The 61,195-nt window shown below is 45.9% G+C and overlaps 1 protein-coding gene across 2 annotated transcripts; it reads right to left on the bottom strand.

Moving 5' to 3' along the window:
* Positions 1 to 5,508: 5,508 nt before the first annotated feature.
* Positions 5,509 to 41,509, bottom strand: COMMD9 (COMM domain containing 9). 2 transcript variants are annotated; one of them, XM_058527139.1, is made up of 6 exons: positions 41,444 to 41,509; positions 16,835 to 16,960; positions 14,889 to 15,049; positions 13,466 to 13,500; positions 12,516 to 12,619; positions 5,509 to 11,442 (listed from the first exon to the last, which is right to left on the bottom strand). In XM_058527139.1, the coding sequence occupies exons 1-6, from the start codon at positions 41,492 to 41,494 to the stop codon at positions 11,302 to 11,304; spliced, it is 618 nt and encodes a 205-aa protein (XP_058383122.1). In that variant the 5' UTR covers positions 41,495 to 41,509; the 3' UTR covers positions 5,509 to 11,301. The 2 variants fall into 2 exon arrangements, with proteins under 2 accessions (XP_058383122.1, XP_058383123.1); XM_058527140.1 differs by having other exon boundaries at positions 14,889 to 15,028.
* Between the last annotated feature and the right edge of the window lie 19,686 nt (positions 41,510 to 61,195).

The raw sequence follows: 61,195 nt of genomic DNA, 5'->3' as shown, positions 1-61,195 counted from the left end.
GTCTTCCCAACTGCCCCTAATGTCACAAGGGCCTCTGAGCAGCCTGGTCCCTCTGAGGCAGCCTCCTTCTTGGCAGGGAGGAGCCTGGAGCTCACAGCTTCAGACGGCCGGCGCTCCTGGGCGACGTCTTCTTGTTGATTTTGACCTCTGTTCTCCCAGGGATGGTCCTTCTTCATCTTGTAACTTCCTGTGCCTTAATTTTTCCAGAAACGGAAAATCACTCGGCTTGGGGCCAGAAGACACGCAGCTGTGTGACCTCCTGGACCCAGCAAGTCATTTCACATCTCCGAGCCTCTGTTCCCTGCTCTGAGGAAGACTCAGTGCACACGCCCTCCAGAGGCTTCTGGGACAGTTTCTGGTGCCCGGCACCACGGTGGAGACGCTCCACCCTCTCAGGTCCATCTCTATGGGCTGATCACTGAGTTTGCTAGGGAGAAGCTCAGGGTGCTTGGAAGGACCGAGGTCAGTGGAAACGCACCTGGACACCCTCAGCTCCTTCTCGACACTCCACTCCCTCCCCCGACCCCAGTCCCCACAGAGGCTGGAGTCATGCCTGTGTTCAGCGCCAAGCCTGCAGGCCCATACCCAGAGCCACACCCCTGGGCACCTGGGACATGCTTCTGAGGAGGCTGACCTGGACTCAGGAATGCCTTCCTCAGTCCTGGGGGCTGCCCGGTGCTGGACTTGGAGGAGTGGAGCAAGAATCCTCGGCACAGAGCCACTTTGCAAGGAGCCAGCAGAGATGTTTAGTCTGCCAGATGCACGTATCAGTGTGGGGGGCGGAACGGAGGCGGGGCCACCAGGATGCCTTCCCCGGGTGCTGGAGGCTCAGTCATGGTCTCTTCTGGGGAGCGGGGAGAGGGGGCCAGATAGCTCCCTTCCCCGCCACCCAGAGAGGCTTCCCGTCCAGAGGGACTATGACCTCTGGGCCTTCTTGTGGTCTTGCTGCACCTTAGCTGTGACAAGAGTGCGACAGGCTTTCTGGTCCCCAAGGCACATGCTTTCACTCTACTTTTCACTGAGGGCACACGACCTGCCAAGTACTATGCTCAGCATGGGGGATGGAGTGTGAGCCGGTCGGCGTGGTCCCGCCTCTCGGACCTGCTCTCCTGAGAATCCTGACACCGCCTCGTCTGAGTCAGCACCGGGAGTGCGACCCCTGATGTCCCTCCCAGCCACCCAAGACAGCAAGCGCTGTCCTTCTGTGTGCGAGTTGCTTCTTGGTCCAGGGTTTAATCTCTGTTGCGGTTTAAAAAAAAAAATTAGACACCACAGAATCGAAGCACAGCCTAGGATCATGAAGATCCTTTGTCCAATGTCTCTTTCTGTCACCTCCCAGACCAGTGCCATTGTCTGCACCACGGCACCCATCCTGGATTGATTCCCCAAGGCCTGGCGAGGAAGCAGGAAAAGGCGGCTCAGGGGAGGTGATGAAGAGACTCACGGGGCCTTTGGAGTTCGCAGTGTACACGAGGACATTGGGGACGCCTGACAGACGAGAGCAGGGCTGTGACACGATGGCTCTTCCGTCTGTTTATTACGCTCATCTAACAAATACTTACTGAACACAGAGTCTGTGCAGGCCTGTGCTGGGCTCTGGGGATACAGTGTTGGACACGACAGACAACTTCTTACCCTCATGGAGGGTTCCAGTGGGGAGACAGACAAGGACAAGTTAAATAAGCAAGTATACACATAAATTTGTTAAATCAGTAAGACTTTATATTGGGGAGTGGGGAGGACATAACAGGATTCTGTGACTGAGAATAAAAGGAGGAATCCTCTTTAGAGAGAGCAGCCTGAGAAAGTCTCTCTAAGGAAGTGAATTTCTAGCTGAGCCCTGAAAGATGAGGAGTGGGTTTTGTGAAAACCAGGGGAAAGAGTGTTGGGTGGGGGAGAAGTAAGTGCAAAGAGCCTGCGGCAGGAAGAGCTTAGAGGACCCCTGAACTGATGGAAGGTTGGTGTGGTGAGGAAAATGACATGAGATCAGGACGCAGAGGTTGGTGGAAGTCATCACCCTTACAGGCTACTGAGAAATGGTGCCATGAACCAAACTGGGGCAGAGATGAAGAGAAATGGACCAATGTGAATGTATTTCAGAGACAGAACCAGCGGGACTTGCTAATGGGTTGAACGGGGTGAGGACGGGGGCAGCGTCAGGAAGAGAAACAGGCAGTGGTCTCCCCGGCTTCTGGCTGGAGCTATTCTTTGCTGAGATGGAGAAGCCTGGGAAAGGGAGATCAGGTTTGGAGGACAAAACAAGATTGAATTTACTTTCTGGAAGGCATTGTGAAGGGTGGATTAGGGGAAGATGAGCTCAGGACAGGGAGCCCAGTTAGGGGCTGATCCAGTATTCCAGGGAGACAGCACGGTGAGGGCCACCTGGGGCACCGACCGCGGGGCTGGTGGGAAAACCGATGTCCCTGCTAAACAGGCAAAGAGAAGAGCTCTCTGCTTCTCCAAAAGCTATGGATTCCCGTCTGCGAGGTGGCGAGCAGGCCAACCGGAGGGAGGAGTTCTTTTTGGCGAACACTTAAGTGAAACCACCGCATGGAAAGGTGTGGAAGCGAGTGATGCGGAAAACAGGGTCATGCGAGAGACCAGGCAGAGGCTGCAGCAGGACAGCGCCCTCCATAGCCCGCTGTTCAACACTGGAGAGGAGGCACTGGGCGCCCCATCTGCGCCAGGGAGGCCACCCCGGGAACCCGATGGCCAGGCAGCCACGCCCTCGGCCCTGGCCGACCCAGGGGTTCATGGGGTAAAGGCAGGGTGACCCTCTGCAGCCAGGCTGACCTTCCTGCAAGGTTCAGGAGGGAGCATCCAGAAGGCCAAGGGCACAGCAGGCTCTGGGACTGCCACCCCCAGTGCCGCCATCACTTCCCCCAGAGCTGGGCCCCAGGCTGCGCAGCTGAGACAAGCTCCTCCTCCGTCTCACTGTCCTCTGGCAGTGTCCCTTCCGGCCTCAGATGCTGGCCAAGGCGGCAAGGCGGGGAGCTAGCCTGGCAGCGGTGGGGGAGGAGGAGGTATATCCCTTTACAGGCAGGAGGTGACTGGTGGACACAGGAAGCGGCCAGTCACCCCTGGACACTGTGAGGACATTCCCTCACTCATTCATTCATTCACGCCCGCACTCCTTCACAATTCTGAACCTGTACAATGGCAGGCAGTGCCCGGTGCCGCGAACAAAATGGTGAGCAAGAGCCAGCTCTGCCCTTGAGAAACCGCAGAACGAGAACTGAACGGTGCTGGCACCAAACCCTCTGGCTCCCTCCTTCTCTGTCCCCACTTCCGTTCTGGGTGCCCAGAGCCATCCAGGATCATCGCCCAGGGCCCACTCCCTCCAGTTTGTGAACCTCACAGTTTATTCTGATGTAAGCCCCTTTCTTTAATCTTGTTTCATGAGACTAAAATGTAGGGCGAAATCTGGTTGTAAAGAACACTGACTGACATTTTTAGGAGTTTGGCCTTTATGCTGAGAGCACTGAGAAGCCATTTAAGTATTTTAGGCAAGAGAATGGCATTAGACTTCCATTAGCAGACACCTGCAGCAGCGCGGAGGCAGGAGAGGAGGGCAAGACAGGAGGAAGCCCTTGGAATAACTGCGGTGAGAGACGACAAGGACCCTGCCACCCCCACCCCCCGTCGCGTCCCACCTGCTCTCAGGAGACTGCAAGGTCTCTGACCTGTGGAGGGTCTGCCCAGCAGGGGCGTCTGGACGTGCTTGGAGTTGAACCGACAGTGGTTGGACAGCTTCCATTTCTCAGACCCCTTCATGTATAATTAATCCCCTCCAAGCTGCGTTGTCAGGAAAAATTAAACTTAATTTCTCTTTTTTAGAGATGAAGAAATGGCTCCAAGCCAACCTGCCTTTGAATGCTGCCTCCACCACCTGCCCAAGGTGTGTTGCTGGAAAGTTCCTCACAAGGCCGTGTGGTTGCCATTAACGAAACCTCATTCGGAAGAATCGTATGTAACAGGCCCCAATGGTGAGATTTCCAGCATCCCCCAGCCTGGGACAGAAGCAACGAGGGGACAGCGGGCGCTTCTGAAACTGGGCCTTGGGAAGCGGCTTGAATGGCGCCCTGGGTGGGCCTGCCCGGCTCCCATCTCCTTCCTCCTCTCTTCTGTTGCACTGGGCCTGGGGGTTTCCTCTGCAGAAAGCTTCTCCCCCGCCCAGGGTTCTAGGGGAGGCCCGCCCACTACCCCACCTCCCCAACCCTCTTGGTCTTTGTTTCCAATAGTAGGCCAGGGGGACGATAGGGAGGGCATCTGCGCCATCTGCTGGGCATATTGGGCAAGCTCCAGCTGCCCCCAGTTCAGAAATTTCCCTCCCTGTGTGGCTTTTGGGCACAAGAACGATCCTGCGTCACCAAAGAGGCTATGATAAGTGACGTGACCTCTTCTATAGGAGTAGCCCCAGGGACAGAACCCCATTTCATCTGGTGGCAGGAAACTCTCAGTGCCAACAGGGGCTGCCTATCGTCTGAGCGCTCAGGTGATGGGGACAGTGGTGAAGAGGGGTGCGGGAAGGCAAACATAGGGACGATTAAAGGCAGTGTGGTGAGAGGAATGGTGGGAATACAGGCAAGGGGGCAGGCCGGGTAGGATGAGCTCCTAGGCCCCTGGCAGGTGCCGCTCCTGAACCCCCGAGGATGAATGGGAGTTAAGCCAGGGCGAAGGAAGACGTTGCAGAGGGCGCAGCAAGGCCTGGAGGTCCGTGCGGCCGTCCTGCTCAGGCGCAGGGGAGCCGCTCCGTTCCGCCCCTCCGGCCCTGGGGAGAACTCCGCAGCTTCACTCCGCGGGCCTGGGAAATGCTGCTCCCTGAACTCTGCACCCGCGGCAGGAGCCAGGGTGCCCATGTCTGCCCCTCCGCCACCACCCTGCAGACCCCTGCTCTCCTCGCCCACGGCTCCCAGCCCTTCCTTCTCCCACCCAGGTGAAACCAGTGTGGCTGGCAGACTGCACTATGAACACGCAGCCCACGCCCACAGGCCTGAAGCATGGGCACGCTGGTGAAGTAGGGCCCAGATACCATGGATCCCTCGGCAGGTGTTTGAAAGAACTGAGCTGGGGGGAAAGGGGTCCTGGAAGGTCAATTTAGAAGAGCAATTCACGTCCACGTTAATGCCATCGGTCTGCCGTTCTCATCCATTTGGTGTCATTCCACCACCATTGACCAATAGAGGTCAATCCTGTGTGGGACTGTGGAAGACGGTGGGACACGAACGTCTACTGGGGCGTCACCTGTACGCCAGGCACCGTGGCGGCTGCTCCAGGTACCACGTTACGGAGACATGGTCTCCATCCTCAGGAAGCACTCCTCCCACCACACACCCACGCCACCCACACCCTTTCTGTTCTCTTCCTCCACGAAACCTGCTCTCAGGAAAGCTACGGATAAACGCAGGCATACTGAGCTGAAATCAACTGAGCAGGTGTTGACGACTGTGCCTTCAGCTGTCTCTCACTGTGCACTCTGCTTCTTGATTTTAGTAATGAGCCCCACCCACCCCCTGCCCCAACCGCCACCCCATAGTTTGGCTAGAAACCTACTGCCCAGCCAGAGACTGTATTTCCCAAGCTACCGTGCAGCTAAGCACAGGCCATGTGATTGTGGCCAATGGGCTATGAGTGGACAGAAGTGGTAACTTTGGGGGTACACCCTCCTCTTTCCCTCTCCCCTCCCCTGGGGGCTGGGATGCAGACTTGGGGTGTAGTGGTGAGCAGGCTTTGTTCACAGGATGAGGGCAACACCTGGTGGTTGGTGAAGCAACAAGATGGAGGGAACCTGGGTCTACGGACCACCTCCTGGAGCAGAACCATCCTACCTCCTCAAACCTTCTACCAGCCCAGATTCTTTCATGAGAAAGAGGAACGGAATTCTTTAATCCATGGAAACTGGGCCTTTGTTAAAGCAGCTTCAAACCAACATCCTAACACACACAGTGACTCCCACTCCCAGAAGCTGAACAAGCCAAAGGAATGCCTGGAGTAGCAGCTTTATCAGAGTTCCTGACGTGCCAACCGGAGGCCATCCCTGGGCTGCGGATCCAGCACCTTTATAACAATGACCCAGTGCCCTCTGACATCCCAGAGCATCTCTCAATTCGCTATCGCTCAACTTGTTGGGACAGTGCTGTATCTCGCCGTGTGGTACCTAAGGGCATGTGGCCAGTGCACCGTTGACACCAACAGCCAAGAACGTCCCATTCTTCAGCCGAGGGGTCCACTTCGTAGTTCACTGTGAATCTACGAGATGCGTTACCTAAGTGGTTATCGTATCTCCATTTACAGACGAGGCGTGGAAGCCCGTCCGTCTTTCCCCAGAGCCCAGGGCAACGAAACGCAGCTTCTCAGACGCAACTTCAAGAGCTCTCGACATTCCCTCAAATGAAGAATGGTTCTCTCTCCTTGGAGATTAGGGTCCTCTGGCAACAACCAGAAATACTATTAAAAAATCTTTTTTCTTTCTTAGTCATAAAAAGGACAATTAAACCACAGAAATGTGAGCATTAAAGAAACAGGCTGTACAAAAGTCAATATCATGCAGGCAAGAGAACGTTTAGGAATTATAAGTATTTGGAAGTCAGCAGTTACAGCTTCAAAATAGTTCTTGTAAATCTTCAACCACTGGAAATTTCAAAATGCCAGGTAGCCAATGGTTTCTAGGTGAAAATATTTTTTAAAAGTAATAAAACCCCTCTCTCACTTCTGATAACATCTCAGCTTACTAAATAACGGAGAGCCTTCTGCCCCATGCTGGACTCACTTCCTAGAAACTTGTAAATACCAGACCCCAGAGCTTGACTAATGGCTGCTGGACGTGGTGCCCAGAGTGTGTGTTTGCACGACCGGCTCACGTGGGAAAGACTCAAGCGTCTGGTCCTCGCATCAACGTCTTTGGACCTGAAAAGCACCAGGAAAGGAGGCAACGGAGGATCAAGATGAGCCAGATGGAAGTGGGAAGGCAGGACTGGGAGAGAGCTGAAGTCGCCAGAGGAGGGGAAAGTTCAGCTATCTGTGAAGAATCCAAGTTTTCTTTTCTCAAAACTGAGGCAGGAATGGAGAGACCGCTGGCCTTGGAGTTGACGGCCCCAGATTCGAGTTCTGACTCAGCCTTGGACCTCTCCGAGCTGACTTCTCCTCAGTAAAATGCACAAATACTTAACGAAGGGCTGCTCCACTGACTCAGGAGGTTACAGTGAACAGGCAATAAGATATTTGGGAAAATGTTGCGAATGCTTTGAAGCAGCACAGGTGAGGAGGTTTATCATGAGAAAAGATGCTGAGAGGGCGTGCATGTTATTACTCACAATTCTTTCCTTTTTAAGTGCAAACCAGCTTAGGCAAAAAAGGAATCTTTTAGTTCAGATGACAGGGTACGGTAGTTACCAGAGCTAATCAAATATCCCATTTCTCTTCCTTCCTGGTATATGGTGGGACTGAAATTCTCTGCCCTTTTTAAAGTTAGGTGTGACCATGTGACCTGCCTGTCACTTCTGGGCAGAAGCTTTAAGAGCAAGAGTGCGATCTGCCATATTCCCCCCTCCTGCCTTGGGGATGGTAGAGGCACGTGTCGAGATGAAGCTCCCATCGTCCTGGGTCCCTCAGTGACCACAGTGAGCTGAGCACTTGCCTCCTGTCCCTAACCTTCATTGGCTGTGTAGCCAAAATAAATAAACTTTTGTTGCGTTAGAAGCCACTGCAACTTGGGATTGTTTGTTACTACAGCATAACCTTGCACTGACTACATTTTCTTATTTTCTGTAATTTTTTTTTTTTTTTGGTGAGGAAGATTGGCCCTGAGCTAACATTCATTGCCAATCTTCCTCATTTTCTTGAGGAAGATTGTCCCTGAGCTAACATCTGTGGCAATCTTCCTCTATTTTGTATGTGGGACACCGCCACAGCATGGCTTGATGAGCGGTGTGTATGTCTGTGCCGGGGATCCAAACCCGTGAACCCCGGGCCGCCAAAGCAGCGTGCGAACTGAACTACTATGCCACCGGCTGGCCCCTTATTTTCTGTATTCTTGATGTTCAGGCATTTGGGGCCTTGGTCCCGGAGAGACTGCCCCTCCAGGGCTAGCTAATTCCTAGAGACAGCAAACAACTACCCCAAACATGCCTTTGATACACAAATCAACCAATCCACAGCCACACCCCCAACTATGTCTTTTATCAAACTCACACACCAAGCCAATACTCCCCCTGGCGTGATTCACCCCAGCACCAGGTACTGGGCTACTAGGGACTACTCCTGTAGCCCAGAGCCTGCTAAAATATTCCAACTATAGAATCCTAAACGTACTCAGCACATCTACCCTGCCTCGCCCATTCCTTCCTGCGAAAACCCCAATAAAGGCCTTACCCTCTCTGACCCCTGACCAACCCCGGTCGTTCCCTATGTGGCCCTGTGTGATGGGCTGTACCTCCTGTTTCTAGGATCTGTGAATATAAACTTCTTCCTTCCTGACAATAATTTCCGTTTCTGTGTGTCTTACCATCCCTGATAAAAACAAATCCTGGGTACATTTTAATACAAGCCCAGCCCACCTCGACTGATACACCAGGAGGAAGACTGGAATTGGTGTCAGACACACTGGGTTTTCCCACCCTCTCCCCAGTCTCTGGGTTGCTGGCTCTGGGCTAGCCTCCCCCTGTGCAGAGGGGCCTTCTCTGTGTGGCAGGAAGATGGACCCAAGCGTCTCCGCTTCACTATCAGAGCCCAGAGGCAGGAGGTGGTCTTCTCTGCTGGTTCGGGCAGAAAAAGTCACAGGGAAAGACTCAGATTGGCCCAATTTGAGTCATGTACAACCATGGGACAATCTCTATGGGTCACGCAGATCGATCAGGATTGAGCCACACGCTCACCCCTGTGGCCAGGTGGGTGGAAAATGCTGGGCACCAACGAGATCTCTCCTTGCCCTTTTGTGGATGGAGTTTGGACATCCAAACCGTGCCGCAGCCTAAGGAAAAGAGGGTCTGCAGAGAGCTGCTCGTTACACAAAGGACTACTGGGAAACTGGACAAGCACGGAATAAAGGAACTTCCTTTGAGATCAACAGGTAGTAAATAGGACCCTTTCTGAGACAGGGTCAGGCCAACCAGAAATACAGTACCTACAATCAACCCATCCTCCCTAAGAGTGGAAAACAAACCCTCAGATGAGCACTGTGGGGAAGAGCAGCAAATGTTTACTGAATTTTCCAGTATTTACTGAATGCCTCTGTAAGGCATGTACCCAGATGGTTCTGTTCAGGTGGATCTGGCTAAAAGAATGTTGAACTGTCCAGACACCTATGCAGGGCTCCCTGCTTCAAGTCAGTTTCTTCTAGAGGCCCAGAGAAGGGGGATTGGAGATCTCTGTCTGGGGGTCCCAGGGAGTGGGAGGAAAACACAGAGGATGAATCTGTGTCTCACCTGGTCTCAGCCTCACCTCAACTGAGGGTGAGACCAGGGCCTCTCGACCTGGAAATAGTGGGCTGGCTTCCAGGGTCCATGAACTCTTGTTATTGAATGTAAAAAACTGAATGCTCATTTCCTACGGAAAGGATCCACAGCTTTCACCAGATTCTCAATGGATATGGCCCCAAAGCGTTAAGAACTGCCATCCAACAGAAGGTAGCTCAGCTTCTAGGAGACAGCAGAGAGGAGCATGAGAATTCTTTTCTTGACTTTCCCCATGTCTCACGAGTAAGTTTTCTCATCTCCACTTCAGTTCCAGTATTTTCCAAATGGAGCTAAAGTCACAGACTCCACATCCCTTTGCAGAGTCCTGTGTGGTAGAGAGAAATCTAGAAATCTGGGCCAAAGTCCTAATGAGGCCACTTCTCAGCAGGTGACTTGACCTCAATGAGCTGATTTCCTCAGGGACAAAGGGAGGATCATAACAGTCACTGTCTCACCAGCCCTCTGACAGAGGATGAAACAAACGCAGAGAGTGTTCTGCTTCCATGCCCACGAATAATTGGAGCCAACATTATCGAGCCCTTCCTATTTGCCATAACAGTGCTAAGTGCTTTTACGGACGTTAGGTCATTTAATCTTCACAAAAGCCCTACAGAGTAGGTACTATTACTAACCCCATTTAATTAAAAAAAAAATGGGGATGGGGGACAACTGAGGCTGAGAGACCAAGCACCTTACCGCTGAGAGCAGAGCTGCCTGCTCGAGTCCACCCTCCCACCCATCCGCACATACCACCCGAGCAGCCACCAAAGCAAAGCGCTTACAGAGCAGGCTGCAGGCTGTGGTACCAGGGCCATCGGGATAACGAGGGGGAAAGCCTCACACACCGAGTCCGGATGACGCGTCAGGCACGTGACAGAGATGACCTCATCTGGTTCACCTCTAAGGACTGCTTTCGTCACAGCTCTTGTAGCAGCTGCATACTGACTGTCCACTTGCTCTCTTTTGCACTATGTGACAGAGGGACACATGGAAGGTGGAGAGGGTCAAACGCCTGGTGTCAGGTCACACCCTGGTCACGGGCTTAGCCGGGAATTAGGAAGTCGGGGTCACCTTTACCGACAAGAGGCAGCACTGGCCTAGGGCAACAACTCGGGCTAAGGACAGAAGCTACAAGGGGTGTGATGAGAATCACGACATTTTAGGACTCATTTATTTCCAGTCACTCCCACTTCTTTGCCCTAGAGCAGCTGCATTAAATCAAGGGGCCTCTGGCTTCACGAAGAAGGGAATCAGCATCCATTTCAGACTTCCTACGCTGAAAGGTGGTCCAGCAGGGCTGAGGGAGCTTGGGAAGGCCCTGGGTTTAGGGCCGGGGTGGGCCACACTGCAGTGGCCCTGCTCGGTGGGATTTGCCTGGCTCCTCTGACACACAGGCAGGAACCGCTGGCATCGCTCACCTGATTCCCCAACGTGTTCCAGGGTTGGAAACGAACTGATTAGAGCTAATGCTGGAAAGGAACTTATTAGACAAGCTCCACAATCTGGGCCTGAATTTTCCAATCAGCCACGCAGAGGCAGCTGATAAAGCGAATGCTCCCTCACACTGCCACGGTGGTAACTAAGTCCCACACATGAGCCTCTCCGAGACAGAGGCTTCTGCTCACGAGCTTCGGAAAGAGAAACAAGAAGACAAGGGAGAAGAGCACGGGGCCATGGCTGCTCCTTCCCGATCCAACTGTGCCTTCTGGAGGGCAGCCTGCCTCTCTGTCCCCACTATCTGGCCTGCTGTCGGCTGCAGCTGCTGCTCCAAGGGCACCCGCATCCTGGGACGTGCTCCCTCGCGGACGAGCAGCTGGGGCCTGGCGGTGGGGCTGGCAACTGGCTGGGGTCATTTGCTGGCCACAGCAGAGAGCTGGTCTCGGATGCGGCCCAGCCCATCTAACATGGTGTCCAGCGTTTCCTTACTCAGCTCCACGGTGACAGCCGAGACGGAGGGCTTGTCTCCACACAGACTGGGATCTTCCTGGATCTGAAAAGAAAACGTGGCCCAAAAGTTACAGCTGCTCCTTCCTATCGCCCGGAACCCGTGAGCCCCAGCCGTTCTGGTGACCTCTGAAGAGAGGCTCTCTGCCAGAGCTTACAGAGCATCCTGGCCCTGGAGTCATTTAGCAGTGGGGCGAGGGAAGGGGATGTCTCAGAGGCTGGGGGCAGTTTCTGTTTGCAACGAGTGCTCAGGGCGGGTACCAGAGACGCCCAGGCTCACTCAGCCCTTGGACCCCCTGACTCTTGGTGTTGAGTGAGAAGACAGTACAGGGGTCCCTACTGTACTTTATACACTGGGCTCTAGGGGTACATAAGAATCTATTGGGATGCAGGGAAAATATTACCACTTCTAGTGATACTTATTTGTATCTTAAAAAAAAAGTAAGCTTTCCTAATATTTAAAAACTTAGTTGTTAGAGGCACTCTTGCACTTTCATTTTCTTACAGGTGTTGAGTTTCTGGGTGTCTGGTTAAATAAGTACAGCATTATGTTACCTAGTTTTAACTAAACAAACACTAAAAATGGAGATGTGGCTTAAAAAGCTTCCTGAAAACAACTCTAAAAGGCAGATAACACCAATGAGGCCAGAGCGTGTGAACAAGAAAATGAAGAACCAACACTTCAACCGTTAACAGGAGCTCTGGACCAGACCAGTTAGAAATAGTGAGAGCCTAATCACACTGGACGAGACGCTGGCTAAAGCCCCCAAAAGGATCAAGAGGGCAATCTGAAATCTGAACGCACGCCCTGTTGTCAAAGGTGAACTCCTCTCGAAGTGTATAAAGTAGCCTTTAGCTATCAGCCAATTATTTTCAAAATTTATGTTTTGTGTTTGTCTTATTTTAAAATTTCTTATTTTGGTACGTACTTTATTATGTCTATAGTATGTTAATACAGCAGTACACACACACTTTGTAAATAAATACTGCACTGGCGGGGGGTACGTGTTTTTTATGTAGAGATCGCTGAACTGTGGAGACTGGGACTTTCGATGGCCCGCAGGGGGGCCGAGTCCCTGCTGCCCCCTTTCCTTCTCCTGAGCGTGACCGTGGACGTACCTTCATCTGGAGCAGGCAGGTGGGCACGGCCATGCGGCTAATGCTGTCTGAGGCGGTCTTGATATCCACTCTCCAGTCCAGGTCAACCAGGCGCGGCAGAGAGACTGTGGGGGGACAGCTCAGCTCAGAGCTCGCGCCCTCTGCGTTTACTGAGCCTCTGCTCTAGGACAGGCGGCTCCAAGTGCTGTACGTGGGCAATGCATCTGACCCCACAGCAGGTCTCTGAGGGAGACAGAGCGAGGGGCCCAGGACCCCGCAGCAAGTCATGGCCCTTACTCAGCACGGCTCCGCGCCGCCTGCACTAGGACTGAGTGAGGGCGAGCGGCATCTCCAGGCTTCCGCCCGAACACCTGACCCTCAGAATGTCAGGACAGGAGGAGGAACAACACAAGGCAGAGAAGACGAGGTTGTGGCCTGGGTCTTAGGACACGTGCAGCTTTGACAAGAGAGGAAAGAGCTCTTGTTTGAGAGACAGACTTGGCTCGAATTCAGGTCCCACCGCTTGTCTGACCTCTGAGCCTCCGTTTCTCATCTGTAAAATGGGGACAACCTTAGCCTCGCTCACGGGTTAAGGGGAGGGCTAAATCAGTTAATGCAGGCAGAGTGCTTCGGCACTGTGACTGCCTCAGTGACCATTTATTAAATACTACTTTTATTCAATCTTTCCAACTAATTTCAATTACAGTTATTTTTTTTCCTAAAATATACTTATTTTAAGTACTTCACTTTCTACTTTGGACATTTCTGTTTCTAACTACAAGCTTATATTAAGTTTATAATCAGAGAAAAATTAAAAAGTAGAATTAAAAAGAAAAACACAATGCACACTGTTGGGTTTGAGATTAGAATCATTCACTTTGAGTTTTGGTTAAAAACTCGGGCCACCTGGCAGACTTAGAGCTGGACTGGGGAGGGAGTGAGGAGGAAGAGGTGGGTTTCCTGGTACTCACTCTGATTTGCTTGGGCTTCAGTTCTCCACGTGGATCTGCATAAGAGAGAAACATGAGGACAAAAGAATGGAAAAAGGATGAGAACTGAGTCTTCTGTTAAGGAGACAGGCCCCTGGACCTGGGCCTCTGCCCCTTCTGTGATCTTCAAACCTGTAATCACCTCCTGGCAGGAAAGGACCACAGAAACACCTCCTTCCGAGAAGCAGTTTTCTGCTGGTTTGTTTTACAAAGCTCGGTGATGTTAGGGCCATAAGGGCTGTCAGTGTTCACAGCTCAGGGAAGAAAATAAAAGGCTTAATGCATTGTAATCTTATTGTGCTCTCATCCTCAGAGACAAAACAGAGAAAAGGTCAACCCATTCTCTCTTTATTGAGCATCTACTAGATAAAGTATTGCATCTTACACAAAAGACACCCAAATAGATCTGTCTAAGGCTACAGCAAATAGCGTCATAGTGCAGTGTCAAGCAGAGTCAGAATAAACTGTGTCATGTTTGTGAAAGTTTCTACATAAAAAACAAAACCCTTGGTAATAGGCATTATCTGTCATTACTATCAGAGGGGTCTTTCAAGCCTGCTGCTAACCAGTAGTTTATCAGCTCTGCTTAAATTCTATGCGTCTAAAAGGATTTGCCCAGCCAGAAAATATATAGATAATTCACAAAGAATTAAAATTCACAAGAAATAAAAATGACCAATAAACATATGAAAAAGATATTTGACATCGCCAGTATCAAAGATATAAATTGAAATGAGGTATCATTTGCCATTTGTGAAACTGAGAAAAAAATGTCAAAAAAATTCCCTCAGTGCTGGTGAAGGTGTGGGGAGAGCAGCACACTCATATCCTACAGTGGAAAACAGCTGGCGCCATCTTTCTGGCGGCCAATTGATCATATAAAGCCCAAGCCTCCATATGGCCATCCCCTTTAACCAGTAAGCACATAATGAAGCACGTGAACCAAGTTTCCATGATAAACTGTGCACTGAAGTGAAACTGCCAACAGCCTAAATGTCCAACACTAAGGAATTTCTTAATTAGACACGATTTCTTCACATAATGGAATACATTTCACCACTGAAAATGATATTGAAGGTAAATATTTATCGACCTGAACTATCATTGATGTTAATACTATTAACTGAGAACAAGCAAGTTATAAAACAGCAGGATCCCACTGTGTTAAAAACAAAAACAAAACACCAACCTCTCTCTAGATGTGTAAATAGAAAAAAATAAATGAGTCCTCAAAAGTTTTCCAGCAGGAAGTAATACTGTAACTCTCTGGGTTGTAGGATTACGGTTTGCTTCTTTTCCCTTACCTGTGTTTTCCAACTTTTCAACAATGAACATATTATTCTTTCTAGAACAGGAATAAAAAAATATAAGCATCACAGGGAACTCTCGAGAAATGAGCACTTACACGTGTTCTAGGATGATTTTTGTCAGCAGGTTTTTGAGGTTTTGGTGGAAATTTTCAGGAAAGAGAGCCAAAATCGCCTCGGCGGAGGACAGGTCACGGAAGGCCACCAGCCTGGTTAGGCGGTGCAGAGCCTGGAGCAGCTGCAGGACAGACGGGGAGCCCTGGGCAGTGAGGAGAAGGGGGGCGGGGGGCAAGGGGCAGGGGCAGGGCTCTATACTCCACTGCTGGGAAGAGGGCCTGCCCACACTGCCACAGTCATTCAACCGAGTCCCACAAGTCCCGAGGCCTCTGTCGCAGATGCTGATGCCCAGAGGCCTCGGCCCACCTCTAAGTTCACCCGTTGCTTTAGAAGACAGATGCGACCACCTGACACAGGAAGCTGTCAGCCTGCCGAAACTCTCTGCTTATGGGCAAAGGGTTAATAAATTCTCTTCCTTTGTGCATAGAATCTGACCTTCAGTTAACTTTCTAGCCTGTTCCCTTGGTAACCTGAGAGAAGTGGAAAGTCAGCTGTGTTGCTAGGCAACACTGCCTTGGTCCACTGCCTCTGGACTGGGAAGACTGCACAAACACAGGGGAGCCATGGCTTTTCTGGGTTTCCCTGAGCGTGGCTGCATGCTCCTTGCCAGAACCTGAAGCTGTGCTTACTGAATTGTTACCAGAGGTAACAACTGGCTCCTGTGGGGTTTGGGCTATTAATCCAAGGTGGTAGGAGTGTCACGTCCCCGCCCTAGGCCGTCACCTGGGAGGGGAAAGAGAACGAACAGCTCTAGGTCGGCTATGTGGACCCCCCTACGGAAGAGGAGTGCCTGGCGCTGCCCTGCTAGAAGGTTGTGTTCCACCCTATGTCCTTCTAAAGGAATCTGTACCCAATGTGGCCTGTGGGCTCTTGTGACTCTAACAATGCTTAGTGAAGCTGAGAAGACTGGAGTAATCTCCTTTGCTTTAGTGCTTTCTCTGATGCTCAGGAGGTTGCTTGGCTGCAGACAGGTACAATCCAGAGGTGAGGGGATGTGAACTCTCTACCAATGAGGGGTGGGGTTAGTGGACAAATGCCCCAGCCTCCCCACCCTCCAGGGGACAATCCTGGGGTGTGCTCCACATGGTTTCTTACAGGATCCCAAGGCTGAGCCCCCGTTACCCAGAGCAGTAACCAGTCATTAACAGACCCTTCTATTAGCTTGTCTCTCTTCCTTGCTTGATTGTCTACATTCTCTCCTTTGTGCTTTCTAGAATCATTTCCCAAATAACCACCTGCACACAAGTCTTTGCCTCAGGGTCTACTTTTGGGGAACCCAGACTAAGTCCCCAAATCACTTCCATAATCTTGCTTCTGCCTTTACTGTTCTACAGCTGACTTCAATGAACAAAGTTCAGGATTAAAAAAATACCAACACAGGTCCATGTGGATGGACTCCTGTCTTAGAGGGGAGAGCAGGAGAGATGAGGCTGTGCATGCTACACAACCTGAGTTACCCTGCTCCTCCTCTCGGCCACCAGCTGAGGTCAGGTGCAGTCCAGCAGCACGTCCTCCCTAATCGTACTCGGGCCTTAGAGCTTCTGCCTGGGGATCCCTGAAAAGTCTGCCTTAGCTATCCAGCTGACAATCCATTGCATTGGCAAGTGTCAAGCTGGGAAAGAAAATTACAAAAAGGTTGGCTCCTGTCCACACTGTAGGTAACAGTTCTGAAAAGGAAACGGTCAGCAGCTCTGCTTCTTGATATAGTTCTGCCATCCACGCCTCACTGACCAAAAGGAAGTGACAGTTCAAAGACAACAGCTTTTAAGTTCATTAACATTAAAATAAATCTATTTTAAGTTTGCTATAACGTCAACTGACATTTCAGGGGAAAAAATTTCTTGGATGTGGCAATGTCTGGGAAGTCAAGAGGGAGACTGATGAGTTGAGAGTCCAGGGGCCAAAGGCCATTGTTGACCACACTTACCTGCTCTGCCTCCTCCTGCGTCACAGACAAGCTGGAACATGTAATATCCAAGAGTTTTTTCGAGCCAAGGGCTGAAGTGGAAAAGCTCTCTTGGCACAGCTGTCTGACCACATCTTTCGAGGAGGCCTATGGAAACAAAGAACAAACTCAGACTCTGAAAATACATGTTTTAGAACATAACATTGCCTCAGTAACAGTGCGACACTTTTTTTTTGGTGAGGAAGATAGGCCCTGAGCTAACATCTGTTGCCAGTCTTCCTCTATGTTGTATGGGGGATGCCACCACAGCACAGTTTGATGAGCGGTGTGTAGGTCCACGCCCAGGGTCCGAACCCGCAAACTCCGGGCCGCCGAAGCGGAGCGCATGAACTTAACCACTACACGACTGGGCTGGCCCCCAGTGTGACACCTTTGAGACTCAAGATTAAAGGTGCAGAGGATACGTCTACTTCTGGGAAGACGGAGTAGATGTACTTTTCCTTATTCTTTCTGTTAAGCACAACTGAAATTCCTGGGCACTAGACAGAAAACAAACATCACAGGACTCTGAAAGGGGGAGAGGAGAAGACAGATCTGCTGTGGACCTCACAACCAAGGAATGATATAGTGGTGAGTTCCCTGGTTCATCTATCCCAGACTTGGAGCTGAAGAGGAGGGCAACCGGAATGCCAATGGGTGCAATAAAAAAACAAAGCTCCAACAAACACCCACTCTCCAGCCAGAGGACCAAGAAAAGGGCAGATTAGCAAGACAGAACACTTTTAGACAATAACTGCTCTACTCCAGCAAAACACCACAGAAAGAACCATGGCCCCACCCTCACCCGTGTCAGCAAAGGCTGAGTGGAGAGCCTAGACTGCCACCCTTGTGAGGCTGTAACAAGGTATCCCAACACTCCTGTTGGACTGGCGTCACAAAAGGCCAAGTAGGGAGCTGGGACCTTCATCACCACCAAGCAGTAACAAGTCCCACCACCTCATGGTATTAGTGGAGACTAGCTGGAGCCAGCACTTCCATCCTGTGTGGTAGTAACAAGGAACTCCCAATTTTGGGTGTCAACAGGAGCCAAGTGGGGAACCTGGACTTTTACCTCCAACTTGTAGTAATGAGGCAGCAACCCACTCCCCTGCCTGAGCAGTGTCAGAGAAAGCCAGCTAAAATAGAAGATTTAGATAAGATTCAGAGTCTCAGGACATTAAATGAAAATGTACAGGTTTCAAGTAAAAATCACTCATCATACCAAGAGCCAGAAAGATCTCAAACTGAACGGAAAAAGACAATCAATAGATGTTAACATCAAGATGACAGATGTTAAAATTATCTGACAAAGATTTTAAAGCAGCCATGATAAAAATGATTCTACAAGTAATTACAAACATGCTTGAAACAAATAAAAATATAGAAAGTCTTGGCAAAGAAATAGAAGATAACGCAGAAGAACAAAAAGGAAATTTTAGAACTGAAAAATACAAAAACCAAAATAAAAAGTTCGGTAGATGGGCTCAGCACAGGAATGGAAGGGATAGAAGAAAGAATCAGTGAACTGGAAGACAGAACAATAGAAATTACCCAATCTGAACTACAGAGAGAACAGACTGGAAATAAGGAACAGAACCTCAGAGATCTGTGGGACTATCACATATAACATAACATCCAACAAATAACTATTACACGTAACATTCACGTCATTGGAGTCCTAGAAGGAGAGGATAAAAGAGAGCAAGACTGAAAAAGTACTCAAAGAAATAATCACTGAAAACTTTCCAAGTTTAGTTAGAGACATAATTGCATACATTCAAGAAACCAAGCAAATTCTAAACAGGATAAATCCAAAGAAATCCACGCCAAGACACATCATAATTAAACTTCTAAAAACTAAACGCAAAGAAAAAAATCTTGAAAGCAGTGAGAGAGAAACAATATCTTATCTATAAGGAAAAAACAATTGGAATTATAGCAGATTTCACATAAGGAACCAGGAAAAAAGGAAGTGGCACATTTTTCAGATGCTGAAAAAAAGAACTGTACACCTAGAATCCTACACCCAGCAAAAATATCCCTCAGGAATGAAGAGGAAATTAAGACATTCTTAGATGAAGTAAAACTAAGACAATTTGTCACAAGACCTACCCGAAAAGATCGGCTGAAAGAAGTTCTCTTAACAGAAAGGGAAAATAAACGGAAACTTGAAACATCAGGAAGAAAGAACATGACAAGCAAAAAAATATGGGGGTAAATACAGTAGGCTTTCCGTCTCCTCTTCAGTTCCTAAATTCTGGTTGACAGTTGAAGCAAAAATTACACCACTCTCTGATGTGGCTCTAAACGCATGTAGAGGAAATATTTAAGACAATTATATTGTAAATGAGGGAAGGGATAATAAATGGAGATAAGGTTTCTATATTTCACTCTAACTGGTAAAATGATGACACTGAGAGACTGTGAAAAATTATGTATATACAATATAATACCTAGAGCAATCACTATGCATTTTAAAACACTACAGATAATCAAAATGGCATTCTAAAAAATGTTCAAATAACACACAGGACGACAGGGAAAAGTAAAAAGAAACAAAAAACGTAACAGACAAAACAAAAAATAATGACAGACTTAAGCCCTAACATATCAATAATTACATTAGCTGTAAATGGTCTAAATACACCAATTAAAAGAAGTTGGCAGAGTGGATTAAAAAATACAACTCAATTAAATGCCGTTTACAAGAAATTCCCTTCAAATGTAATGACAAAGACAGGTTAAAAGTAAAAGAATTGGAAAAAGATTTATCAAGCAAACATCAATTAAAGGAAAGCAAGAGTGGCTACATTAATATCAGATAAAGTAGACTTCACAGCAAAGAAAATTACCAGAGACAGGGAGAAACATTATATAGTGATAAAAGGTTTTATCTATCAAGAAGACAGCCTAAATTGTACGCACCCAGCAAGAGAGTTGCAAAATATGTGAAGAAAAATAGACAAAAAAGAAAGCAAAAATATGCAAATCTACAAATACAGTTGGAAACTTCAACACCCCTCTTTCAACAATTGATAGGACAACTAGACAGATATTCAACAAGGACAAAGAATTCAACAGCACCATCAATCAATCTAACTGACATTTATGGAACACTACTCAGTAGCAGCAGAATCAGGATACTGTTATGAGAGGTTCGGGGATTCGATCGGAGACGTAAAAGACACTTTCCACTCCAAACAAATGGACTGAAGGTATATTTTATTACATAGAGGATAGTAAAGGCGACAGTCTGCAAACAGATCCAAATAGGTCAAATATCAAGAGGGAAAAAAACATCAGCCTGACTGGGAAGGGAAAACACCCACATCGGCTGAAGAGAAATGACACAAATCAACCAAAAAGAGAAACACCAGGTTAACCGAAAAGAGAACACATCAAATCAATTACTTCATATCAAATCAATTACTTCATATCAAATCAATTACTTCACATCAAATCAGTTACTCACAACATCCACGCCCCACTGCCGGGAGAGCTCTGTCAATCGACGCGGCTGGGCAAGGATCACACGTCCTGGGCAAGGTGTCCCTTCCACAGGTGGAACTCTCCCCGGGGCTCGGTTTCCAGCAGTTTTTATACCATCAGTAATTTCCAGAGTAAGCAATTACAGAGTTTGCAGAGCAAGCATTTAGTGTTTCCATGCACAAATGGTTATCAATGGCGTACGTGCACTGAGCCCCCTGGCTAACGTCCCAGCCCAGTAGTTGTGTACGTGCATTGTTCTCTTTGGTTATCGTCTCAGCCCGGCACAGATGGCCAGTCCATCCCGTGCTACGACGCTCCAAGAGCCTTGAAATGTTACAACTTGCAACTCTCTCTGTGGGGGAAAGGCCAGTTCCCGGGAAAAGGCCAGTTCCCACCACACAGAAAGCAGCTTTTGTATTTCTTTTTGTGCTGGTGGCTGTAGGTCAATGGAGCGGCCAAACATGGCTGCACTCATGTCAAGACATATTCGGCCGTGGCCGTCTCCATTAACCATAAGACACCATACGCACAGACAATGAACTTCGTACACAAGTACATAAGGCACATCCAAGAATCCAAAATCCAATGACTACAATAATTATAAAACTATCTCGCAATAAAGGACCCAAACCCCAAGGTAACCAATCAAATAACCCCTTAGAATATGAAATGTTATTAACTTGATCTTGCAAATTATGTACAGCATCAAAGATAACATTAGTTTGATCTGATACATTGAAACAACACATACCCGGTATTTTAGTACAAGGTGTTTGATGAAGAAGAAACAAATAGTCTAAAGCAGCTCGTTGTATAAGAGTCTCTCTATGCAGTTCTTGTAATTCTTGAGATATAGCCAAGAAGGCTCTAACAGTATCATTCATTACATGTGTCAACAAGTAGGAAAGGTGTTCAATTTGACGATGGTTGTCTACAATTAGACCAGGATCAGGTAGTAGAAGGGCGGCCAGCGTTGCCACAGTAGAGATGGGAAGAAGGTTAACATGAGGGTCACAATCTGCAGTGAGTGCTCGTTTCACTTGAGAATTCTTGGTAGGGAAAGCGGCTATAAGGGGAACTATTGGACCAACACCACATGCAACAGATGTGTCAATTGGAATGTGTAAACACCACATGCAACAGATGTGTCAATTGGAATGTGTGAATACGCAGCATTATCACATAACCAGAAATATCCAGCAGGTAATCGTGAGGGGGTAGGAATACTAACAGGGATAGTCTTATTACAATAGAATGGAATATATGTACAATTAATACAGTAACATGTAGTGGAGGTCACTCCTGATATGGGCATCGTTACTAAAGAAGGGGGAATAGTAACTTTAGCATGTAACACATTAGGTAAAGTAACACCTAGACCCAACAGATTAGCTTGCAGAAGTCCAGAAGGATTATTACTGTTTCTGAGACAAAAAGCAGTTTCATTAAGAACTGTATGAGCTAAATGTAACCACAGATTAGTGTTTTTAAGAGGAGTAGTGGCATTAGGAAGGATGCTAATAAATCGAGTTTCTTTAAGAAACGGGGAATCTGGATTTCCCTTCTTCCATTTAATGCAAGAATACCAGCCCCCATCACGGAGGGTAACAGAAGACAGAGCAATGGAGAAATTATAACTAGTTCTGTGTGACTGGTCAGATATAGGCTTGTACCGAGAGATTGCTTGATGTTTCTGAGACCAAATTTCCCGGCCATTCATAGTCCAGGTTATAGGTCCCACTGGTGTAGAGCAGTTGGTCCAGCAGTGCAGGGTCAAAGGTTGTCCTACGGAGACATTAGTTGGCGTGTAGGTCTGCAGCAGACATGGAAGTGCAGCACAGCATAGTAAACACAGCAGGAATATCTATTCACGCAAAGAAACAGAATTTTTAGGAACATGATATAATTGTTCATTTCCTGGATACATTACTATGAGTGTTGCAGTGGGCCCTTGGGCCACTACTTCTGCGGCACGGGCAGCCGCATTGGGTGGATGGGTCACCCACACTTTTGCTCCAGGTTTCCATCCATCTGTAGATCCAAATCCTTGTATTCCTCTTTTAGTTAATTCACTTGGAGGTTGTCCTTGTGACACATTTGGAGTCAAGAGGGGAAGCACCAATAATTGTCCCACTCGTTCCCCAGACTCTACAGTTAGTACTGTGTCACTACCATTATATAATATAAATTTTATTTCTCCTTGGTAATCTGGATCAATAACTCCTCCCAGTACATCAATACCTTTTGCTGCCAGTCCAGAGCGTCCTTTTAACAAACCAAAGGTATTTTTGGGAAATTGTACCCCTATCCCAGTAGGGACTATAGACTGCTTCTTAGGGGGCAATTGAATAGAATGAACAGTAGATAAATCCAATCCAGCCGCTTCGGCCGTGGCACGAAAAGGCGGTTTAGCAGACTGAGTCAGGGGCCAATAGGTTAAGGTCATAAACTCATGGGTGGCGGCTGCCACTTCTGTAATCTTTGCTGGTAACAACCTTGACAGAGGAGTCTCATGAGGGCCTAGTGGCCTGTTATTTAACACATTTAGAGCAGTACTTAGATGGTTGTGCCACCCCTTTAATGAGCCATGACCAAGTTTCCTCAATTGTTGTTTAAGCAATCCATTCATTCGTTCTATGAGGCCTGCAGCTTGGGGGTAATAAGGTATATGATAAATCCATTCTATATAATTTTCCTTGGTATAGGTTTGAATCAACTTACCTGTAAAGTGGGAACCGTTGTCACTCTGAATTTGCCTTGGTGTTCCATAATATAACTTGATTATATCTAATAATTTGATGGCACTCTGTTGGGTGGCCGCTTTAGCTGGTATAGCCAATAAATAACCAGAATATGTATCAACAGCAGTGCAGGCATAAGTATATCCACAAGAATTTGGCAATGGTCCAATAAAATCTATTTGCCATGTATGGGCGGGAAATAATCCCTTTTGGATATGACCTTGGTAGGGGTGTGGAACTCCCCGTTTATTTAACTGTTGGCATAACTGACATTGTTGTACTGCAGTGGCAATATCATCATGGGTGACAAGGATTCCCCTTTGTTGTGCCCACCTGTATGAAGCTTGTTCTCCCAAGTGTCCACTCTTTTCGTGGACCCATTGTGCTAAGCCTGGGTTGTGCGTTGCACGAATCTGCACCAGCTGATTAGCATGAGAATTATGCTTTCGTTCTGCAGAAATTAAAGAACTGTGAGCATCAACATGAAATACAGTAACAATTGTGTTTTGACACCATAACCATATGTCTTCCCATAATTTCTTTCCCCATATTTCTTTATCATTAATTTTCCAATCATGTTTTTTCCATTGTGGCATCCACGTTGCCAAACCTTGTGCCACTGCCCATGAATCAGTGTATATATGACATTGTTGCCCCTGTTCTTGTTGAAGTGTCTGATACACCGCATAAAGTTCAGCATATTGGCTACTCATATTATCTCCGGTGGTGACAATTGTTTGTTGGGTGGATGGGTTATAGGCAACTGCTTTCCATTTCCGTGAGCCTGATATCATTTTGGCAGAATCATCCGTAAACCAGGTATGTTTTTGTTGTTCTTCAGTCAATTGGTCATATGAGATACCCCATTTAACAGGAGATTCTGTTATATCAGTAATCAAATCAGGGACGGCCGCTTGAATTGCCAGAGTCACTTTGTTTAGCTCTCTGTAATCTGCAGTCATTCTCCATGTCCCATCACCTTTTTTAACAGGCCAGATAGGATTATTCCAGGCTGTAGTTACTCTGCGAAGGACTTTTACAGCCAAATAATCTTCTATGGTCTCAGATATTTCTTGTTGTCCTCCAGGGATGCGATATTGTCTTTGATTGACCACTTGCGTGGCAGGTGGAATTTCTACTTCATGATGCAAACATCCCACAATTACGGCATTAATATGGAAAGACAATGCTCTAATAGCAAATTGGTATCGTCTATCAGCCAAATTTAATGTCAATCCTTTTAGAATATCAATCCCAATTATATATTCTGGTATTGGCACAGTCATAACTAGATATGTGCGCCGGGGTAGTTGCCCAATTTGCATAGAAAGATTAGTGGTAACTGCCTGGATTTCTTTTCCTCCCAATCCAGTTATCAAAATTGATGTACCTTGAAACTTAGTTGGATTCCCATAGATAAGGGTGGCCTCCGCCCCTGTATCTACAAGTGCCTTCACACTAGTTGTAGATCCATTCTTCCAAAATATTTTAATTGGTAAATGTGGTCTAATATCTTATAGTGGCACTAATCGATACAGAGGTTTGGCCTTCCCCTCAATCACATAAGTCAGCAAGAAGAGGATCCAAGGGAGGAGGTGGTGCACTAGGTGCAGTAGGCACTGGGTTGGAAGCATCCTCTATACTGTCCCTTCTATTCACTTGTTTTACATTCAGCCCTTTTTCTTTATATAATTTCCATAATTCTCTAGTGTCAACTCCATCAATCTGGTCTTTAGGTACTCCTGCCTGGAGTAGAGCCAAAAACATATCACCTCGAGTCATTTTATCTTTTTTAAAGAATGTTTCTCTTTTTTCCCTTCTTGGAGAGTTTTCAGTTGTCTGCCAGTCTCCCAAGTCTGCTAGCTGCATAATCTTATCTGCAAGTGTTGATATAGGGCTTTCAGTTTCATTCATGAGAAGGGTTGTAATTATTTGTTTGTATGCTGGGGGTGCAGTTTTTATCAACTTGTTTCGCACCTGGACACTTAAAGTCATTTCATTTAAAGCTTCACCACACCCCAGAAACACAGCCCGTTTCATGGTTTCTTCTCTCATCTTTTGAACACAATCTTTTAAAGTATACCATGGTCTATTAGTGTCTGGCCACATATCATCCGTGGGGTATTTATCTTGAGCTCCTTTTACTGCAAGAGCCAATAAAGTTGTACCATCAGTGTCTTGTCCACGATCATTTGGGGGGTCGGCATTCATGCTCCAGTCTCTGAAAGCTCCCCGTATTACTGGATCATTGGACAAAACTACAAATTTAAAAGCATCTCCTGCATCCAGATTAATTCCTGTAGCGCCCATATCATATAGGCGAACAAGCCAGGTTATAATGGCTTCTCCAGGCTTTTGTGTAGCCCGGGCTAAAATATCAGAAATTTCTTGTTGGTTAAAATCCTCAATCACATCTTTCCTTACAGGATGATTACCATCCTTTTCCATCTGCCGACGGCGAAGAGGACGTGCCTCTGTGCGTTTGGGCGGTTTTTCCTCTTCCTCATAATCAGTTTCAGAATCATCATCCCAGATATCACCATCCCATGTGTCCGGGTCCCACTTAGGACCGGCCGATGCTATGGCCATATGAACTTTTCGTTCGTTTACCTTTCCTCTTCTCTTTCTATATTTATATTTGGCAACTCTTACAGCAGCCTTTTCTGCTATAGCTTGGTAGTTTCGAGCCTGATCTCCCAGTGCAAGATATTGACATTGAATCATAGCCAAGCGAGACTGCAAATCTAAATTTTCTTTTTCCGAGAGTGCCTTCTCTTTCTGTATCTTATCCCTATCTTCTATAGCCCGGCGATAAGCAGTCAACAAACACCAACCTCGCCGTGCCAAAAAAGAAACATCATCTTTCTCTTTCCTTTCCACCGTCTGCAAAGCTTTGGTCACATCCAACGGTTCAAATCGTCGCAGACGAGCATCCCAAGCTTCACATAACCCTGACCTATGAGCCCACTCCCCAGCCAGAGTGCAAAAGGGAGAGTCCTCCCATCCTGGAATTTCTTCCACCTTGACTTCAGGCAACTGTAAATCTGAATATTCTTTTTCCAAGAGTGCCTTCTCTATCTGTATCTTATCCCTATCTTCTATAGCCCGGCGACATTCGTTTCCAAGAGTGCCTTCTCTGTCTGTATCTTATCCCTATCTTCTATAGCCCGGCGACATTCCGTTTCCAAGAGTGCCTTCTCTGTCTGTATCTTATCCCTATCTTCTATAGCCCGGCGATAAGCAGTCAACAAACACCAACCTCGCCGTGCCAAAAAAGAAACATCATCTTTCTCTTTCCTTTCCACCGTCTGCAAAGCTTTGGTCACATCCAACGGTTCAAATCGTCGCAGACGAGCATCCCAAGCTTCACATAACCCTGACCTATGAGCCCACTCCCCAGCCAGGGTGCAAAAGGGAGGGTCCTCCCATCCTGGAATTTCTTCCACCTTGGCTTCAGTTACCTTTCGTTTGAATAGGAAAGGCATCTCCTTAATCGAATCCTGCTCACAGCGCCAATTATGTTATGAGAGGTTCGGGGATTCGATCGGAGACGTAAAAGACACTTTCCACTCCAAACAAATGGACTGAAGGTATATTTTATTATATAGAGGATAGTAAAGGCGACAGTCTGCAAACAGATCCAAATAGGTCAAATATCAAGAGGGAAAAAAACATCAGCCCGACTGGGAAGGGAAAACACCCACATCGGCTGAAGAGAAATGACACAAATCAACCAAAAAGAGAAACACCAGGTTAACCGAAAAGAGAACACATCAAATCAATTACTTCATATCAAATCAATTACTTCATATCAAATCAATTACTTCACATCAAATCAGTTACTCACAACATCCACGCCCCACTGCCGGGAGAGCTCTGTCAATCGACGCGGCTGGGCAAGGATCACACGTCCTGGGCAAGGTGTCCCTTCCACAGGTGGAACTCTCCCCGGGGCTCGGTTTCCAGCAGTTTTTATACCATCAGTAATTTCCAGAGTAAGCAATTACAGAGTTTGCAGAGCAAGCATTTAGTGTTTCCATGCACAAATGGTTATCAATGGCGTACGTGCACTGAGCCCCCTGGCTAACGTCCCAGCCCAGTAGTTGTGTACGTGCATTGTTCTCTTTGGTTATCGTCTCAGCCCGGCACAGATGGCCAGTCCATCCCGTGCTACGACGCTCCAAGAGCCTTGAAATGTTACAACTTGCAACTCTCTCCGTGGGAGAAAGGCCAGTTCCCGGGAAAAGGCCAGTTCCCACCACACAGAAAGCAGCTTTTGTATTTCTTTTTGTGCTGGTGGCTGTAGGTCAATGGAGCGGCCAAACATGGCTGCACTCATGTCAAGACAGATACACATTCTTTTCAAGTGCTTCCTGAACATATACCAAGATGGGTCATATTCTGGGCCACAAAACAAACCTCAACAAATTTAAAAGAACTGAAATCATACAGAGTGTGTTCTCAGTGACTACAATGGAATCTAACTAGAAATCAATAACAGAAAGATGACAAGAAAATGTCCAAACACTTGGAAACTTAAAGAACACATTTCTAAATAAGCCAAAGATCAAAGAGGAAGTCTCAAGGGAAATTTTAAAAACTATACTGAATGAATGAAAATGAAAAGACAACATACCAAAATTTGGGGGACACAGCTAAGGCAGTGTTGAGAGGGAAATTTATAGCACTAAATGCATATAGTAGAAAACAGGAAAAGTCTTAAATCAATAATCTAAGCTCCTACCTCAAGAACCTAGGGGAAAAAAAGAGAATAATAAACCCAAAGGAAGAAGGAAGGAAAAAACAAAGAGCAGAAACCAATGAAATTGAAGACAGAAAAATAGAGAAATCAATGGAAGAAAGAGTTGGTTTTTTGAAAATATCAATAAAATTGACAAACCTTTAGCAAGACTGACAAAGTTAAAAAGAGAGGAGACACAAATTACTAATATCAGGAATGATACAGGGCATATCACTAAGGATTGCTACAGACTGCAGATTTTAAAAGGAAAATAAAAGAATAACTACAAACAACTCTATATACATAAAATTGACAGCTTAAATGAAATGGATCAATTCCTCAAAAAACACAAACTAACCACAACTCCCTCAATATGAAATTAATAATTTGAATAGCTCTAAACTATTAAAGAAATTGAATTCATAATTTTAAAACTCCCCAAAAAGAAATCTCCAGGCCCAGATGGTTTCATGGGGAATTCTAACAAACATCTAAAGAAAGCATTAACTAGTTCTATACAACCTCTTCTAGAAAATAGAAGAGGAGGGAATACTTCTCAATTCATTTCATAAAGCTAATATTACTCTGATACTAAGATCAGACAAAGACTATACACAAAAAAAGAAAAAATCCCACAACTACTCACCAATATCCCTCACAAAAATAGATGCAAAAATCCTTAATGAAATATGAGCAAATACAACTCAGCAATATATAAAAAGGATTATTCACTATGACTAAGTGGGATTTATTCCAGGGATGCCAGACTGGTTCAATATTTGAAAAATCTATATAATCCATCATATTAACAGGCCTTAAGAATAAAATCACGTATCAATCAATGTATAAATAGCAGTTGACAAAATTCAACATCTGTTTTTTTTTTTTTGCTGGGAAAGATTTGCCCTGAGCTAACATTTGCTGCCAATCTTCCTCTTTTTTTTTCCTTGCCAAAGCCCCAGTACATACTTGTATATTCTAGTTGTAAGTCCTTCTAGTTCTTCTATGTGAGCTGCCACCACAGCATGGCTACTGACAGACAGGTGGTGTGGTTCTGTAACCGGGAACCAAACCTGGGCTGCTGAAGCGGAGAGTGCTGAACTTTAACCACTAGGCCATCAGGGCTGGCTCTTAACATCCACACTTGACGAAAACTCTCATAAAAATAGGAATAGTAGGGAATTTCCTTAATTTGATAAAGAGTATCTACAAAAACCTAGAGATAACATTATACTTAACGGTGAAAAATGAAAGTTGGGAACAAAGCAAGGATGTCTGCTCTCACCACTCTTATTCAACATAGTGCTGAAAATTCAAGCTACTGAAATAAGGCAAGAAAAAGAAATAAAAGGTATACAGACCAGAACAGAAGAAATAAAACTATCCCTATTTAAATAGCAGATAATATGATTGTCTATGAAGAAAGTTCCAAGGAACGTACCAAAAAAACTATTAGAATGAGTTCAGCAAGTCAGCAGATACAAGCATACAAAAATCAGTTGTAGTTCTATATACTAGCAATGAACAAGCAGACACTGGAATTAAAAATACAACCTATCAGGGGCCGGCCTGGTGGCGTAGTAGCTAAGCTCGTGTGCCGTGCTTTGGCGGCCCAGGGTTCACAGGTTTGGATCCCAGGCATGGACCTACGCACCGCTCATCAAGCCATGCTGTGGCAGCATCCCATATACAAAATAGAGGAAGATGGGCATAGATGTTAGCTCAGGGCTAATCTTTCTCAGCAAAAAGAGGAAGACTGGCAATGCATGTTAGCTCAGGGCCAATCTTCCTCACCAATACAAAACAAAATAAAACAATTTATCATTTGCAATTGCTCAAAAAAAGAGAAATACTTAAGTATAAATTAACAAAACACATATAGGACTTGTACATTATACCTCAGAGACACTGTGGGTTTGGTTCCAGACCACCACAATAAAGCCAGTCACATGAATTTTTTGGTTTCCCAGGGAATATACAGGTTATGTTTACACTATACTGTAGTCCATTAAGTGTGCAACAGCACTATGTCTAAAAAAACAATGTGCACACCTTAATTAAAAAATATTTTATTGCTAAAAAATGCTAACCACTAACTGAGCCTTCAGCGAGTCCTAATCTTTTTGCTGATGCAAAAAATGCAGTATCGATCCGGTGTCAAGATGGCAGTGTAGCCAGAATCTGAACCCACAGACACAACAAATTGACAACTACTCTTGGAACAATTACCCCTGAGAGGGAACTGAAAATTGGATAAAAAGAACCCCCATATCGGCAGTGCTAACTGAGGTGGAAGAAGCAGAAATTCATTTCTGGAGAGAAAAAAGCCACCTTCTAGCCATGATGCTTCATGGCCGGCCAGCAGCAACCTTAAGGTATGAAGCCTTCCCTGGAGCTGTGGGGGCACCTGAGCGGGAGAGCACACCCCAATAAGCAGCTTTTGGACTCAGCACAACCGAGACCAGTATCTGGCCTTGCTGGCTATTAACAACAACAGGGAATACCCCCAGAAAAGCTATCAGATATAAGAGGGAAAAAAGCCTGCTCTTAAAGGGCCCACACACAAATTCACCCGTTTTGGAAAGCAACCTAAAAATCACAAGAAAGGTGTACAGTCCTTTGGTGAAAAGAGACTCACCTTATAGGCACATCTTGGTTAGAGGTGAGACCTCCCCATGCGGGGACCACCTCCCAAGGGACTGAGACATTGGTGGCAGCCATTATTGTGACCTAGTTCAAGAGTGCTGACACAGATGCTGGCAGACGCCCCTGGAGTTCTTCCTCTGGTCTGTTAGCCTAGGGTCTACCTCACCCACTAGAGCAATGATTTAATCCAGCTCAGCCAGGGCAGGCAGCCCGCCCTAGGGACTGCCCACCCAAGAGCAAGCCCTCAGGCAACTTGTGGGCCCACAGATGTAGGGTGTGTGGGACATCTGCACTAGGTGAGTGGGTCTACCTCTGCAGGGCAGGGTGTGTGGGAGAGGTGGGCCTGCTTTGGTGGAGTGTGTGGGGCCTCTGCAGTGAGTCAACTGGGTCCGCTTCAGTGGGTCAGCGCGTGCACACGGGCAGGACTGTGTTGAGGGGTGTGTGGCCCTGCAGGCAGTGGGGCTTGTCAGCTGCAGACTTGTGCTTCTCAAACAGCCACACAGGGGATCAGCCCCACCCTCCAAAGCCTGAAACAACTGGGGGCTCCCATGCCTGGGGCCAGCCCCACTCAGCTGCAACCCTGAGAGAGCTGACAACAGCTTTACAGCTCAGGGGCTACAGCAATTGTAAGCCCCTGAGTCTAGCAACCAGCCATACTGGGGGCCTACTCACTTAACCCAAAAACTGCAACAGAATGTTCTATTAGACCTTGCAGCCAACTGTGCTGGAGCTCCCCATGCCCGATAAAGTGACTGAAGGGACCATAGCAGCCACACGCAGCTGAGCGTTACAACCAGCCATCTAGGGGGATGCAACCTGCAGCAAGAGCAACCCTGCCGCACAGAAGGCCACATGTAGCCCACACAGGGGACACTCTTGGAACATTTGGAACTGGTGACGAGAGGGAAGCACAGTCTTGGGCCTCATAAGGCATCTCTTACATAAGGCCACCTCTCCAAGATCAGGAGACATAGCTGACCTACCTAATACATAGATACAAGCACAGAGAAAGAGAAAAAATGAGGAGACAAAGGAATACATTCCAAGTAAGGGAAGAGGGCAAAACCACAGAAAAAGAACTAAGTGAAACAGAGATAAACAATCTACCTGACAAAGAGTTCAAACTAATAGTCACAGGGATGTTCACTGATCTTGGGAGAAGAAGAGATGAACTCAGTGAGACCTTCAACAAAGAACTGGAAAATATAAAAAAATAACCTATCAGAAATGAAGAATACAATACTGGAAATGAAAAATTCACTAAAGGGACTCAAAACCAGTAACGGATCAGTGAGCTGGACGAAAGACTAGAGGAAATCACCAAGTTGAACAGATAAAAGAAAAAAGAATTAAAAAGAACGAGGACAGTCTAAGGGACCTCTGGGACAATATCAAGCGCACTAACATCCATGTTATAGGTGTCCCAGAAGGAGAAGAGAGAGACAAAGGGGAGAGAATCTATTTGAAGAAATAATAGCTGAAAACTTTCCTAACTTAAGGAAGGAAACAGGATGCAGACCTACACACCACTCATCCAGGTACAGGAAGCAGAGAGAACACCAAAAAAGATAAACGCAAAGAGGCCCACACCAAGACACATCATAATTAAAATGTCCAGAATTAAAGACAAAGAGAGAATCCTAAAAGCTGCAAGAGAAAGGCAACAAGTTACATACAAAGGAAACCCCATAAGGCTATCAGCTGACTTCTCAGCAGAAACCTTACAGGTTAGAAGGGAGTGGCACAATATATTTCAAGTGCTGAAAAGGAAAAACCTACAGTCAAGAATACTCTACCCAGCAAGGTTATCATTCAGAATGGAAGGAGAGACAAAGAGTTTCCCAGACAAGCAAAAACTAAAGGAGTTTATCACCAAGAAACCAGCCTTACAAGAAACGCTAAAGGGACTCATTTAGTTGGAAAAGAGAAGATCACAAATAGGAATAAGAAAATTATCAAAAAAAAAAAAAAAAAAACAATAAAATCACTGGTAAAGGCCAATACACAGTAAAGGTAGCAGATCAACTACCCATGAAGCTAATCTAAAGGTCAAAAGAAAAAAGTGCTAAAATTATCTATTTCCATGATAAGAGGGTAATGGATACACATGCACAAAAGAGATGTTAGATTTGATATCAAAAACATAAAATGTGGGCAGAGGGGAGTAAAAGAGTAGAGCTTTTAGCAAGAGGTCAAACAAAAGAGACCATCAACTTAATATAGATTGCCATTAATGTAAGTTATTACACATGAACCAGAAATCTATAATAAATACACAAAAAACTAAGAGAAAGGAACCTAAACATAATACTAAAGAAAGTCATCAAACCACAATGGAAGAGAGCAAGAGAAGAAGAAAGGAACAGAGAAGAACTACTAAAACACTCAGAAAAAAAGTAACAAAATGGCAATAAGTATACACTTATCAACAGCTACTTTAAACGTCAATGGACTAAATGCTCCAATCAAAAGGCACAGGGTGGCTGACTGAATAAAAAAACAAGACCTGGGCTGGCCCGGTGGCATAGTGCTTGGATTCATGCACACAGTTTCGGGGCACCAGGGTTCACAGGTTTGGATCCTGGATGCGGACCTACACACCACTCATCAAGTCATACTGTGGCCATGTCCCACATACAAAACATAGAGGAAGACTGGCACAGATGTTAGCTCACGGACAATCTTCCTCAAGCAAAAAAGAGGAAGATTGGTGACAGATGTTAGCTCAGGTCTGATCTTCCTCACCAAAACAAACAAACAAACCAAAAAACCACAACAAAACAAGACCCATATATATGCTGCACATAACAGACACACTTCAGACCTAAAGACACTCACAAACTGAAAGTGAAGGGATGGAAAAAGATACTCCATGGAAATGGCAATGAAAAGAAAGCTGGGGTAGGAACACTTATATCAGACAAAATAGACTTTAAAACAAAAACTGTAACAAGAGACAAAGAAGGGCACTACATAATGATAAAGGGAACAATCCAACAAGAGGATATAACACTTGCAAATATCTATGCACCCAACATAGGAGCACCTAAATATGTAAAGCAATTATTAACAGACATAATAGGAGAAATAGACAGCAACACAATAATGGTAGGGAACTTTAACACTCCACTCACACCAATGGATGGATCATCCAAACAGAAGATCAATAAGGAAACATTGGCCTTAAACAATACCTTAGACCAGATGGACTTAGTAGATGTATCCAGAACATTCCATCCAAAAACCGAAGAATACACATTCTTTTCTAATGCACATGGAACATTCTCCAGGGTCGATCTCTTATTAGGCCACAAAAGAAGTTGCAATAAATTTAAGAAGACTGAAATAATACCAACCATCTTTTCTGACCACAATGGTATCAAACTAGAAATCAAGTATAGGAAAAAAATCAGAAAAGCCACAAATATGTGGAGATTAAACAAAATGCTACTGAACAACGATTGGGTCAATGAAGAAATCAAAGGAGAAATCAAAAAATACCTGGAGACAAAGGAAAATGAAAATACAACATGAGAAAATTTATGGGATACACCAAAAGCAGTTCTAAGAGATAGGTTTATAGCAATAGCGGCCTACCTAAACAAACAAGAAAAATCTCAAGTAAACAATCTAACAGTGCACCTAAAGGAACTGGAAAAAGAAGAACAAACAAAGCCCAAATTCAGTAGAAGGAAGTAATTAACAAAAACCAGAGCAGAAATAAATGAAGTAGAGACTGAAAAAACAATAGAAAAAGATCAATGAAACTAAGAGCTGGTTCTTTGAAAAGATAAACAGAAATGACAAACCTTTAGCTAGACTCATCAAGAAAAAAAGAGAGAAGGCTCAAATAAACAGAATCAGCCATGAAAGAGGAGAAATTACAATGGATACCTCAGAAATACAAAAGATTATAAGAGAACACTACGAAAAGCTATACACTAATAAATTGGATAATCTAGAATGGATAAATTCTTAGAATCATACAACCTTCCAAAACTGAATCAAGAAGAAATAGAGAACTTCAATAGACTAATCACCAGTAAGGAGATTGAAAAAGTAATCAAAAACCTCCCAAAAAATAAAAGTCCAGGACCAGACGGCTTCCCTGGTGAATTCTAGCAAACATTCAAAGAAGACTTAATACCTATCCTTCTCAAACTCTTCCAAAAAACTGAAGAGGAGGGGAAGCTTCCTAACTCATTCTATGAAGCCAACATTATCCAGATACCAAAACCAGACAAGGACAACACAAAAAAAAGAAAATTACAGGCCAATATCACGGATGGACGTTGAAGCAAAAATCCTCAAGAAAATACTAGCAAATTGAATACAACATTATATTAAAAAGATCATACATCACGATCAAGTGGGATTTATTCCAGGGATACTGGAACGGTTCAACATCTGCAAATCAATCAACGTGATACACCACATTAACAAAATGAAGAATAAAAATCACATGATCATCTCAATAGATGCAGAGAAGGCATTTGACAAGATACAGCATCCATTTATGATAAAAACTCTGAATGAAGTGGGTATAGAAGGAAAGTACCTCAACATAATAAAGCCCATATATGACAAACCCACAGCTAATATCCTTTTCAATGGTGAAAAACTGAAAGCTATCCCTCTAAGAACAGGAACCAGACAAGGATGCCCACTCTCACCACTTCTATTTAACGTGGTATTGGAAGTCCCAGCCAGAGCAATCAGGCAAGAAAAAGAAATAAAAGGGATCCAAACTGGAAAGGAAGAAGTGAAACTGCCACCATTTGCAGATGACATGATTTTATATAGAGAAAACCCTAAAGAAGCTACCAAGAAACTTTTAGAAGTAATAAACAAATACGGTAAAGTTGCAGGATACAAAATCAACATACAAAAATCAGTTGCATTTCTATACTAACAATGAAGCAGCAGAAAGAGAAATTAAGAGTATAATCCCATTTACAATTGCAACAAAAAGAATAAAATACCTAGGAATAAATCTAACCAAATAGGTGAAAGACTTTTACACTGAAAACTATAAAATATGTTGAAAGAAACTGAAGACGACACAAAGAAATGGAAAGATATTCTGTGCTCTTGGATTGGAAGAATTAACATAGTTAAATTAACTATATTAATTTAATAATTTAACGATGTTAAAAATGTCCATACTTCCCAAAGCAATCTACAGATTCAATGCAATCCTATCAAAGTTCCAACGACATTTTTCACAGAAATAGAATAAAGAATCCTAAAATTTATATGGAAAAACAAAGACTCCAAATACCCAAAGGAATCCCGAGAAAAAAAGAACAAAGCTGGACGTATCACACTCTCTGATTTCAAAATATACTACAAAGCTATAGTAATCAAAACAGCATGGTACTGGCACAAAAAGAGACACAGAGATCAATGGAACAGAACCGAGAGCCTAGAAATAAACCCACACATCTATGGACAGCTAATTTTCGACAAGGGAGCCAAGAACATACAATGGAGAAAAGAAAGTCTCTTCAATAAATGGTGATGGGAAAACTAGACAGACACATGGAAAAGAATGAAAGTAGACCATTATCTTACACCATACACAAAAATTAACTCAAAATGGATTAAAGACTTGATGTAAGACCTGAAACCATACAAGTTCTAGAAGAAAACATAGGCAGTATGCTCTTCGACATCGGTCTTAGCAGCATATTTTCAAGTACCATGTTAAACTGGGCAACGGAAACAATAGGAAAAATAAACAAATGGGACAACATCAAACTAAAAAGCTTCTGCACAGCAAAGGAAACCATTAACAAAACGAAAAGACAACCTAACAATTGGGAGAAGATATTTGCAAACCATGTATCTGATAAGGGGTTAATATCCAAAATATATAAAGAACTCATACATCTCAACAACAAAAAAACTAACAACCTAATTAAAAAGTGGGCAAAAGACCTGAACAGACATTTCTCCAAAGAAGATATACAGATTGCCAACAGACACATGAAAAGAAGTTCAACATCATTAACTCTCAGGGAAATGCAAATCAAAACTACAAGGAGATATCACCTCAGTCGTCAGGATGGCTATAATTAACAAGACAGGAAACAACAAGTGTTGGAGAGGATGTGGAGAAAAGGCAACTCTTATACACTGCTGGTGGGAGTGCAAACTGGTGCAGCCACTATGGAAAACAGTATGGAGATTCCTCAAAAAATTAAGAATAGAACTACCATACGATCCAGCTATTCCACTGCTGGGTATTTATCCAAAGAACATGAAAACACGAATGTGTAAAGATATATACCCCTATGTTCACTGCAGCATTATTCACAATAGCCAAGACTTAGAAACAACCTAAGGTGCCCATCAAGGGATGAGTGGATAAAGATGATGTGGTATATATACACAATGGAATACTACTCAGCCATTAAAAAGGATGAAATTGTGCCATTTGTGACAACATGGATGGACCTTGAGGGTATTATGCTAAGCGAAATAAGTCAGAGAGAGAGAGTCAAATACCATATGATCTCAGTCATAAATAGAAGATAACAGCAACTACAAACAAACCCATAGAGACAGAGATTGGACTGGCGGTTACCAGAGGGGAAGTGCAGAGAGAGGAGGGAGAAAGGGGTGATTAGACACGTGTGTATGGTGATGGATTGTAATTAGTGTTTGGGTGGGGAACATGATGTAATCTACACAGAAATCAAAATATAATGATGTACACCTGAAATTTATATAATGTTATAAACCAATGTCACCGCAATAAAAACAAAAATAAAAATGCAGTATCAGCAAAGCTCAACACAGCAAAGCGCAATAAAACATGGTATTGCCTGTAGGCTGAACATTACACAACAAAGATGAAAGACATCAAAGATCTAAGTAAATGGGGAAACATATGATCATGGATTGGAAGATTCAACACACCAAAGATGTCAATTCTGTCCTAATTAATATACAAGTTTAATGCAATTCCTATCAAAAACTCAGCATATTTTTTTAGATATAGCCAAGATCATTTTAAAATTTATATAGGAAGGCAAAGGAACTAGAATAGCTAAAACAATTTTGATAAAGACTGCAGTAGGAGGAATGGCTATCTGATTTGAAGACTTATTGCTGTAATCAAGACCTATGGTATTGTCGGAGGCATACACAAATAGATCAATGGAAGAAAACAGAGAAGCTGAAATAGACCCACGCCAATATGCCCAACTGATTCTTGACAAAGTTACAAACACAATTCAAAGGAGGAAAGACAGCCTTTTCAATAAATAGTGCTGGAACAGTTGGACATTCATAGGTAAAACAAAAACAAAAAATTCTCAAACTGTCTCACACATCTCATATTAAATTAACTCAAAATCGATGTAAGATATAATGTAATTAAAACCATCAAACTTTTAGAAGAAATAGGAGAAAATTTGGGGATCTATGGCATGGAAAAGAGTTCCTAAACTTGACATCAAAAGCATAATTCATAAAAGGAAAAATTTTTGATAAATTGTACCTCATCAAAATTAAAATTTTTGCTCTGTAAAAGCTTCTGTTATGGGTTTAATTGAGTCCCCCTAAAATTCACATATTGAAGTCTTAACCCTCAGCATCTTAAAATGTGACCTCATTTAGATGTAGGGTTGTTGCAGACGTAACCAGTTAAGATGAGGTCATAGGGTGTGGACTCTAATCCAGTATGACAAGCGTCCTTATTAGAAGAGAACATTTAGACACGGAGACACAAACTGGGAGAATGTCAAGTGAAGATGAATGCAGAGATCTACAAGCCAAGGCACACCAAATTTTGCCAGAAACCAACAGCAGCTGGGAGAGAGGCATGGAACAAATCATCCCTCACAGCCCTCAGAGGGAACCAACCTGGCTGACACCTTGATCTCAGACTTCTGGCCCCAGAACTGAGACAATAAATTTCTGTTGTTTAAACCTCCGTGTTTGTGACACTTTGTTACAGCAGACCTAGCAAATTAATACACCTCTATAAAGAGGATGAAAAGACAGCTATAGCCTAGGAGAAAATATCTGCAAATCACACATCCAACAAAGGACTAGTCTTTAGAATATATAAAGAATCTTAAAACACAAAAGTAAAAAAGCAAACAATCCAATTAGAATATGGGCAAAAGACATAAAGAAATATTTCACTGAAGAAGATATACAGATGGTAAATAAGCACATGAAAAGATGTTTAACATCATTTACTATTAGGGAAACTCAAATTAAAACCACAATGAGATATAAATACACACCTATCAGAATGGCTCAGATAAAATACAGCGATGACAACAAATCCTGGCAAGGATGAGGAGGAGCTGGATCACCCACACAAGGCTGCTGGGAATGTAAAGTGGTACAGCCACTCTGGAAGACTGTTTGGCAGTTTCTTTAAAAAAAACCGTAAACACGCAACTAACAAATAATCCAACAACTGCACTCCTGGTTCTTTGTTTCAGAGAAATAAATACTTATGTTCATACAAAAACCTGTACGCAGGGCCGGCCCCATGGTTTAGCGGTTAAGTGCGCACGCTCCGCTACTGGCGGCCCGGGGTTCAGATCCCAGGTGCGCCGATGCACCGCTTCTCTGGCCATGCTGAGGCCGCGTCCCACATACAGCAACCAGAAGGATGTGCAACTATGACATACAACTATCTACTGGGGCTTTGGGGAAAAAAAGGAGAAGGATTGGCAACAGATGTTAGCTCAGAGCCGGTCTTCCTCAGCAAAAAGAGGAGGATTAGCACGGATGTTAGCTCAGGGCTGATCTTCCTCACAAAAAAAAAAAAAAAACCTGTATGCAAATGTTTATAGCAGCTTTATTTGTAATAGCAAAAAACTAGAAACAAACTAGATGTCTCACCATGGAACACTACTCAACAATAAAAACGAAAGAACTACTGATACACACAACGTAGACAAATCTCGAGAGAACTGGGCTGAGTGAAAAAAGCCAATCCCAAAAGGTTACATACTGTATGATTCCATTTATATAACAATCTTGAAATGACAAAACTATAGAATTGAAGAACAGATTACTGAATGCCAGAGGTTAAGGAGGGGATGGGGGCAGAGGGGAAGTGGATGTGGTTAAAAAGAGCAACTTGAAGGATCTTGTGGTAATAGAAATGTTCTGGATCTTGACAGTATCAATGTCAGTATCTTGGTTGTGATATTATACTGTAGTTTTGCAAGATGTTCCCATCGGGGGAAACTGTGTAAAGGGTAAATAGGATCTCTCTGTATTATCTTTACAACTGCACATAAATCTATAACTATCTCAAAATAAAAAGTTTATTTTTTTAAAAAAATAAAGTACAAGGACAATACGAATGAAAATGAATGAACTATTGCTACATAATGGCAAGCAAAAAAAGCCAGACACAGGGGCCGGCCTGTGGCATGGCAGTTAAGGGGGCGCACTCCGCTGCTGGCGGCCCAGGTTAGGATCCTGCATGCGCACTGACGCATCGCTTGTCAGGCCACATAAAGTGGAGGAAAATGGGCACGGATGTTAGCTCAGGGCCAGTCTTCCTGAGCAAAAAGAGAAGGATTAGCATGGATGTTAGCTCAGGGCTGATCTCCCTCACACACACACAAAAAAGCCAGACACAAATAAGTATATGCTGTATTATTCCATTTATGTGAAGTTCAAACACGGGCAATATTAAATTGATAGTGTTAGAAGTAAGGATAGTGGTTGCTATTGGGGAGGAGAATGAGGGAAGTAATGAAGGAACAATAGAGGGACATCTGGGGTACTGGTAATGGTTCATTTTTTGACAGTGGTGGTGGTTACATAGGTGTGTAATAAATCATTAAGGTGTGCACTTATGATCTGTGCACTTTTCTGTGTGTGTTACACATTAACAATTTAAAAAGTTTATTAAAGAAAAAAAGTCTATACGACGAATACACACGGGGGTGGCAGGCACAGCAGCCACAATGAGGGTGAAAAGGCACACGGCTGGGAGAGGATAGCTCTAGGTTTCCCGTCTCAGCTTATTACTTCATTCATTAATTCATGTAACAGCCATTTACTGAACTGAACACACGCTGTCTGCCAGGTGTCAGGGATACACTTGTTGGGAATACATTTGTGAATAACATACAATAGTTGCCTTTAGGGATGGAGAATATGAGTGAACACTGGGGAGGCGGTTAAAACAAGAGAGGGACCACTGTATGGACCAATGATGATGTTGTGCCACGAACTGCTGAGTGTTATTAACTTAGCCCTCTTCATCTGGAGTTAAAAAAAAAAAAAAAAAAAGGCCCTCATGGATCTTATACTCTTCTAAGACAGACAGCAACAGGCAAATAGACGCATAATGTTAGTAACAACTTATACGCAGGAAGAGAAAGCCGCCTCTTCTTCTATAAGGGAAGTCAGAAGTTAGGCAAACAATTCCCAGCCATCATTTCATTTGATCCCTACAAAGCCCTATGAAGTACGTCCCTTTCAACTTTACAATCTTTCAAACGATTATCAGGAGGGTGTTTTGACCCTTACACAGGTCAAAGGAAGTACAGAAAACCCGGAACTCTAGAGAACATAGAAGGCACACTTCACCCGGGGCTGGGCGGACGCTGAGGAGAGAACTTCTCAACCACGGAGCGCAGAGGGGCTGCGGGCTGGAATGGGGAACCGGCAACGCGGATCTAGCACTTACCACCCCAATGCACCAATCCCGAAAGCCAGCCCCAGAGACGAGTAGTAGGGGGCATTTACAGCGCCTTCACCTCCGTTATCTTATTCGTTCCCCCACCACGGTATCAGGGCGGTATTAATTTTGTTCCTGCTTTCAAAAAGCTCAGAGAAGCACAACCACTTGCCCGGGGTCACACAGAGAAGTAGTGGCGGAGTCATGGCTCCAAATCAGGGTCCATTTATTCCCAATTCCTGCTCCGTCCAAAGTCTCGGGGACAAAGGTCCGCCTCACGCTGTCCCACCCCTCCAATTTACCTTCAGCAGGCTCTGGAGCGCCGCAAAGCTCTCTGCTGTCAGCGCGGCCATCTTCCCCGAGCCCCGTGATCGCGGCGCTCGGCGAGGCGCGGTCACGTGGCTCCGACGGCCGCCGCGCGGCATGCCGGGGACTGTAGTCTTTCAGGATGGCGGGAGCTGCCCCGGTTGTGGCGCTGAGGGAAGGGGAGGGTCCGAGTAGGAGGAGACGGTTGGATAGCTCAGTCCCGGGACGCGAGGGCCGTGGGACTGCGAGGACGCGGGCGCGGGATGGTTTTCAGTGGAGAACGTTTGATTGGCTTATCTACCTACCAGGTCAGGGGAAACTGATTTTCCCCTGACCCAATCAGTTTCCCCTGACCCACGTGGGTGGGCTGGCGGATTTGGAGGTGCACCTGCAGGCTTGGCAGGCGCCCTGGAAACGTAGCTGTTCTGGAGTGATCAGCGTACCTGGCCGCTTGGAATCAAAATGTTGTTGTGCATATCGGAATTCTCGGAATTTACTCCTTCCCCCATCTCGAAGAATATAAAATTGCTTTCACATGTATAGTTTCTTTTCTGTCTATGGGGTAGGCAGGAGATGGTATTATTTGCTTTATCCAGGTGGGGAAACTGAATCGTTTAGGGTTTTTAGTGACTTTCCCTAGTCCTAGGGGAGATCTGTTTTGAAGAACAGGTGAGGAAGTGTCTGGGAGAAGGGGTAGGGAGGGAATCCAATGAAAGATATTACCTACTAGGTTCCTATTACACCTGTGGGGGAGGGGGGGTCCATGGAAATGATTTAATTCCTTTATTTAACAAGGTAATTATAATGAATAACGAATGGTTTTGAGTGGGTAGTACAGGACTCTGATTTCCCTGGGGCTCAGAGGTGCTACCTTCAAACAGACTGAAATTGTAAACTCCCAGAACTTGGTTTTTAAGGAACCACCTGCCTCTTCTGCACCCCAACACCCCAGCCTCTGACTTTTCCGTTATCCACCTTTAGTATCTGGTTGGCTCTTTCTTTTTCTACCTCCACTTCCTTAGCAAAATTTGGCTCAAAACAGGTTCTGATAAATTCAAGCTAAAGAAAGAATGTCTAATTGCGAAATTCCAGAAATTGGTAAGCTGCTAAGGTCATTTGTTCCTCTGCCTTCTACTCCTCCCCATCCTCCTTCTTGCTCTCCGTTTTCTGTGGAGGTGTTGTCCAAGCCCAGGAAGACAAACCCGGGTTGTCAGAGGATGAGCCCACACCTGGACTAGACTTTAGAACCACATGTGATTCCAGCTGTCTTTCTTGGCCTCTCCCTCTTTTCTTCCCCCAGGACCCACATGGTTTGCTTCCTGTTTTCTGCCAAAAGTCACTATAAGCTCTAGGTGTACTCCTTACTGTATCCACAGGGCCAGCCCAGTGCCTTGAGTGAATTGAACGTTTGTTAAATAAACAACAATCCCCCAAAAGTGGTTAGACTAAAATTACCTTCTCTGACTTTTCTGCAGGGATATTGCCTTATTGTTTGCAGGACTGTGCCTTCTTGTCTTACTTTAGAAAGATGGGCAGTGTGGTCACCAGCCTCCAAGATGGCCCCTCTGATCCCTGCCTCTTGGGATTTCCAGCCTAGTGTAGTCCCCTCCCACATTGTACCAGGATTTGTCTGTGTGCCCAATATCAGACAGAAGTGATGGTATGTCGCTTCTAAGATTAGTTAGAAAGATGGCAGCTTCTGGGTACTCTCTCGTTTCTCTGCTCTCTTTTTCTTAAATCTCATGCTCTGGGGAAAGCAAGCTGCCATGTTGTGAGCAGTCCTCTGGAGAGGTCCATATGGTGAAGAACTGAAGACTCGGGCCAATAGCCAGCAAGAAACTGAGGCCTGCCAACAGCCTCATTACTGAGTTTGGAAGCAGATTCCCCAGGCCTGGTAGAGCCTTGAGATAATAGTAGCCTTGGCCAACATCTTAACTACAACCTCATGAGAGATTCTGAGCCAGAACCACCCAGCCAAGCCACTCCTAGATTTCTGGACTGCAAAAACTATATGATTATAAATGTTTGTTGTTTTAAGCTATTAAGTTTTAGGGTAATTTGTTGCACAGCAATAATAATTAATATATGGAAGCAATAAAGCAAGGGGCTTTAGAATTCAACCTAGGTTTGAATCCCAACTCTATGCATTATTAACTGTACCTTGAACAAATTCTTGAACTTCTCTGAGCCTCAGTTTCCACATCTGTAGAATGATGTTGATCACACCTCCCTCAGGGCGCTGACCAGAGGGACAGGTGCTGCCCAGTGGGAGGACGTTCAGCTCTGCTTGCCTTCGAGGGCAGGTGTGATAGGAGGGTCCCCAGGCTCCAGTCAGTGCGAGGCAGGGCCTGCAACCCTGCACTGTGTCATCCCGTCTTAGTCGGGATTCTCAGATCGCCGCTGCCAGGTTGTGTTTAAAGGTTTGGTTATGGTCTGGAGAGCTTCCAGCAATTCCTAAACCATAAACTCTTTCATGGGAAGGAACAGAGCACAATGTCAGAGTTTATTTCCGTGATTTGATCCCACTGCTTGGTTTTTGTTAGGCCTAATCTGATTTCTTTCCAATTCTGGGTGTATGAATCTGTGCTTAATTTTGTTTATTTAATAAACTTGCTGTGTGCCAGGGTCCGTTCTAAGCCTCTTACACTTACTGATTTATTTACTTCCCGTAACAATCCTATGTGATACATACACACACACGCACGCACGCACGCACGCACACGCACACACAGAGTACTATTAATTTTTCTGATTTTACATATGGGGAAACTGAGGCACAGAGAAGTTAAGCAACTTGTCCAAGGTCACACAGCTAAGTAGTGGCAGAGCCCAGATTCAAACTTGAGCAGTTCGGCTCCAGAGTCTATCCTGTTAACCACCAAACAGTACATGTCTCCTTATCTTAGGAGATACTAAGCTGGAAACTCATGCTTCTTCTGTCTGGATATCTGACTACCTTCCCAGGGGGCAAGAACAATCTAGGGTGTTCCTGGACAGTCAACACGGTGGTATGGTGAGACACAATATGGTGAGTAGAAGAGGTACCTTGGGCTTTAGAAAAAGACCTGGTTCAATGTCTGGCTCCTGTGAGCTTCTGGCAAGTTACTTCATCTCTCTGAACCTCAGGTTCCTCATCTGTAAAATGGGAACAACAATAATAAAAATACCTTTTGACCATTGGGGGAGCAAGAGGATGACTTACACCCAAAGGGAGGAGGATTATTTATCTGGAGATTCCATTCTACCCACTGGCAGCTCTAAAGGGCAGAGCTTTCCTGTGCTATGGGAAAGGATTGGCACTAGATGATCAACTCTCTCAATCCTCAGGGATGAGGGATTTCCTGGGACACAGGACTTCCAGTGCTCACCCTGGGACAGTCCTGGGCAAACCAGGCCAGTGGGTCACCCTTGTCTGAGCCCTGAGCCTTTGAGGGAAACCATCCTTTTGTAGCTCTTGTCCTGTCTTCTCTAGTGGGGCTGATGTGAAGACAGCGATACGGATGCAGAATTTTTTAATAGAAGGTGATTAAGGGCAGCAATCTTAGTTTGGGTTTTTTTCTTTTAAGTAACAGCTTTGTTTAGGTGTAATTCATGTATCATACAATTTACCCATTTAAAGTATACAATTCAGTGGATTTTAGTATATTCAGAGTTGCATAACCATCACTGTCAATTTTTGAACACATTTACCGTGCCAAAAAGAAACCCCATCCCCTTTAGCTATCATCCCCTAACTCTTTCCCTCACACCCCAATGCTAGGCAACCACTAATCTCTCTTCTGTCTATAGATTTGCCTATTCTGGACACTTCATGTGAATGTAAGCAGACAATACGTGGTCTTTTTTAATGGTTTCTTCCACTTAGCCTAATATTTTCAAGGGCTGTCCATGCTGTAGCTTGTATCAGTACTTCATTGCTTTTGATTGTCAAATAATTTCCATTGTGTGGATACACCACATTTTGTTTATCCATTCATCAGTTGATGGATATTCGGGTTGTTTCCACCTTTTGGCTATCACGAATAATGCTGCTGTGAATGACACTCTTGAACGAGTTTTTGTGTGGCTTTATGTTTTCATTTCTCTTGGGGCATATACCCAGGAGTGCAATTGCTGGGTCATATGGCAACTCTGTGTTTAACTTTCTGAGGAACCATCAGACTGTTTTGCAAAGTGGCTGCACCATTTTACATTCCCGCGCACCATGTATGAGGGTTCCGATTTCTCCGCATCCTCACCAACACTTGTTATGTTGTCTTTTGACCATAGCCATCCTAGTGGGTGTAAAGTGGTATCTCACGGTGAGCAATCTTGTTTTGAAGTTGCATTTGCACAGCAAGCACATTTTGTCACTCAGACCCCTTATGTTCATTTGAGGTGACTGATGGAGATTGTGGGGGCTTCAGCCCCCAGTCTGCCCTCTGGTCCCAGCACTGAGTCCTGGCTGCCTTCTTTATCAGAGGATCGCCTGCGGGAGGTGAATTAGGCCATGGGGCCTGTGGTCCCTTTGGAAGAGCCCCCCTCATTTGCCTGGTTTCCCTTTTCCTCACCCCCACTTCAGGGACTGGGATGAGGGCAGGTGTCCAGGGAGAAGAGGCTGCTCCGTCTTTTTGGTCCTGTGCCACCTCCCCTAAGCCAAGCAGTAACTTTGAAGTGGTCTGAGCAGCAGGCAAACTGGGGACAGGAGACCTGAAAATGACAGGTGTGCACTGTCTCGGAAATGCCATCTGTGTCCAGATCGGGCTTCAGAAGCTACACCATTTGGGGCTCACTCTGCACTAGTAGTATCTTAATTAACACAGTGTTTCAAAATTGGGAGATCTGACATAAAAATCCAGATTTCTGGCTTTTCTTTAAAAATTGGCAGGCCTAGCCATGCTGTTCCCACCTAAACACATTGCAGCAGTTGGCTGGAGCTTAGTCCTGGCTGCCCCCTGAAGACTGGCCTGGGCTCTCCGAATCCCCACCGTCCCCTCTACCCTCTGTTGTGTCACAGTTGGCCCTCTCTGTAATTTGTCACCTGCTTTTTTTCCTGAGAGTATTCGTTAGAGCCCAACTTCTCTCAGGAACACAATGGGGTAAACTTGGGCCATAGTAGATGGCAAGGCTGAATTTGGGCATTTGGGATCCTGGGTTTCCAGCCGTCTCCAGCCCATCTCCCCATGAGTCTAAGCAAGTTGCAGGCATGATGTGGGCATCTAATTTGTCATCCATGCTTCTTGAGCAATTTTTATGGGCCAAGCACTGTTCTAAGAGTTTTACATGTATTAACTCATTTAATCCTCATGGTAACCAAAAATAATCCCAGTTTACAGATAGGAAAACTAAGACAGAGAAAAAACTCGCTCCCAGTCCATGGGGAATTGGTGGCAGAGCCAGGAGCAAATGAGGTCATTTTGTGAGCTTGCTCCTAGTATAATGTCTGGTCCGTTATGGGGCTTTAGCTACTACATAACAATTTATCTGGCCTTACCAACTGCTGTTAATATGCTACATGGCTGGGCATTGGTCCAGGCCAGGTGCCCCTCATTAAAGCCAGGAGTTGGGGTAGATAATATACATGTTTGGAGAGATGATACCTGTGATTCTTTTCAGCTCTAACTTGTGGTGAATCTCTGAAAGCTGGTAAGAGAAGAGGAGAGGGGCATTTGGGGATTTGCCGTGCCTGGAAAACTAGTACCCAGCCGGTCACTCCTGGGGGTGTTTCCTGCCCCCCACTACAGAACACCAGGGGCTGGGAGTCCAGAGTTCCTCTCCCAGTTCTGACTGCCCTGGTGGCTGTGATTAGTGAAGTCCAGGGCACAACAGACCTGGGAGGGCACTGTGACCTCATTTCTCGTCCTCCTGTCCCCAGGAGTAACACAGAAGTGGCTGGTAACACACGGCATTGTCCTCGCACACAGGGCCCCTTTGTTTCCCCAATACACAGAGCAGCGGCTGTGACAATGGCCTTGAATGGCACTGTACTCTCCTTTCTCCAGTGTTACACTGTGTTTTCGGTTCTGGCATCAGTTAAACAATTATTTCCTGCGAGGGTATCAGCTTTTCATCTCTTCCGCCTGCTCCCCCGTCAGCCCTCAGGCTTCAGGTCGGTGGGTACTGAGTGGAGAGCCAGATCCAGAGAGAACTGGATCCTTTGAAATGTCACCTTCTCAGGAGGCTGGAAGGCCTCAGGACCTCACCTCTCCCCTACAGGGTGGGACCTGCCCCAGAGGAAGGAACCAGACCAGGTAACACAGGACAGAGAGCTGCTGGCGGGGAGCGGGGGCTGGAGGCAATGGCTGAGGGTCCAGCCCCAGGAGGATGGGTTTTTGGATTCAAGACCTCCTGTTTGCTTGAGAGCCACTGCCTTCTGATAAACAAATAAACAAACAAAAGCAACTGAGGTCAAGCACGGCAGCCTCCCGATTAGGGAAACACTCTGCCCGTCTGACCCCCATTCGATGCCTCTGATGTCTTTGGGTGACCAGAAACGTCAGAGTCCATGTGGGGTTACTGAGATGACTGTTCCCTTAACAATAGCTGCCATTATTAAGCTCTTACTGTATGTATTGTATAAGTATACATATTGCTATCTGTGTTGTATTGATATCTGTACTGTATTGATAGCAATAATAGCAAACACTTACACAATGTGCTTCCCATTCTTGCTTGATTCAAACCCAGGCAGCCTGGTTCTAGAATCTGTGTTTTTCATCACCATGCCTCTTATATAATATTCTTTACAGTAAACCAAGATTATTGCAGGGTTTCACTGAGAGGCAGTAACGTACAGTGATAACTATCTGTGTTGATCCTTTGCCCTGTGCCAGGCAGTGTTCTAAGTGTTTTGCATCTATTTCCTTATTTCTTCCACCTAATTACCCTACTGGGTGGGTATTTTTATTATCTCCATTTTATAGATGAGGAAATTGAAGTACAGAGAAGTTAAGTGACTCGCTCAGGGTTGTGCAGCTGCCAAGGGGAAGAGCCAGGATTTGAACTCAGTTCTCTCTGGAGTATGAGGTGAATCTAAAGCCTGCCCAGGCCTGTGGCTGGTTTGGTTAGTCTCCTTCTCTGGGGCATGAGGTAAGGAGTTCTGTCCCCGGCTTTGCAGAATATCTGCACGTGAGTTGTGAGCTTGAGGAACGCAGAAGCTCCTAAATGGTTTATCTGTTGTCGTTAGCTTTTGCCTCACTCGAAGGAGGTGGAATTGCTCAAGGGTCACAGGGAAGGAGTTTGGAAAGATGATAATTGCTCTATGAATGCCACCTCTTACTTGGGCAGAGACTGGGCTGGGTTGCCACATATGTAGGAGGACGTGTGTTAAGTAAACAGGACTTAGGGGTGCGTTCAGGAAGCCAGCCTTATTTTTGCCTATCACGGGTCCTAAATTTTTTCTGTGGTGCCCCACTCTTTCCTTGCCCTGGGATGAAAGGTAGGGCAAGTCCCTGACTCTTCTGGATGCCTTTCTGGTTCCAACACTGTCTCAGTTCAGTACCTGATATGTACAGGTCTGTGGAATGACCAGACCTTCAGACTTCGTTCCAGGTGGAGACTCCACCTCCTCCAGCTGCGGTCTGGAGCAGGAAAGCGGGTCGTGGTCGGTTTCTCGCTTCCCACCTTGCACTTCCGTCTGGCTCCCTGAGGATTCTGACCCTGGTGGGCAGAGGAGAGCAGGAGAAGAGGAAGGAGAGAAGCAGGAAGTTCTTACTTGGTTAATACTGTGCTAAGCTGGCACCCCACTGGCTGGGCCTGATGGGTGATTAAACCTGATTCTTTATCTCTTGGTACGATTTTACAGATACTTCAGAGAACAGCCTCCTTCCTCGACTTTGGGGATTCCTACATTGCCGGTCCCTGGAAGCTGGCTGCCTAAGACTCTTTCCTTAATCCCTCAGCATCTGAGCAGTGCTGTATTAGTTTGTTAGGGCTGCCAAAACAAATACCATGGACCAGGTGTCTTAAACAACAGAAATGTATTTTCTCACAATTCTAGAGCCCAGAAGTCCGAGATCAAGGTGAGGGCGGGTTGGTTTCTTCTGAGGCCTCTGTCCTTGGCTTGCAGATGGCCGCCTTCTCACTGTGTCCTCACTTGGTCTTCCCTCTGTATGTGCATCCCTGGTGTCTCTCTGTGTTTCCTAATCTTTTGTCATAAAGACACTAGTCAGATTGGATTCGGGCCCACTCTAAAGACTTTATTACCTTAATCATCTCTTTAAAGCCCTGTCTCCAAATAGTTACAGTCTGAGGTCCTGGGGATTAGGACTTCAACATATGGATTTGGGGGACACAATTCAGCCATAACAGATGCTGTCAGCTTCTTTCTGTGGAAGAGTTTCCACTGCTCCTGGCGGAGCCTCTTAAAAAGGATCCACACAACCCACGAGGTGGCCTGTTGCACACTTCTGCTTATAGAAAATACTCAACCCCCCTTTATCCTGCAAATCCAAGGCCACCTCCCCACTCCAGCTGGCCCCCCATCTCTCCGGCACCCTGGGCTTCTCAGGTGTGATTCAGCCTCAGCCCTCAGTGACGGCCCAGCTCTGGGGACGCGGTGCCGTGAGATCACTCGTGCACACTTGGGACTTGGAGTGTACCTGCTGCTGACTCCAGAATTCGTCCTCTACCCTCCCACTGTCTTCCTCATCAACCCTCCTTCGTGGGCTGGAGGTGGTCCAGTAAGGGAGAACTGGTTTCTTTCGTAAGTTCCACGTGGTATCATAGCTCACTTTGGAATGTGTCATCTAATGTCTTGTGCCTTTGGCACAAACTGAGACAAAGATAGTTTTTCCATCCTGCTACACGTGCAACATCTCATTCAATTTTCATGAGGAACCCTATGAGAAAGAAAATATTATCCACACACAGCTGAAGGAGAAGAATCTGGAGCTCAGAAGGGTTCAGGATCTCGCCAAGACAGACTGCTCCGCGAGTAGGGGGAAGGTGTGGATTTCGGCTCTAACACACTTCACCACACTCCTCTGGGCCTTCGCCCCTCTGAGATCTTTCGCCTGCAGGCTTTTGTTCTGTGCTGGTAAAAACATCCTTCTTAGCAGAATATTATAAAAAGAAAAAGGGAAAATCCTTGCTTGTGCTCCAGTTGCAATGCAGGGGCTGGTGCCAGGCGACAAGGACATTGGGAACTTTCACAGATGCAAGGTGAGATGAGCTCCATGTACCACAGGGATCTCTGCCCGGAACCCCCGCCCCTCCCACAGCATAACCTAATTGGTGGAATAAGACAGAGAAATGGAATATCTTTTTTTGTAGATGTGCATAAAAGCAATATTGTATTCTGAAAATCTTATTCGAGGCAGAAGGGGCCATATCATCTCACCTCCAGTCTCCTAGGAGGTACTTACCTAAAGAAGACTTCAAAATATAAAGATATTTGTTCTGAAGAAATTTATTTGTTTAGATTTTTAATTCTTTTCTTTACATATGAAAAGCCCAGGCCCACCATTGCCCATCCTTGGACAATTTCCTAGAAAAGAGAAGACTATGAACAGGTCTGGCAGCTGTTTGGAAGCTGCGTGCTCAGGCTGTGTCCAGGGTCCATCTGGCGACAATGCAGGGCTGCACTGGGCTGGGGTGGGGTCGGGTCAGGGGTCCAGGGAACAGGACTGGGTTGGGCTGGGGCTGCAGCTGGCTGGACCAGGGAAGAAGGAGACGACAATGGTTCTGTTCACCACTCAGCAAGTATTTAATGAACACCTGTTATGCCCAAGATCTTTGTGGGCACTCTGCCGGGGAGGGGCAGATCGTTAAATGGGCCCTGGAAAAACTGACGTCTGCACTTCTTTCCAGGGGGTGCTCAGAGGAAGGTGAGGCGCTGGAAGTAGGGTGTTTCAGGTGGAGGGATTGGAGGAAAAGCATTACGTGCTTGGAGACCTGCAGATGGTTTTGAATGGCCAGAGCTCAGGGGGCGGGGTGGGGAAGCAGGAGTCAGAACAGGGTGAAGGAAGGAGGTGGGGAGCCGGCTGATCAGTGCTTGAGGCTGGATAGGGAGGTCGGCTCAGGGGGACCCAGCAGGGCTTTAAGCAGAGAAGTGACCCGAGTGGCTTTGCCTTTTAGAGAGCGAGCTCCGGGGCAGGACAGGGACACATTGGAGCATTGCAGGTGTCAACACTCAGGGGGCTGGGCCGGGGTGGATGAAGGGCCCAGTGGAAGCCCTGGCATCCTCAAGAAGGGAAAGGGGAAGGGCTCAGGCTGAGGAGAGTGTGGGAGCCGTGTGGGGTCAACCGAGGGAGGCATATGGAATGCCCCTCTGGTTTCTGACTCAGACCACGGAAGAGATGCTGTGCCATTACCAAGGTGTGTGTGTGTGTGTGTGTGTGTGTGTGTGTGTGTGTGGAGGGGGACAGCTGGGCTGGGACTGGAGGGGGATGGAGAATCTTCTTAGCAGGAGGAAGTGGGGCACGAGAGTTGTTCTTGCTCTCAACAAATATGTGCTGAGGGCCTGGCATGGCTGATACTGGGGAGAGGGAAGCACAGGGGACACATTCCATTCCTCTCAGAGCTGCCAGCCAAGGAAAGGAGCAATTCAAATGCGGTATAGCAGAAAGGCTCTCAAAGGGAATTGGGGAAGGGCTGGGGAAGTTTGGATATGGACCAAATATTTAGTGATATTAGAGAATGATTCACTTTTTTAGGTGGGATATGGTGTCGTGTTTTTGGTGGGAGAATACCCCTCAGCTTTTTTTCTTTTTTGGAGATGCAAGTTGAAATGGTTAGGGGTGAAAGGTGATGCTATCTATGGTATCTCTAATGTGCTTGGAAATAAAATAAATACAGAGAGAGAGACAGAGAGAGCAAATATGAGAAAACGTTACCAATTGTTGGAAATATATGAGTCCATTTTACTATTCTTTTGGCTTTTGGCTTTTCTGTGTGAAATATTTCATAATAAAAATTTAAAAATACAAAGTAGCAAGTGCATTGACAGGAAGTAAGTTACTGTGATAAGACAAAGGAAGGTCCCTAATTGAAATTTGATGGGTGAGGGATGCTTCCCAAAGAAAATATCATCTAAGACCTGAGAGATGCGCTGGGGAATGTTCCAGGCAGAGGGAACAGCATGTGTGAAGGCCTAGTAGCATGTTTTGCTAGACGAACAAAAAGACATTTAACGTGGGTGTAGAATGTGGAGCAGGGAGTCACCAAGAGGTGTGAAGGGAAAGGCGAGCAGGCCCCGCAGAGCTGGGAGTGTGTGAGAGTCTGGCTTTGTCCTGACACTAGTGTGCACGGGGGGTTGCATTTCAGAAGGCTGTCCCTAACGAGTATCGAGCTGGCAGGGTCTGGCCGTTCCAAGCTTTGTCTGTATTAGTTCACGCAGTCCTCACTGTGCCTTTTCCAGGGACCGAGGAACCAGCATCTGTAATTTAGAGGAGAGGCAGACTGAGCACGGAGGGTTAAGTGACCTGCCCAAGGTCACCAGTCTGGAGGAGCCTGGAGGAGCCAGACTGGAACCCAACACCCATGCTCCTAACCTCCCGGCCACACCACCTGTCGGGTCCAGTCTGCTCTCTGTGGGGAGGGAATTGGAGGCGAGCTGGACTCCTCGAGGCCAGAAGACTGCTTAGGAAGCAGTTGCGCAAGCCCAGGCAAGTGGCAATGGTGACTTGAACTCAAATAGTAACAGTGGAGATGGAGACAATGGATGGCAGAGTCATCCTGGAGTGAAATGGACAGGACTCGGTGAGTGAGCAGTGTGTGCGGGGAGTCACAGATGGTGCCCAGTCCACCCCGCACCAAGCACCCGCCCCATCTGGGCATGAGAAGTGGGACACAGTCAGGAATGTGGGGACATCTTCATACCAATTGGAGGGGGCGTTAGTGGACCCTCACATCTCCTTCGTTTCTGAGGAGCAGCCTGTTGTACATCCCACTCGCATTTCTCTGGTCCTGGCCTCTGCTAAGCTTCGTTTTGGGGGCAACTTGCTATTTTCATTGTTTGAATTTTGTCACCTGCGACTGTTGTAGTCTGTGGGTCACTCCTGTGTCCTGAGTTTACCGCACAGTTGAGCCACAGCCCCTGGTCCCCTTCCTAATTGTCTCCCAACGCCCCCCACGCTGACAGCCTTGATTGATGGGACACGAGCACCTGTGCTGCTCTGCCAGCAGCCCTTGATCCTTGGGCCTCTCCAGAGGGCTCAACGGGGGTGACAATTAAACAAATACTGAAACACGATAGAAAGAAATACTTGGCCGTGTCCTCCCAATGCTTATTGATTTTTAAGATCTTCTCGGGCATGAGAACAAGGTTCACCGCTGGCGTCTTGGTGTTGGACTCCGGTCAACTGGAAGAACAGCTTGTCGCTCAGGGCGGGGTGCCCAGCAGGGCCGGGGTGCCCACAGGGCCGGGGTGCCAGCAGGGCGGGGTTCCCGCAGGGCGAGTTGCCCAGCAGGGGCGGGGTGTCCAGCAGGGACGGGGTGCCAGCAGGGCGGGGTGCCCGCAGGGTCGGGGTGCCCAGCAGGGTCGGGGTGCCCGCAGGGCCGGGGTGCCAGCAGGGCGGGGTGCCCAGCAGGGCGGGAGTGGCTGCCCCCCCCTGCAGGGGGTCAGTTTGCGAGAGGGAGCTCGGCTGGGAGGGAGCTGCACTCACTGGAAGTCGGGGGCACCGCACCCGGAAGGGTCCTCGTGACGTCCTGGGAAGCCACGAAGGCCACTTCTCAGTTCCATACCAATTTTCTGGGGCCTCCTTTTTTTCTTGCTAAAGGCCTCAGGAATTCCAGGTTGTTTTTTTTCCTGTGTCAAAAATGATACAACGACTACATGAACTCGTGCTTAGAGGACACGGGGCTGCAACATGAGCTCTTCTGTGTTACAGACTCCTGCCTTCCATTCCTCTCTCCAGAGGAATTCTTCAGCGAACAGCAAATATTTATCTAGCTGCTGCTATGTGCTACACCCTGTTCTAAGTGTTGGTGATACCGCAGTGAACAAAACGAAAACAAGTCCCTGCTCCTCTGGAGCTTACTTTCTAGGGAACATTGTGAGGAGTTTGGTGTGTGGCCTTCCAGTCTATACCTATATCTATAGCTACATCTATACCTATACCTATATCTATATCTACATCCACATCCATATCTATAACCGTGTCCGTATCCACATCTATACCTATATCTATCTACAGGCTCATGTTGTACATGTGATTCTGTGACTTGCTTTATTTACTAACCATATGTCTTGGAGCTCCTTCCATGTCAGCATAAATGGACCTTCCTCATCCTTTGAGAGCTGCGGAATGGTCCTCTGTAGGGATAAACCCCTGTAGATAGACATTCGGGTTGTTCTAATTTTTTTCACAAAGAGTGCTGCAACAAACTTTCCTCTGCACATACTGTTGTACACGCAAGGGTCTGTGCACTTACTAAGTAACCATGGGTAAGTGAATTAACCTCTCCGTGCCTCAGTTTCCTCATGAATAAAATGAAGGTAATAATAGTACCTCCCTCTGTTCATCAAGGAAATGCAAACTAACCACGATGAAATGCTACTTCACATCCAGTAGGATAGCTATAATCAAAAAGACAGATACTAACAAATATTGGTTGGCAAGGATGTGAAGAAATTGGAACCCTGTACACTGCTGGTGGGAATGTAAAATGGTGCAGCCACTTTGGAAAAAAGTTTGGCAGCTCCTCAGAAGGTTAAACACAGAATTGCCATATGACCCAACAATTCTACTCCGACGTATATACCCACGATAAGTGAGAACACATGCCCACACAAAACTTGTGCACAAATATTCATAGCAGCATTATTTGTAACAGCCAAAAGGGAGAAGCAACCCAAACTGTTTATCTGTTTGATGGATAAATAAACAAAATGAGGTATATCTATACAATGGCATATTACTCAGCATTAAAAAGATATAAAGTGCTGATACATGCTGCAACGTGGATGAATCTTGAAAACGTTATGCTAACTGGAAGAAGCCAGTCACAAGAGACCACATATTGTATGACTGCATCTATATGAAATGTCCAGAATAAGCAAATCCATAGAGACAGAGAGTAGACTGGTGGCTGCCAGGGCACTGAGGGGTTGAGGTGATGGGGAGTGACTGCTCATAGAGACAGGGTTTCTTTTTGGGGTGATGAAAATGTTCCAAAATTTATTGTGGTGGTGGTTACACAACTCTGTGAATATACTAAAAACCATTGAAATGTGCACTTTAAATGGATAAATTGTATGGTATGTGAATAGAGCTGTTAGAAAAAAAATAATAGTGCCTCCCTCACAGGTTGTGAGGATTGACTGAGATGACATAAAAATGTATAGAAGGGTCCCTGGCATTCTGTAAGGTCTATCTAAATATCCACTATCTTTTTGTTTCTGGAGAATGGATTCCTAGAAGCAGAATTGCTGAGCCAAAGGGTTGGTGCATTTTGTTTTAATTTTCAAAGACGGCAAAGCGGCCTTCCAAAAAAGGCTTCCCCAGCTCACTCCGAGAAGTAGTGTGCAAAGAGGCCTGTTTTCTCTTTTCTTTTTCTTTTCGAGGAAACCACCACCACAAAATGTCTGGAGGAACACATACCAGTGTTCACAGTGGTTTTCTCTGGGCAGTGGGATCATGTGTAAATTTTCTTTTCTTTTCCCCATATTGCTTACGTGTATTTTTTCATATTTTAAAAAAAAACATATAATAATGATATAATATTTAAAAAGTAAAAAGTAAAAGTATCCCCCATCTACTTTCTGCCACGCAACTTTACCCCTCGCAGGCTTCAGTGGGTAGGGTAGGACCTTATACTCATCTGTCCACCCTGAAAAGACACAGGTCCTTCCCACTGTGAAGGTTTTCTTGCAGCTTTCTAGAAGGAACAGCCAGAGGGCAACAGCTGTAAGCACAGAGAAGTACAGAAATTGCAGGTTTTAGCCCAGGCCTGCAGTTCCTTGCTTACTGGTACCAAAAAGTCCTGTACTAATAATCACACCTGTGAGTCATTTGCACCCTTACCAGGCACCAGACACTGAAAATTTGCAAATGCTTCATATGCGTTGTCATTTAATCCTCACAGCAATTCTGTGACATAGATACTGGTGCAGAAATGGAGTTAAGAGAAACTGACTTGCCCAAAGACACACTGCTAGTAAGTGCTGAGGTAGACATTGGTTAAGATGCCTTTAGCTGTGAGTCAAGAGTCATGACCCAGGCTATTTTATTACCTCGTTTACAAGTACAGACACAGTTAGAGCAAGCTTCAGGGGAGGCTGACTCAGCGGTTCCACGATGTCCTCAGGACACTTGTTCTTTCCATGTCTCTGCTCTGTCATCTTCCTGTTGATTTCACCTTCAGGGAGAAACAGGGCTCTAGCAGCGACATCTAGACATGGCAAGGTTCAGAGAAGGAAGAGAGGGTCAGTTTCTTTCTAGGGCTTTCTCCTTACGCTGAAGAAACGTTCTCCAGAAGTCCCTCCCCACTCCTTTCGGCAGACTTTTCCCACAGGCACACTGTCCTATCAGCTCATTCTAGGTCACTGACTATTCCCGAGCCAATCCCTGGAAAGGAAATTAGCCAATTAGCCTATCCCTAGGGTTTGTGCTGGAGGTGGGTCGTTATTCCCTGAGCAGAATTAGGATTCCGTTTGGAAGGGAGAAGGGGAAATGATGCTGAGGAGTTGGATGGAGGAACCAACAGTATCCAGCATAAGGAGAGAGTCAAACCTAGGTTATCAGAAACAGGAGTCTCCATGCCTCGTTACTGCACGGGTCTGCGTCCTGGCCAAGACTTCCATTGCTAGATTATTTAGGACGGAGCTTATAACACATCTGCCCCTTCTCTCTGTCTGCAGGTCCCATCCTCTATGAAGGGGGGCTTGAAAGCTTGATTTTGGGCAGATCATTAGGAGTGAAGTAATTGATTTTTTAAATATCCCAGTCTCAACTAGATAATTTCCATCTTGGGGATCTCTAGTCTGGGAGACGACCATTTCTCACTCCCCTTGGGTCTTTCAGGAAAGGTCCCTTTGGAATGGTCTCCTCTTGGCTGCTTACAGGACTGACTTGGTTAATAGGACAGTATCAGTTTGTAGACTTAGAGGACTTTGGAAAGATACACTTGGCCTCCCTTCATGGAATTGTGTTTTTAGCTGATGTGATAGACTGCAGTATTATTCAGCAAATCTTCTGTCCCCTCCCCTGCACCTTGGCACATAGTACACTTCTTGTCCCACTGACTTTGGGCTTGGCCAATGACTTGCTTTGGCCAGTGGAATGTGAGTGGATCTGACTCTAGCAGAGGCTTTAAATAATGCTCGTATTGTGTGGCTTCCCTGTGCTCCGTAACCACCATGAGAAGACCACACTGTGGGTAGCCACTGCCCCTTCTCTCTGGGCCCCAGGATGAGTTACATGGAACAGACCCAAACCCAAACTGAAGCAGAGTCACCCCAGCCAACCTGCAGACCTGTGAGCAAGAAAATGAAATGCTTGTTTTCCTAAGTCACAAGTTTTTATTTCACAGCAGTGTGGCAGCAATAGCTGACTGCTACAGGTGATGTTTCTGAGTGTTGCCCAAAGGGTATGGATGGTGTGGCAGACATGCAGGGGAAGCTGTGAGAACATGTCCATCAAAGCAGCCCCTGGAACAACGCCTGTTGAATATAACTCAGGAGGGAATGAACTGGAGTTTCTTAGAAGAGCCCAAATTCTAAGAACTTTCTAGAAACTGTTCTCTGACCCATTCTCACCAAAACAAGCTTCATGGCCAAGAAATTACTAAATAATATGTTTCATCATCGTTGCACAAATGTAGTAAAATGCAGAGGAAAGAGCACTGGAGATGGTGTGGTTTGGCACCACAGTTCAGCTCACGTTTGTGACTTTGGGTAAGTCGTTTAATCGCTCTAAACCTCACTTTCCTCACGTGTAAGTTGGGAGTGGTTATAAGAATAAAATGATGATATGTATCTATGATTTTCAAATTGTACTTTTAGTGCAAGTGAGGTAGGCAGGAGAAGGCCTGTAAATGGTACGTTGTCAAGCAAGTAACCACATGGACTTAATCCTGCTGGGGGACACTGGGAAACAATGTAGAATGCAGTCCTGAGAGTTTCCCACCTGAGCAGCAAGGGAGCTGGGTTATTTATTTCTACCAGCTTTGGTCAGTGATTGGTTGAAGGTTGCTGGGGTGGCAGTGGTGGTGGTATGAACCACTGAGCCCTTCCAGCCTGCCTTGTGCGTGGGCAGAGTGGACATGGGTAGCAGGAGAAAGCCCTTAGGCAAAGAGATGCAGATGCTGGTCATTGAAAGCCAGGCCAGTGTGCCCTGAAATGGTTCCACCCAAGAGAAGGTGGGCAGGCCACTAACAGCGTCAACAACGGGGAGGGATGGGGAGGAGATAGCTCCAGAATGCACTAACTGCGTTTGGGGAAAGCGAGGATGTTAGGACAAATCAAAAGGCATCCAATCGTCCAAATTGTTCTCGTTTTTTAGGGCTAGTCCTAGTCAAAGAGGTGGCTGCGTGGCATAGCTCTTTTTAGTAAAAACATTGAAGGTGTAAGAGAAGAAGCCTCTTCCTTACATACCACTTCTTGGTGACAAATCTGGCACCCAGCTGCCATTTTCACAGCTTCAGGCGTGCATCTCTGGCTGGGATGGGGGAGGGCTGGGGAAGCGAGTGTCTTAGCAGAGAGGACTGTTGCTTGGCCCAGCCCTAACGGCCTCCCTGCTTGGCCTCCTCTTGAGTTGGAAGGCTAGGCTGGGCTAGATTGCGTATTATCTTAATGAGCCCCTGAAATCACAGTTTAAAAATGCTCTATGTACAGATTACTTGGTTCAAGATGGCACTTTTGTTCTGGGCTGGGGAGACATGGAATCTTGGGACAGGTGGTGTGGCAGTCTTTCCTGGCACCGTAAGGTCTTCGTAGAGTGGGGCTTTAGCTGAGCGCGTTCTGCTTCTTTGCTCTGATAGATTGCAGTGGTGGCTAGTGTTCGAATTTTGGGACGCCCATCAGCCTCCCTCCTTCTCCCTGAATTCTAAAAAGTTGATATGTAGACACAGGGGTCAAAGTGTCAACTTAGGAATAGCAAAAGTTTGGAGACCGTTTGAATGTTCATTAATGGGGGAAGGTTAAGTAAATATAGTACATCCATAAAATGGAATACTATGTGGCTATAAAAAAGAATGAAGATGCTCTGAGTGTTTGCATGGAAAGATCTCCAAGAAAATAGGCAGGAGTGAGGGAGTATAACATAAGTTTGTGGCATGTTACATATACATAAAGAATGTTTGGAAGGAATCACAAGAAAATACTAATAGGCAGAGCCTGGGGATGGTCACAGGGTAGGTAGGGGCTTGGGTGGGAAGGAGACTTATCACTGAATACCATTTTGGGGAAACATGTAAATAAATTACTGGTATATATCTAGAGATCTAGAGAATGACTCAGAATGGGGAAGACATAGACGGGATGGATTAAAATAGTTGCTTTGCCCCTTACTGCGAGTCATCTGACTATCTCTTGTCACGACTTTGAGAATGGAAGAAGGAAAAGGGTACATAGGAAAATAAGAGAAGGCATAAGTGTGAGGAACAGAGGGTGGGGGTGGCTACTCTGCCTGAAGGTGGAGAGCACCATGCCATTTGCAGATTATGCCATTGGGGTGCTCCTTACATCTCAGCTCACTGGGCATGCTTTACACTGAGTGGGTGCTCGGATATAGGACTGCTAAGAGCTGAGCCAGCCAGAGTGCTGTATGATCTGATGGCACAGCTCTTTATTGCCACCCACTTGGGAGGTAGTATAGGGTGACAGGATGCAGTATCAGAGCATGAGATGCAGCATCAGAATAAACCTACAGTCAAATCCTGACTCTGCCACTAGATAAGTGGGCTTGAGCATCTAATCTGTCTCTTCCTCACTTATAAAACAGACATAATACTGGCACCCACCTCACTGTTATGAAATGTCACACACAGAGTGCACACACAGGACAGTGTCTGGCCCATTGCAGATGCTCAGTAGCTTTTGGTGTTTATTTTTACTAGTTTAGTTATTTATTTTTGTGGCCAGGAGCACAGCTCCTGATGCTTGGCACTTAAGACAGAACAGAGTCTATAGTTTCTCACCTAGACAGGGCAACCTGCCTCGTCCTCAATTCGCTGGCTGTCGCAGCAGCTGTTTCCATTTCAGCCTCTAAGTCCCGGTGTGGGGCTCCCTGGAGGAGCTGCTCTGCTGGCAGATGTGTCCTCTAGGGTTCCAGATGTTGGCATGTCCCTGTGCTCCCAGAACACCCTATCAACGTTTATTCCCTGCATAATCGCAATGTAGATGGCTTAATGTTACCATGAAAATGACTCTAAAAGTTAATGGTTCCTCTGAGAGGAGAGCCCTCCCCCACCTCCCAGTTGCACCAGGTCATCAGTTCCCACCTCCCAGTTGCACCAGGTCGTCAGTTCTCAGTCTTCTCTCTGCCTCTTGGAAAGAGGCGAGGGACCCGGCGTACACCCTAGGTGAGAAATTTACTCGGAGTTTCGTTTGCAATGACCTAATCTCTGGGCGAGAAGAAGTAAAGCAGGTGTTAGCTGTGTTATTGGGGATTTCCCACTCTTAATATTGTTGTTTTCCACCCCACTTTGTGAAAGAAGTTTTTTTTTTTTTTTTTTTTTGTGAGGAGATCAGCCCTGTGCTAACATCCGCCAATCCTCCTCTTTTTTTGCTGAGGAAGACGGCCCTGGGCTAACATCTGTGCCCATCTTCCTCCACTTTATATGGGACGCCGCCACAGCATGGCTTGCCAAGCAGTGCGTCGGTGCAC

Source organism: Diceros bicornis, chromosome 31 (assembly GCF_020826845.1).
Source record: "Diceros bicornis minor isolate mBicDic1 chromosome 31, mDicBic1.mat.cur, whole genome shotgun sequence".
Taxonomy (NCBI): domain Eukaryota; kingdom Metazoa; phylum Chordata; class Mammalia; order Perissodactyla; family Rhinocerotidae; genus Diceros; species Diceros bicornis.
Note: the sequence above shows the minus strand (reverse complement) of the source record. Positions and strands in the feature narration are given on the sequence as shown.

Coding starts and splice junctions, on each gene's coding strand:
- COMMD9 (XM_058527139.1), bottom strand. CDS start 41,494: ATGGCCGCGCTGACAGCAGAGAGCTTTGCGGCGCTCCAGAGCCTGCTG. Junction 12,620..13,465: donor TGAAGCCCAAGCAAATCAGA/GTGAGTACCAGG, acceptor GTCCCCCCACAG/TCTCTCTGCCGCGCCTGGTT. Junction 11,443..12,515: donor CCTGCCTGCTCCAGATGAAG/GTACGTCCACGG, acceptor TTTTCTTTTCAG/ATCCAGGAAGATCCCAGTCT.